This window comes from Periplaneta americana, chromosome 4 (genome assembly GCF_040183065.1).
Source record: "Periplaneta americana isolate PAMFEO1 chromosome 4, P.americana_PAMFEO1_priV1, whole genome shotgun sequence".
NCBI lineage: Eukaryota > Metazoa > Arthropoda > Insecta > Blattodea > Blattidae > Periplaneta > Periplaneta americana.
The window spans coordinates 205,429,045-205,489,992 of NC_091120.1; the positions used below are offsets into that span (position 1 = coordinate 205,429,045).

General features: G+C 39.8%; 3 protein-coding genes across 9 annotated transcripts; 2 read left to right on the forward strand and 1 right to left on the reverse strand.

Annotated features, from left to right (window-relative positions):
• The first annotated feature begins 8,259 nt into the window (after window positions 1-8,259).
• On the forward strand, window positions 8,260-44,390 carry LOC138698686 (zinc finger protein ZFP2-like). 6 transcript variants are annotated; one of them, XM_069824860.1, is made up of 6 exons: window positions 8,260-9,039; window positions 16,039-16,294; window positions 21,532-21,668; window positions 27,128-27,256; window positions 29,535-29,602; window positions 30,679-34,120. In XM_069824860.1, the coding sequence occupies exons 2-6, from the start codon at window positions 16,261-16,263 to the stop codon at window positions 31,868-31,870; spliced, it is 1,560 nt and encodes a 519-aa protein (XP_069680961.1). In that variant the 5' UTR covers window positions 8,260-9,039; window positions 16,039-16,260; the 3' UTR covers window positions 31,871-34,120. The 6 variants fall into 6 exon arrangements, 4 of the variants coding, with proteins under 4 accessions (XP_069680961.1, XP_069680962.1, XP_069680963.1 ...); XR_011331925.1 differs by lacking the exons at window positions 8,260-9,039; window positions 16,039-16,294; window positions 30,679-34,120 and adding exons at window positions 20,736-20,886; window positions 40,720-40,829; window positions 43,225-44,390; XR_011331926.1 differs by lacking the exons at window positions 8,260-9,039; window positions 16,039-16,294; window positions 30,679-34,120 and adding exons at window positions 20,736-20,886; window positions 40,720-40,829; window positions 43,915-44,390.
• On the forward strand, window positions 8,986-13,605 carry LOC138698689 (UMP-CMP kinase-like). Its single transcript, XM_069824865.1, has one exon. It carries the CDS (start codon window positions 9,141-9,143, stop codon window positions 9,783-9,785), a length of 645 nt encoding a protein of 214 aa, XP_069680966.1. The 5' UTR covers window positions 8,986-9,140; the 3' UTR covers window positions 9,786-13,605.
• LOC138698688 (zinc finger protein ZFP2-like) lies at window positions 34,296-49,316 on the reverse strand. Of its 2 annotated transcripts, none has more exons than XM_069824864.1 (5): window positions 49,269-49,316; window positions 46,875-46,997; window positions 41,892-41,987; window positions 41,744-41,802; window positions 34,296-39,744 (listed from the first exon to the last, which is right to left on the reverse strand). In XM_069824864.1, the coding sequence occupies exons 2-5, from the start codon at window positions 46,989-46,991 to the stop codon at window positions 38,493-38,495; spliced, it is 1,524 nt and encodes a 507-aa protein (XP_069680965.1). In that variant the 5' UTR covers window positions 46,992-46,997; window positions 49,269-49,316; the 3' UTR covers window positions 34,296-38,492. The 2 variants fall into 2 exon arrangements, with proteins under 2 accessions (XP_069680965.1, XP_069680964.1); XM_069824863.1 differs by having other exon boundaries at window positions 34,298-39,744; window positions 49,181-49,309.
• Window positions 49,317-60,948: the final 11,632 nt, after the last annotated feature.

Consider the following 60,948-nt stretch of genomic DNA (forward strand, 5'->3'; position numbering starts at 1 on the left):
TGGTGTTGGGCTACAGAATCACATCACAGTGTACAGTTGTATTTGGATCATCAGTTGTTAAGGTTTGTAGGCCTAATGTTCGCCCAGATAATGTTATACATTTACCATAGAGCTTACCTACACATTACTAATTATGGTACAAATACCGGTATCGTAGATATGACATCCTGAAAGCATAGTTTTACTTTGCCTGCGATAAAGGATGGGATTCCATATGAAACACATGAATTATGAAGAGTTGATTTACTGAAATTAAAAGAAATTTTATCTCAACTAATTTGACTTAATACTAAGTCCATCATGAACTCCAGTGTAATATCGATACAATCAACTGTAAGAGTAAAAGGAGATTTCTGAATACATAGAAGATGGATACAAAAGTAAAGAGGTAATTGTGAATGCTGTGGATCCTGTGGTTTGTGCCAAGAATATCAGAATTTAATTCTACCAAACGATATCACAAGGGTAGCGGTGTCAGTATCAGTGGCGTATACTGGTTTAAGGGTCTGGGCTACCGCTGACCCTATTATTACGCAAAATATATTTTAAAATCCCTATAATAAAATTCCTTACCTATTTATATGCGAATTCCAGACGTCTTGATTGGGACGAAAATACTTTGATGACTTCGTCATTGAAATTACAGTTGGGCCGGTAGCCTGCAAAATACGCCCCTGGTCAGTATAGTGAAACTTATGCGAACTTTGTTATTTTGAGAGAAAGAAATAAAGCAACTTACAGGTACCAGTACCAGTACCGTATATTTTAAACCACTGTTTCTCAACCTTTTTGATGAGCTCCCCGCTTTTCCTCACATTACATTAATGTGGCTGCCTGGCCTAAGGTGTAGAGTAAAATAATTGTAGAATAGTATCCAGTATTCATTCATTAGCTGCCAATATGCTTGTAATACAAGTTTCTGACATTGTGAAAATCTTAAAGTTGCATAAAATCTTTAAATTATAATTTAGTAGATTAAAACTATACATAATAACTAAATATAAAATTACAATAAGTTACACTAAAATTGGCATTGTACAAAATGACTTAGGATAATAACATATACTGTGTGTTAAAGGGGGCTGGGTGAAATTTTGGTCATTTTCAGTCAAAAATAGCACTTTTTGTGCAAAATGAATCAGCAATCGGTTATGATGTCATCAGCACACTCCACACGCACCGAAAGAGTTGCTCTCGCCAGGAATTTGTCCACATTTTTCAAGAGGCAATTTTTATGGTGCGGATCAGTGAATGAATCTGTATTTAAAATAATGCAAAGAATATGAAAATGTTATTTGTGTGGCGTGTGCAGTGTGGATCAGTGAATGCTGAGCTTAAGAGAATATTAAATCGAGAAAAATTCGTTCCGGCACCGGGGATGGAAACCGGGACCTCTCAGCTCTGCGCACTGAGGGCTCTTTCCAACTGAGCTATGCCGGGACACGATCCATGGTGCCGGCCGAACTCCTCTGTACTGTTTTACGGCCTACTACCTGCATTTACAATGAGAGGAGTTCGACCAGCACCGTGGATCGTGTCCCGGCATAGCTCAGTTGGAAAGAGCCCCAGCGCGCAGAGCTGAGAGGTCCCGGGTTCGATTCCTGGTGCCGGAACGAATTTTTCTCGATTTAATGGTGATAATACACATTGACTACTTCATAGTAGTCGTGTAATATTCAATGAGGATGGCGAGACCTCATATAATGAATATTTGATGTAGGTATTAAGAGAATATATATTTTGAAAATATGCATTTCTTTCTTAATTTGAATAATTTAAATCATAATAAAATTTATAATATTATAAGAAGGACATGAAGTGTACAAAATATGAAGTCACTGCGGTAAGTTACCTTAAAAATGGTAGAAAATAGGAATTTCACTCATCACCCCCCTTAAGCATAAACTGACATTATACAAAATGATTAAGAACAGATAATGATTTTAGTGATGTGTACATAGATTAATTGAGAATATAATGATTTACCCAATGAACTACACCTAAACTAACGTTATGCAGGATAGGCCTTATGATTACCATGAACTACACATAGATAGATGGCCTACTGTATGACTACAATAGGCTTCAGTAATGTGAAATAAATTTCCGTATCAATTGTAAAAGAAAATTATTTAATTACTGGTACCGGTACATTTCTTTTAACACAAAATAGTCGAATGTTTAAATTGTCATAAACAAATTATTATTATTATTATTATTATTATTATTATTATTATTATTATTATTATTATTATTATTATTATCATTATTATTATCATCATCATTATTATTATTATTATTATTATTATTATTATTATTATTATTATTATTATTATTATTATTATTGTTATTCATTCAGTCATTGCTGTGGAGTAATGGTTAATATATTTGACTATGAAATGAGCAGGCCCGGGTTAAAAGTTCTGGTAGATAAAGTTACTTGGTTAGTTTTTTTTTTCTTTCGAGGTTTTGCCTCAACCAACTGAAGCAGAATTGCTGGGTAATTTTCAGCATTGGACCTCGGAATCATTTCATCGTATACTATTGTCATCATTATCATAGCCTGGGTTAAGATCATGGTTCAGCATGCTGTATTTGTACAAGAGTGTGTTCATTCAGCTACAAATATAATTCAGAGAACAGGAGTAGTAAGCACAATAAGTCCTGGACAGCGAATTATTATTATTATTATTATTATTATTATTATTATTAGTAGTAGTAGTAGTAGTAGTAGTAGTAGTAGTAGTAGTAGTAGAAGTAGCAGTAGCAGCCTTCCATTAACTGCTCTTCGGAGCCCCAGGGGACCATGCCTCCCCGGTTGAGAATCATTGTTTTAAATGAGATTTTGTTATTGGCTGAAGATGCTTTACTACAGTAATATTAGTAACACTTTTCACCAAAAAGATGTAGGCATAAGACTTATGTTTGTCACAAATGTAGCGTCTTTGAGATGCAGAATACAATTTATTGCATTATATCGATAAATAAATAAAACTACCCTAAAACAGCAAATATAAAGCTGTACTGCGATGCCGTATTTCACTTATTGGACTGCAAGCTCCAAGAATGGTTTATATAGTCACGAGGATTCTTTCTAATAGTTAACAATGTTTCAATATCAAACGTGCTTCTAAAATCTGACTAATGTTTTAAAAAATAAATGTACAAAACTAAAGATGGAAGAGAGGAAGAAAGGACTGGTTGGCTCAATTTTTATTTTCATGAGTGATTATTTGCATTCTCAAAGTACACTAGCGTTCAAAGAATCTGACGTACAAATCTCTGATCGTGTAAGCGAACTTTCCAACAGAGGGATATGTCAAAATCAAATTGACGAACTTTGAAATATATGTAGTTCCGCTGGTTTTCAGCGGTATGTATAATATGTATGTATCGAGCGTTGCTTACGGGATTACACAAGCTGGCGCATAGCCACTGCCATCGTGATCTAATACAGGCCGTAAGGCAGACCACGTGACTCGCTTAACAGCTGATCGCGAAAGGCGGTCTTTCAACCATATGAATTAGTTGCAGTGCATGAAGAATAACATATATTTCTCTGAAATGCAGTGTAATTGCGTCAGTAAAATTTTAAACAGTGATCGTGAGACACAATTTACTTGCAATTTAAGGTATAATATTATTTTTGGTGTGAAAATTACGTTATTGCAGGCAAAGTTCGTATGTGTAATACCTGCCTTTATTTCGATTAAATATTGCGCCCTTATGTGGTTAAGTGAAATTTTGGTCTTATAAACAGTAGGCTAAATATGTGTAATAATATATACGTGAAAGTGAAACATTGACTGGCATGTAAAGTAAGTTGTGATTAGGCCTAAGTGCAGCGTTACCGATGTTACTCTTGTCTAATCCATTATTGTTAGTTTACCGTATTTGTCTTATTAAATTTAAATTATTGCCCCCTTTTTATTTATGAATAACCTACATTATACGACGTTTGATAATATACACAATTTGAACTAAAAACGAGATACATATAGTATATTACGAAAAATTATACCCTATAGTTTTCATTACTGTTACAGTATCTAGAATTGTAATTATTTGAAATAAAGCACTCATGCTTCATTACGAAATTCTTGCACATTCATTTATGCACGTTTCAACAATTTTCAGTTGCATCGCACGCATATTTTAATGTGTTGAAGTTATAGGTTATGTTTATTCTATCAGTTCTTGCCTTATTTTCCATATTCGCAATTATGCATTATAATTAAGCATAACGCTACGTATAACTTATAAATGCAATTTGTCTACACTTCAATTGTATTTATTCGTTTCAGACGGTACTCCAGTCTGAAGTCTGATTAGTTTAAATGTTACTAGGGCTAAACTAGCGCTGAGGTAGTTCCCTTCGTATTCATACATCTTGCATATACAAATTAGTTCGGTTCGTTCAGGATTTTAATATGCCTTGCTTATAGGATCAAATGCATCTCCACAAAAAATTAATTCAACTGTTTTCAGTTCAGAAATTACCGGAACTATACCTCAGCGCTACTAAGTAATATAACGTATGTACATTTCATATGAGGGACTGTGGTGAATTTTCTACCTATAAGTAAGGACGGTAACCGTGTTCTGAAGTTTATTCTAAAAATATATTCTTCTTTATTAAATCTCAAAACCGTTTTCGTTCTCAACTTAAGCCTAAAATGTTGACGCAGATAGGTTATGTTAACATGGTAAATTCTCTTCACATAAAAATAACACCGTTTTATTTATTATTCCTGCCACATTATGCAACACATAAATGGAACTTATGCACATATTACATTGAATAAAAATGTAATTGTATTATTTATTTGTTCCCTACTTTACTGGGTTGTAATGAATTGTATTTATCTAACCTACCAGATTAACACACAACTGTACATACACTAATTTCATAGGAGGGACTGTGGTAAATTTTGTACCTACAAGTAAGGAAGGTAGACGTGCTAAATTAAAATCACAATATAAATAATTCTTCTTTATTAAATCTCAAAATAGCTTCCATTCCAAACTTAAAATGTTGATGCAACCAGGTTATGTTACCATGTAAAATTCCGGTCACATTAAAATAACACAGTTTTGTAATTATTTCTGCAACATATTATGCAATAAGAAGTGTGAAGGGGTCTTATACACACATTATACTAAATAAAATTGAGCGCCGACACGCTATAAAGTAATATATTTCACTCATCTCCGTATACTCAAATAGAAAAGCCCGACTCATCGAGTGACGTCACACAACCTGCATTACGGCCTGGTCTAGATCACGATGGCAGTGGCATAGCACGATCGAGAGTAGGTCTCTGTGAGTCATGACAATTTCTGCCGCTAGGTTCGCCTCTCTGCCCTATGAAATGATGAATGGTACCATTACAAAGCATTGTGCATCGTGAAAATAGTTCGATTAATTGTGCATTACTGATTGAGTACGAATATTATAAATATGCCAAGCATATTACAGCGTTATTTGAAGTTTGTTCTTCTAATTAATACCATAAAGTAATGAAATAATATAGCCTAGGCCTATATGTGATTTTATACTACCGGTATTGATGTTGATCGTGGTAAATTAATCCAATTTCACAGTGTTGTCTTTTGTATTGTGGTTCATAACAATTATAACAGTATGTGCGTGGAAATGTTTTTAAAATAATAAATTCTAGCTCATGATTTTAAGTGGTCGTTTCAATGGGAGGTTATATTGGAAAGATGATCACAAATGGATAATTTACTGCAAGATACAAGAACTGAATATAAGTGAGTGTTCCGTTGAAAGTGAAAGTGAAAATTTCGTTTTACAAGAGCTAAGTAGGCGTACACGTACTAAAATACTACAGCGTTTACTATTACTATGCTCAATAGATTAATCAGTAGGCCTATAGAAATGTTTTCACCACTGCAAGAAAAAATCGCGCAATAATTATACTTCTCAGTTATTGTGACGTCCGTATTTTTTTAAAAAAGAGAGGGAAAAGTTAGGCCTTCTTGCAAATGCGTAATTATGAATTCAAGGAAATTAAAGATAATGCAGTACCTTAATTAGTTGCAATATCTTATTTAATAACAATATTAATAATGTTAGGTGAAAAGGGTAGGCTATAGTGCGTATATGTAAGATGTCAAGTTAATTTATTTCCGGAAATGTTTGGTGTATGAACTGAAGTACAGAGCAGACAGTCCCTCAGTTTATATGTAATATGTTTTAATATCAAGAATGACAGCCTTTTTATTGTAATATAATTGAGGAGTAGAAGTTTGCAAATTACGTCTATTGTCCATAAAATATTGTACGAAGCATTTAATAAGCAATGGTGAGTCCTTTAAATGTCCCAAATGTCAATGTCTTTTAAGTGTTCTGCAACGAGTTAGATACTATAGAGAGGACAAAGACCTCAGAAAGTTGAAGACAATTGAACATTGGTCCGCCATGTTTCGGTTTGTCAAAACAAAGGGGCGTGGCTCGGATGTTGTAGGAAATGACTGTGATGAAGTTAGTATTATTGTGAATTGAGTTACATATTAAGACTATGTTAATAAGTAAAAACGTAAAATACACACAAAACTTTACGTTTTATAACAGCTGTAGGCCTATGTTTTATTAGTTTTACTAAATATAGCCCAGATATTAAATGACAAGCTATACTCGATGCAACCGAAGCAAAGCACCTAAAGACGATGAATTTAATCGGCAGAAGAAAAATAAATAATTTTTTGACTTCGTCACAAATTTAATTACCTTACAGCTAATCTAACCTAATATGAAATTATGTAATTCAGTGCTCACCAGGTGATATCAAGAGAGACGACGTATGTAACTAATAGGAGTAAAATATAGGAAAGGTAGTGGCGAAAATTAAAAAAAATATCCAGTAATTAAGTTATTGAGAAAAATTCATTTGAAATTGGAATTAACACAGAGAACTTTTGAAAACTGAAATTATTAAAACTACAAATAATATCTTAGCATGCAACATAATAATTAAAGAATGACACTAATAGAAAGTTACTGATGATCATAACTCACCACATTTATTGAAACGATAAGATACTTACGATTAACATTGTTATCAGAAACAACAGGAGCCACAGCTAGGTACACTTCTTTTCGCGTGATGGAGACATCATGTAGTCTAATATAGTTTGAAACAAATATTGTCGCGTGATGGAGACATCGTGTAGTCTAATATAATTTGAAACAAATATTGTCGCGTGATGGAGACATCGTGTAGTCTAATATAATTTGAAACAAATATTGTCGCGTGATGGAGACATCGTGTAGTCTAATATAATTTGAAACAAACATTGATCTCACACGTGTCTCGCAACTAGGCAGAGGCTTTTGCAGAATAAAACTGTTCTTACATTATTTTGAACAATAATGACAAATTGTGTGTGATGCAAGTGCTAACTTTCCTCTTTTGTAACAAAAAGAGCCCTACGCATTAATAAAAAGAAAATTGGAGTAGGCCCTATAAACACAATAAATACTAAACTCTTGATGGTATAGACTTATTAATACAGATACTTCGCTTATGCTCAGTCCGTCTTATCTTATAATTCTCTGCGGCAATGGTACCTGTATTGAGAGGGTTTAATTATCCAGCAACGAATATTATGATTTACGGTACATTTCATTTAAATTCGAGGGAATGAGACATTTTTGGAAATTTTAAAGTCTAAATTATTACTTTTTCATTTATAAATCAGCTTTTTACAAAACCTATAGCGAAATGTTTAAATTAAATATTGATGTATCTGAAAAATATAATACATGTACCAACTTGTTACAGTGTACCTTTGATAAGCACTCCTTGCGGAGGCTGGCGGTACTATAGACCGCCATGTTTTTTAGGGAACGATCCATAGTACTGTTGGCCTCCGCAGGGAGCGCTTATCAGAGGTCTTTAGCCTCTCTATAGTATCTAGCTCGTTGGTGTTCTGCTATGAATATATAGGGCAGAACAGCGCTCCGAGCGGCGGAATTGGCATTACGAGGGAACCACTTCAGACTCGTTTTTCAAGCTCTATGCGCCAGCTTGTATAATCTCGTAAGCAACGGTATCGAGTGTCTACCCATTTCACTGTACGTGATTCGGGTTCCACATATTGCGGATAGATGGCAGGACTGTGACCCATATTTCTAGTTGTACACCACTTCGGTGGGCCACACTGTACATGATGTGTATCTGTGGAGAGTTATGTCGTGTACTAGGGTGAGTGATATTGTGTAAGTATTCACAATATAACGTGATCAGGGGTAACACTATTCTTGGGATGGATAAACAAGTGTTAGGAAAATGCTGATGTAAATGAAGTATAAATTATTCTCATAATTCACAGTATCAGCGATTTCCCGCTACACCTAGTACTGTTTACAATCATGAGAGAGGAATGAAAATTTCAATTCTATAATACGGTTATATTTATTTAAGGCAACACTGCCTTACCTTCGCCATCTATTGACAGAGATTATAACTATAGAAGCAGCACTTACACGCACATATTATCTCTCGCATTCGATAAGTGGGGTCAGGTAGTGTACATCAGAGTTCAAAAATATCTGACCTCCAATTTTCTGATCGTATCAGCGAACTTTTTAACCACGGGATAAGTCAGTACCAAATATAATAACAATTTGACAAGTTCTCAATGAGTGACTCTATTATTGGGATGGGTAAAAAAGTACTTGGGAAAATTTTGATGTAGATGAAGTATACATTATTCCCATAAGAGAGCATATCAGCGGTTTCCCGCTAAATCTAGCGTGTTTTCACAATCATTAGAGGGGAGATGAAATTTTGAATTCAATAATGCGGATATATTATTGACGGCTCTGACTGTCATCTGCGCCATCTATTCGTAGCAGTAATAACTAAAGAAGGCTCGATCACTATCGATTAGTAGGGGTTAGGTTTCTTTGAAAGCCAAAGATGGGCACTATAATCCAATAGGCCATGAGTGCCATGTCTGAATTGAGGTTATAAGCGATATAGATTCATTCGGCAATCAGATTATCTACATGTAAGTCTTGTTGTTGTGTACTTGTGACATGTTATACGTCGTTTAACAAGTAAATATTTAATTTAAGGGTGTAATAGAGTAAGAAAAGTGGACGAGTTTTCATGTTGAATCGATTATTAGGCTTCGTCAGAAATATTACTATGAATTCTGCAAAGAAACCGGACGTGATTTTCGTTCTTGGGGCGCCAGGTTCCGGCAAGGGGACCCAGTGTGAGAATATAGTGAAAGAATTTGGATTTGTTCATCTTTCGGCCGGTGATCTTCTGCGTAAGGAGCGAGTTAAGGAAGGCTCCAAGTATGGAGAACTGATCGAACAGAACATAAGAGACGGGACCATAGTCCCCGTGGAGATAACTTGCAGCCTCATCGAAATGGCGATGAAGCAATTCGATGCCGATAAATTTTTAATAGACGGTTTCCCAAGAAATCGTGACAATTTAGACGGTTGGAACCGGCAAATGGCGTCAAACGTCAATTTGCTGTTCGTTTTGTTCTTCGAGTGCTCCGCGGAGATATGCGTGAGTAGGTGTTTGAGCAGGGGCGCAGCCGGCAGTGGGCGCTCCGACGACAACCCCGCAAGCCTCGAGAAACGTCTGCAGACCTACCTGAGCGACACGATGCCTATCATTGAATATTACGAGAAAAAGAACTTGGTGAAGCAAGTGGACGCCACGGGCTCGCCAGAACAGATCTTCGAGGACGTGAAAGCCATATTCAGAAACTTGAAAGGCTCCGTCACAGCTTAAGTGTGCGTATGTGTAGTCGGTCAGTCTGTCTGAACAGTGAGAGTTCATGTGAACGAATGATATTATGTCTTGTGATTTCCACTAGAAATCATCCACCATACCATCCGTTGTTAGTAATTAGTAGGCCTAATTATCATTAGTTGCCATAATTGATCTTCATTTGCCGTCGCCATCGTTACGCTATCATCCAAAATAGTATGCCACTTTTTTTAGTTTATTCCTTGGTAATTATTGTAGTAGCCCTGTGTAGTAAGCATCGGGAATAGGGATCCAGGGTACACACTTCCCTGTTAGAGTGTAAAGAGGCTGATAATATGTCAATCATAAGAAAACTGTAAATTTAATTAAAATAGGCTTTGTGTATATATTTAGTAATATATGTGCCCTGGATGTCTTCCTTCACTCTCTGTCTTTACAGACGTGTAGACTATTCAAATTTTGACTTTCATATTGCACGCGACACAGAAACTACCAACTTGCATTTATCTAAGTTCTACGGTACGGGAATCCGTGACATATTAGATAGGCTTTCTGTATGCCTTGCATATACTAATCTGTGACAGTTTAAGTTAGCTTTTGATATGTCTTCCATATTATATAATTATATTGTCATCGTCACAATCTTTGTTTCATCAATGGGATGCAATATGCTGTATCGCATTCTTCAGTAATCCCGTGAAATTTGCGTTCATTTTGAAGTGTTCTATCTCTTTATTTCACGTGTTAAAAAATCACTTTTAGGTTAAGTACAGCTATAAATTCTTTTCAATTTTTGCCTATTTTGTAAGATGTTTTCAAGTAAACTGATGTCTTATATGAATGCTTCACATTCCAACCTACTTTCTCTCAGAAAATTATGCCATTTTTCCACTTTTTTCGTCACAAAAGTCTTCAGTGTCGCGTGCTATAGAAAACCTCAAATTTTTGGTCTTTCTAATGTTCTTCTTTCTTCAGTTTTGTTTATAAGCTTAATTGATGACGATGTGCAGCATACCATAACGGTAGAACTGAGGTATAATCTTTATATTGTACTCAGAATTTTTTGCTCACACCGAGTGATTTCAAGAATGTTGGTATGAGAACAAATAGTACTTCTGTACAAGAGTGCTAGCAAAGGAAGGCATGAATTATTTACCTATTTTGCGTCTAGTCCAGTTATACTCACTAACTACAAAAGAAAAATTGAGAGCGACTCCAATTTGGGGTCGAAATCCACTACTTCGTCTTAACCTTCTTGCTTAAATACTTACACAATTCAAGTAGCATCTTTGTATACCACGTTTGCAACTGAAATGCATTCCCTCCAATTGTATGTTGCAGCATTGCTAACATATAAATTCGACCCACGGTCCTTCGAAGAAACATTCCTGAACCTCAAATACGTTTGTAAGAATAGCGCTGCATTCAGTTCAAACATTTTCCATTGAAAATTTGCCCTCCTTTGGTAGTGCTCTTGTTCAGCCAATCTAACTTTTGAGAATGAATCTGTTTATTTAGACTGAAGTGTAAGTTAATTGTCTCTTTTTCAGCTTGTTTGTGTATTGTGTATTGTCCTGCAAAGTGATATTCGATTTTGGAAATTATGTTATTTGTAAAGATCTAGAATCTGGATGATGATTTGACCCATAATTGCTTCAATGGGATAGTGTAAGTACAGTGGGTATGGCCAAAGAAGAAACAAATGATAGTATTGCTTAACATATGGCTTCAATCTTTGTTCTTCCATCAGTTTCTCGCTGCAATTGTATCACCAGCGAATAGGGATTATAAAGAATGGACACCGAGCGAATTTTCCTGTGTTTTGTTTCTCTGTGCGCCGGCGTTTAGTTCCACTTTCAAGCGCTAGAGGTCAGTGTAATCGAGCATACGCTAAGATAATAATTGAGTATAGAGTTGAGACACGGGATCCAAACATCGCCTACCTTATTGCATAATCCAGTGACGCTTTGCTTCAAATAAATTCAAGTTAACAGCTTTTCCTTATTTCTCAGTAACAAACTAGTTGTAATAATAATTTTTTATATTTCAGATATAATAAATTATATTATAAAATAATATAATACATTATAAAATTATGTATCAAATTCGTTTAATATTTGTATATAATATAATTTAGGTATATGGCTTTACTTTTCATAAGAGTTTTGTTTTTCCATTTTCAGCGCTATCAAATCATTACATATTTTAATTGTTGTTGGGGTCAACGTCTCAACTCTCATTATAAAGGAACTCTTAAAGTCTAGACATTACAGTTAATGACGGATTTATTATTTTATGTCTCCAATTTATTTTATTTGAGTACATAATGTGCCTAGATGTATTAATTATATGTGTTATATTTCTGCTGTGTCGACTGCTAGCTGGTGTGATGTCAGCGCCAACTCTAGGGAGAAAGCAGAATCTCACGCTCTAGCTGGCTTGAAGGTCATTGAAATCAGTCCGGCTACATCAAAGGTACCGACGCGAAGTGTCCATACTTAATTACCTATACTCTGGTATCACATTAGTACCAATAACATATACCTTATAGAACTTCTAATTTTCTTACTCGTGTTGAAGAATTAAAGAGAAAAAATTGTTCATGATTTCGTTAGAATTGCACAATAACTGAAATTAATCTGAATTGGATAAAGTCGCATAATGATATTAAAATTAACCTAAGCAGATCAAACTTAGAGTAAAAAACTCAAATTATCTCAGCAAATCAGAAAATGACCTAAAGCAACTATAAAGAAGCCTAAAAATCAAACCTAATGTAAACAAACCAAGAATAACCTATAAAGTATAGCCTGAACAAACCAAAATTAACCTGAAATACAATTCGCATATTGGTACCCCGATAAAATCTCAGGCAATGAGAGCGTGGTGCACAGCTGTAGAAAGTGTTGGCTGTGTGCAGAAAGGGCATATGTAGTCATCCGGATTCAGGACTTTACTCACTTTGTAACTACATATCCAATTATTATATTTTTGTCTCGATAACGTTTTTCTTTCCTGGTCTTGTAAACTCCAACCTGCCAAGTCCTGTATTTATTATATCAGAAGTTAAAACTGTCCCACTCGGTTTATTTTGTTCGATTGTTTTCGATCTATTTATTTAACAGTAACAGTCCTGTAGTGACAGCTGCGAACTCTACGTAGGATTAAAGTTAAGATATTGTGTAGTTGACAGATGTAGAGTGTGGTCACATGTCCCTATGCATAACTTGTGTAGTTCTCTCGCTGGTGTATCTTGTCATTGTAGCCTAAAGTAGTTCTTTGCAGTTAGTTCCTTTCTGCTCTCTGAATTTGGATGATAATGCCTAAATGCAACAGAGATCCCATAATCACTTGCATTTATTTCATGAGAGTCGTCTGTCCGAGCTTCCAGCGTCTGTAGTTTTATCATGTGAGTAATGCCATTAATTTATTAAATATACTATAGCTGAAGCGACCAATATCTCACCATTACAAGAGTAGAATCTCTGTGCTTGAGTAGATATGTGACTGAGTGCCTAAACATACAGAATGCTTGTAAGAATAAATATATTTATATTGCAAGAAGAGTTCAGTGAAACTTTTTACTGGTATTTTGCGCAATGTCTGTCAAATAATTTTATATACATGGCAGTAATTCACAAGAACCTGTATCTACTACGAAAAATGTTTAAAACTTGTGTTGAAAGATAATAAAACTCTTAGGTAACAAATATTTGTTATATTAATAACATATCTATGACAACTAGGCGCAATTGTCTGCAGCTTCATCATATATGGTGTCTGGGATGAACACTACTGATAACAAAGTTTTATAACTCACAGTCGGTAACTAGGTAATAAATTTATCTAAATGCTGTTTGCTGCAAGGGACAGAGGAACTTGCCAAGTTTTTATGGTGGCAACACTGTAATTCCATTCCTCGTGATTTCTACTAGATGTTCAGTTGTTAAGGTTTGTTATTGCATTTATTGTTGCGACATTTCCGCGTTTGTTTAGCCTGCTGAGATGTGGAGATTTATTCCTCTACATAAAAACGTGATGATTTTCTATGCCTTTTGCAGCAAACGACATTTGACTAAATTTGTTGGTTGTTGAGTTATTGTATTGTATTGTATTTATTAACATTCCATGGTATTCATACATGCTTACAGCTAGAATATGGAACAAGTCAAAAAACTTAATACTATTATAAAATCTTAATTTAGTCACAGTCTAGATGAAATGTATACAGACGAGATTTACAATATAGTCTACTAGTACAACACAAAGTTTTAGAATCAATTTCATGAAGTGTTATTGAATGTCATGAATTCACCTACAGAATAGAAGGCGTGAGAAATTAGGTACTTCTTTAATTTGGCCCTAAATAATTTTATGTTATGAAATTTTATTATCATTACTATTCATCCCAGACTCTTTGTATTGTGCATTTATGCCCGGTTTGAAGAGGGGCTAGCAACAGAATAATACTTCACAAATACTGAAGAATTGCTCTGGCTTATGAACAGGGTCTTCTTATGTGCAAAGCCACATACTTTCTAAAGGAATATTTACTTGCGTGTTCTTCAGTGTCAGTAGCATTCATGTATATTCATCATTAGGGAAACCATTATCAAAACAGAAAAGCTTCATCTACACGGTTCAATTTTCCATATGCGTAACATGCAGTCTGGGGAAAATATTGAAAGAATCAAGTTTAAAACGTGCATTCTATTAAGATGCATGAAGATTTTGTGTCTATATGGTTCGCCATGTTGAACGTTCTCTTCACCTGCATCATAATCCACAGTTAATTCCCGATTTACCACGAAAATCGTCTGTAGCTGCATTTAGATTGGCAACAGACCATGATTGTTTGGCCAAACACCTGCATAGAATTGGAATATATCAGTCCCCTAACTGCCCATTGTGCAACTCAAACCAAGAAATGGATTCGGAACACCTCAAAATCTGTGCTTCAGTGGCTGACCATTATAATATCTTTGAAAAATATTGGAGTGCAAGAGGTCAAATGACTTTATTGTCAAACGCCTGGCATTAGAAAACGACAACAACATATCAAATATCAATCCTACATGCATTGCTTAAATGAGTAAAGTTGAAAGAAAAGTTGAACCATGTTAGAGCGTCAGCTTTCCACATGAGAGACCTGACTTAAAATCCCAGAAAGGGAGATTGTATTTTGGGCAGATTTTTTCAGACTCCGCCCATTTCCTGTACTAACATTACATTTCTCTACTCAACATCATTACTACCAAAGTAGATTTACTTTTCAAAATCTACGATGACGAAGTGATCTTGGGATTATGTTCTACAGTTGGTTACTGTGGACAGTAACGAAAAGAAGAAAATTTCAAGCTAAAGAACAGATACCAAATCTTGTCTAATCCAATTTTGGAGTTTCTGTTTGGCAAGAGCATTATTGGAATGGTTTTTTCTCGGAACACTCCCATTTCCCGTACCACCACTCGTCCATAATTCACCAATACAGTAACCGTATTTTCACAGGACACAGAGTATTTGATTGTTTCCTGCCTTCTTCAGAAGAAGTTTTTTTTCTTCAGTCTCAAGAGACGTTTGCCTGCAGAGAGATGTCTACATAGAAGAGAATTTGGTGAGCTAAAGTGGTAATTTTGTCTGGAAGCCTCTTTATTAAGTATAGTGTCCTTCATAAGTTGTAATCTCTGACACGAGAACTTTGGCCTTATTTCCACCCAGTGAATTTTTATTGGCCTCTTAAAAATGTATCATCCTCTGTATAGATTTGAACTGATTGACCTTATACCTTTGGTAATAACCAGACAACAGATTTTCGGTCCCTGCTCAGTGACAAGACATCATGTCCCTTGGAGCATAGCAATGAATTCAGTGACCAGTATCAGGACCGAAAAATTCGCTGTCTGGTGATAACCTGGGAATGGATTTCTGTGTAAATACGTACCTATTTGTAAAGCTAAAATCAGTTATACTGTATTTTGTTTTACCATATTGTTGTATCACAATGTGTAGAGTTTGAACAGTGCTATTTTTATTTTCCATATTTTAGAGTTTAGTGCATATTTTCTATTTTTTAAAACATTAGTCCATGTTAAGGCTAATTAAGTCCACCACTGTGGAGTCACAGTTACCATGTCTGACTGTGAAATGTCCAGGTTAAAATCCTGGTTAGAGTTTTTTCTGAGGTTGCCGCCTCAAGCAATTGAAGCAGAATTCAGCATTTGACCTTGGACTTATTTCACCTTTAATTTCAACGTCATCTGTCATCTTTGAATAGTTTCAGATAGCGAATTACGATACCTACAGGAACGTGGTCTCCAGATCAATATAGGATGCAGCAGGATGTAGTACCGTAACTTGCATACAGATGGAATCGATCAGAGGAAGCTGCAGAAGTCCCAGGAAAATGGAGAGGCTTCCTTAGCTTACTGTCGGAACTGGGTGATGTGTAGCTGAATCGATAGATGGCACCAAACAGTGAATCAGGATACTTATAGGAATGTGCTGCTGCAAACTTGAAACAATCAAAGGAGGTAAGCACAATAAGCCTTGGGGTGTGGTGCATGCCTTTGAGTCTTTCTTCTCCGTAATAATAATAATAATAATAATAATAATAATAATAATAATAATAATAATAATAATAACAATAATAATAATAAAAGGCTAATTAAAAATTATGAAATTCCATGAAATACAGACATTAAAAAATAAATCTAAACAATAAAGTTTTAACCATTTAATTTGTTACTGTTGTTTTATATTTTAAAATGAACAGTTTTTTTAGTAGGTTATTTTACGACGCTTCATCAACATCTTAGATTATTTAGCTTCTGAATGAGATGAAGGTGATAATGCCGGTGAAATGAGTCCGGGGTCCAACACCGAATACCCAGCATTTGCTCAAATTGGGTTGAGAGAAAACCCCGGAAAAAACTTCAACCAGATAACTTGCCCCGATCGGGAATCGAACTCAGGCCACCTGGTTTCGCAGACGCGCTGACTGTTACTCCACAGGTGTGGACTTGAAGTTCTTTAAGCTTCAGAGGTGAGGGAATGGAAGAGTTGAGAGATTGGCGAGTAAAACATTCCGATCAGTTTTTGTTCAGTTTGTCGCATGGCTCTTAGTGAGTGGGAGTTACTCATGACCAAGGTTTTCAGTTCAAGTGCAGGTGTGACATATGTCAAGTGCACAGATTGGTCCCGGTATCTGCAACTGATATAGCTCTCAACAACCACATTATATAACAAAAGTTTTGCATATGATTGTTATTCACTTGTATCTTGTTAATCACTGAAGGTGGTAAGAATTACAATATGCTGAACCAAGCAGCTGAACATTGAAAAGTTGTATATCAGAATTTAAAGGTGAAAGTTTGCCAATCATCAGAAGATGGTGTGTTATTAGAATTTCGTATTTCATGAATGAGAAGTAAAATATGATACTAGTGGCTTGTGCAGCAAATGCTCCAAACTAAGTTCATTAGCCGTTCAAATAAAAATTTTTCAGATTGAAGAATACCAGACATTTTGAAAGTTATTGCTTCCATAATAATGAAACATATTTCCTCTGAATGTTTTTTTATGCCAAATATTTTTTCTTGAACCTACCCACCTTCAGTTTTTGAGTTTCAACGCGAAAACGCAGGTAACAATGTCAGGATGGTCAGTAGGTTTTTCATGTTGGAATAAAGCAATAGCTATTTCAGGTCATTGTGGATTGTAGGTGAAAGTTAAAAAAATGTCAGGTTTACTATGCTTTCGAACAATAGACATAGCATCTTGGTATAGCTGCTGCATGTTTCGTGAACTACCTTGAAATGTATTCTGCTAAGAGATCTTGCTGAAATGATCGAGAGACTACAAAATTTTGTAGGCTTCTTATTTTATGAGTAAGTAATACCTTTTGGTCTTTCCTTATTAACTGTAATTTTTGCGCTCTCTCGAGCCAATACTGAAGAGGATGACGCATATAAATATCTATACCACACCGCCATATGAAAAAGACCCAACCCCACTCGATTAATAACTTTAAAAATATTTGATTTTTAATAATATTATTATTAAGTTTTGCAGTTTTATATATAGCCGCTACTCAGTAAATTATAGAAATTAAGATTTAATTTAACATATTCTCATGTACTTATATAACCCCAAAATGTTTCACTTTCATATCATCAATATAGCATTAATATGTATAATTAATGAAGAATAATCACATCATGGCATTGACTATAATAATATTTAATTTCTAATGGTAATAATGTCATCAAACGACCTCAGAAAATTATACAGCGCAGAATCAGACCTGTAAATTATTTTAGTAAGTCTTGAAGATTTAATAACCAATTGAATTTGAGCTCTAAATATGTCAGCAATCCTGCAGGTCATGGCCTTCGTGTAATATTGTTTATTGTAGTGTGTGTTTTGTTTTATTCTGAAATGCAATTAGTTCTCAAAACTGATGAAAGATGGATTTTGGAAAATAGAAAAATTATATAGGAAAACTAACGCTTCACTGAAAGTTACTATTTTTCTGAAAATCCTTGGATATCAAGCTTCAAAATGACGGGTCATTCATTAAAATCCGTTCAGCCATTTTCTCGTAATTTCCATTACCAGTTCAAATTATATATATATGTATATATACATATATATATATATATATATATATATATATATATATATAGATAGATAGATAGATAGATAGATACTCTAAATCAGGGGTACCGGACTGAGGCTTTTTCGATGCTCGAGGCTCTCCCGTGTACTGAAAGGTGAGATGTCTTTGGTTCTTGTAGTGAACGGAGCATGGGCCATGTAACACTGCGAGTGGTGCTGCTCTGTGCAGACGAATCTAAAAACAAGCTATGGGGTTCGGAGAGAAGGTTACGAGCAGCTCTTGTCTCTAACACAGCTCTTTCTGTACATTGCCAGTAAAATGATACGTAAATAAATCGAGATTGGGGGAGGGGGAAATGATGTTGAAGCTTAATTTAGGAGAACATAGAGAAAACCCTCAATGCGATCTCATTCACCACAAGGCTTAAGTGGGACTGTGCATTCGATCCTGAACTTGCAATTAACATTGTCTTGAGCAAGTAGTCCGTGACGCGACAGCCCATGAAGGGCTAAGGCCCACCAGCAGACTTCTGGCCTCATGTCCCGATGCTCAACAGAGGTGAACGATCATCCAGCCAATAGGTACAGAGGTATCGTGTGATTGGCACGATGATCTCCTCCAGTCGTTATAGTTGGTTTTCGAGCTCGGATTTCGTTTCTATTATAGCTCCCCAAATTCATCACGATGCTAGGTAGGCATCGATACCATACACTGGGCAATATTTCATGAGAAAATTCCTTTCCTGTCGGGATTCGAACCAATGCACATTTCATAACGCGAGTCCAGGCATGATGCCTAAGAATACGACGCTATAGCCCGGGAATAATTTTTTTTAGTAATCATGAAAATTGTTTTGGATCAAAGAGGCCGTGGTATCAGCGTGCATTGCGTTCGAGAAAAATTAACTTGCACGAAAGATTTTATTGAATGAACTTCAAGTAGTATTTTCGTTAATATGTCTAGCGATGGTAAATATGACAACGTTTGTCATTTTTGTAATGTGTACTTCCTGACAAATACTAACCTGTCTTAAGGTGTAATATAGTTCGTTCAATACTTATTCCGTATATTTTCGATATGAAATAAATGCACAAATTGGAGTATGGATTTACAATGCACTTGAGCATTTTTGTGACCCTCATCGTTTGTCTATTGTTTCGCTTGATTCGATAAAAGTGCACAAATATTCCTGAAGTCATTAAAATACAGACTTATAAATAAACACAGTTCAGACTTTTTCTGCTTATTCTTGTGTATACTGCACATATTATTCATCCCAACACAAGTTCGACTAAGCCTACTGTTGTTACATTGCAGCTTACTGATTTCAAACAAATTTTTTTCATTTATATGCCTGTTCGCGATATGAAACGATACATTGAAATAAAAAAAAATGGCTAAACTAGCGCTGAGTTAATTCCTCGCATTAAACTCTGTGCTGAGGCCGATAGAAAAGTATGCAACCTGCGCTAGTGAAGTATTGCTATCTTTGTCTTTCACGTAATACTACTGCGCTGATGGCGTTAGTTGCAAATAGAATTGAATTTTAAAGTTATTGACTTTGTTAAAAATCTTGAAAACTTCTAACCTGATTTATAATGAGTTTTCGGTTTATATCAAATGAAATTTTGAAGTCATTGTGCCTCTTTTAATCTCCTAGAGTCAACATTATCTTTTTACGTATTGTATTCTCTATATAAAAATATAAATCTACTCCTTTACACGTTAATAGCTTCATTACGCTTCTAAAGTTTTAAAGGGTAGGTCTATTTAATCCTCAATCATTTTCAACTTTTTTGAAACGTTAATAAGTAACTCTACCTCAATGAGGAGAAATTTGTGATATTACTATTAACATTTATAGAGCAACAGGAAAGATTGATTTACACTTGTTTATCGTAGAGTTAAATTTAAAAAATAAAAACCTTTAAAAATATTTATGGTAATAAATTGTAAAAAGGAGCAGACACAAGTAAATAAGGTTTAAAGTCTTAATGGTTATTACGATTGGTTTAAACATGCACTGAAACCAGACGTAAGTGCAAGTTTGAACCAATAAATTATTGAGATTTGCGATAAATTAGTTTAGGAAATTGTACATTTATCATGTATAACTACTTTTGTATATAGATCTTTTTGTTAAATTATTAAGTTTTGTCTTTTGTGAACTAATATCAATAAATCTATCACTATCACTATTAATATTAGTGTCCAAAAATATAATATTGTTTCACTTGCTGATATATTCTATTTTAAACTGAAACATCCCGATCATGTCATGAATTTTTTGCTTTTGAAAATTGTGACAAAAAGTACTCAGAACACAATGTTTGTTTTTTGTTTTTACTAGGTTATTTAACGATGCTGTATCAACCACTCAGTTATTTAGCGTCCATGGAATTGGTGATAGGGAGGTGATATTTGGAGAAATGAGACTGAGGATTCGTCATAGATTACCTGACATTTGCCTTATGTTCGAGGAAAACCTCATAAAAACTCAACCAGGTAATCAGTCCAAGTGAGAATCGAACCCACGACTGAGAGCAACTTCGGATAAGCAGACAAGCGCGCTACTGCCTAAGCTACGCCAGTGGCTAATATTTTTCTATTTAAATTAATTTACTTGATCAACGTATTTACCATTCTGGAGCATGTGTCTAGTTTCCTGCATAGGAATCTCATAATTTACTTTTTTCGATTTTGTCTGCAAGGTCATGGTTGACAGAATAATCGGAACCTGAGACCAAATCCTGGACCTCCCAAATAAAATGACTGAATGTCTTGTTAAATTTAGTCCTTCTAACAATGTCTGCCATTTTTTATTGTCCTATCAAAGTCAACAAATACATGGGAAAATGATAGTGATTTTGGCAGCCCTTGTACAGTCTCAAGAATATCATACCCTTTCCTGTCTTTTTTAGTCGGTTATTTAACGACGCTATATCAACTATGACGTTACCTGGTGTCTGGGGAATTTGTGGTAGCAAAACGAGGCCAAGAATTCACATTATTTTTGGAGAAGGAAATGAACTGAAGCGGGGTTGTAACCCCTGTCCAAGCGCAGCCTTTGATCAGAACACAGCTGCTTTGCCTGAGCTGCACCAGGGGCTCTTTTCCTGTTTTTAGTAAAACAGTAATTGTTGTTTGCAGATGAGAAGTGCGTGATCAAAGTGGAGCCTGAGTTTGACAGCGAAGATTGTCCATCTGCACCGGAAGATGACGACACATTACCCAGGATGAAAACTGAACGACAGTCACCTCTGTCGCATATCAAGAGGGAGTCACTGGTGAGACTGCCGTGTGTTGCATTCTATCTCTTCTCGGCACAGAAGTGTCTATTGTTTGTAATTTTCCACTTTTTTTTTATTATGCAATTTAATAAACCCTATTTCTCCCTGAGGTATATTAGGGTTACAGTTGACATCAAAATACATATTTATAACCAATAAACAATAATAAAGTTATAATATAAAATAGTGCTCACAGTTACAATTCACATGAATTATGTAGAAGAATGCACCTTAATGAAAGAATGGATCCTGTTAAAGATTAAAGAGATGTTTGAGGAATAATCAATGCAAAAGATATACAAGAATGTCTAACCGTTTCAGAGTAAATACACGACCTAAAAAGATAATCAATAGTAGATTAATATAACAAAGTTTGACTTTCACTTTCAAATTAATACTTAATTCATGAACAATGGAACAGTTAAGAGTAATAAAAGATATTACAAGCAATGATTTACGGTTACAAGTTACATACGTGATTCAGGAACAAGTACAATGATTAAAATAATAAGACACATAATGACTTACAACTAACGAATAACGAAATTCTTGAAGGGCAATATATAATAGTAGAGGGCATTACAAAAGATTTAAAAACAAATGTAAACAGTAAAGGAATGGTAGAAAAATTGACTTAAAATTACAAGTTAAACACATTCTTTTTAAAGCAATAGGTAACAACAAAGAGATACTAATAACAATACACTGGCTGTAGTTACTGATTAAACACATTATTTTAAAAACAAACACGCAAAGGATCAATAGCTATTTTCAGGCATTATATACATGGACCATGTCTTTAATTCACATCTTCTTGACGTTACTTCTTATATTATTTTGTGTTTCAATCTATTTCAATTTTTTGTTTTTCACTGTGACAACAAAAATATTAATTTTCCACTTATGTACTTGGATTTTAAGCTCAGGTGATTTACTGTCTTTTCAAAGTTGGCAGCATTGTGATTCTCTACCCATGTGAGGTCACATCGTTCTGCCTAGTCTTCTTTTTTGTCACGAAATTTAGTTGGACATTTCAAGGGGTGGAGAATGATACAGTCCTAAGCCACACAGGAGTGTGTTAAAGGTTTAGAGTCCAATGCTATTAGATGCGGCATCATAACTTCTTCGACGTATATTTGCGTCGTTTGTTGAGTAATTTTTACAATATGTTACTTGTAGCATCCCATGTGTGTAAGAAATGAATTCGCATAAAAAACATTTGTGCGAGATCGTGCGTATTTGCTGGTTTTCCGCACAGAACCAATACGCGGTAAGTGTGAAATACCACATTCAGTATTCCCAACGTAACACACATAACAATTTCCCTCTTCTTACCGCTTAAGCGCGACATTCATTTTACTGCTTTAGGCTTTTAACATATTATTTTTAGAGACGTTTAACATAGTAATAATTATAAATTGGAAACTTACCACTGCAATTTCACCTAAATTGCAATGTTAATTATTGTTTTTAAATATTTGCAAAAATTAAGTAAAGTCTACTACTCCACGAAACTTATTGCATTCCTGATACAAGTAACATTAAGGAAGCCGTGAAAAAATGAACAAGATTCCAGATGCCGATGTTATTACTGCAATATGTTATATAAATAATATTGTTAAAATATTAAAATGAAAAATAAATCATTACATAACCTTACCGTTTGTTTTAAGTTCGCATTTATAGACTGGGGGAAAAAAAAAAGACAGTCATATATCACGGCCTGCTGGAGTATAGTAAACACAGAAAACATTTTATAGCAACAATGTTGAAGAAAGATATTTTGGTTTTCCGAAATTGCCGTTATTAAACAGAAACCAAGATGGAGATTTCATTGCAACCAATTAGAAATTCGTCTTTCAGGTATGTAATAAACGATCTTCGCACAAAATAATGTACGATACACGAGCGGTTTCGCTTTTTCAATCTTTTCCTCGAACATGAAAACGTCAACATACCGCTCTTGTAACGCATATTACTATTTTGTTGAAAGTGTGGCCATCTCATTCTCACCACATCATTCACAGAAGTAGGCAATCTTTTTGTCTTGCAACATGTCATATGCAGTTATGCTTGTAGAAGGTGATCCATAGAAACCTTCACCATTTTAATGACTTATAATAATTACTCTTTTGGAGTTCTAGTCCCGTCGCTCTAATTTCCGGCAGCCAATCGCATTGGAGGTCGGCTACATTTAAACGTGTGCATCTTCTGATTCGCTGATGAAGACGTTATTCATTTCTTAAGGCTCGATAAATACTTAATATAATCGCCCGCCACTTTGGCTCTTTCGTTGGCGTTCGCAGAAAGCACACGAAGACGTTATTTGCCGCTCAATTATTTGCTGAATTACAGTGCGTTTGATTTATTATCATAGGAGCTACGACATGATCATGTTTAACGGTGTGGCACATAGATTCCTCGTCTGGTAGTTCGGCAACGAGAGAACAAAAATGACGAATGATACTACCTACCTAGACTTTATAGAGCCTTCACTTCCTAAGACGTAAGCAAAGAGGAGGAGTCACGCCGGGATAAACTTGAAATTATCATCTATGTAGTTCCGCGAGTATTTGTGTTGGTGCTCCTATCACGATTATCATCCATTGATGATATTGATATAGACTAATATTGCAGAATATGTGTAGTGATTAGTTCGTCATAACTTCCCAAACATGCAGTACTCACTTCCATTCAGTTTTTGCAAGTCTGGTTCCTTCAATTCCTGCACTACATGCTCGTAAACGCGATTTCTTTGCTGCTCTCTGACATGAGTAGCCTGTCGTCGTCCACACAAGCTTGAGGCATTGCAGGTCAGTAGTTTATGCATTAATTTGTGCAAGCTGCAAATATCAACAACTTTGTTTACATGATAACATATTACATAGCAACAACACTCAAAGCCCTTTTAAAACATGACACACGGCATTCGACTTGTACCCTGCCTAAATAAGTTTCATTTAAAAACATGAGCATTTTTTAATTTCCCATTAAGGCGGGCGCTTCCACATAAAGGAAAAGGTGTTATTTTATTTCAAGAATATACTCCCGGAAATAAATGGATTTTTTCTAAGGAGGGTCTGTCTTCCTCTGAATGGCGGGACACAATTAAGATGAATGCTAACGTAGCACCAGTGAGAAATCTTCATGGGAGATCCTTGGACGGTTTCCGTTGGAGATACTGCAACGAGATTGAAACCTTAGCACACGTCCTAGGATCCTGTCAGCATGGAGAACTCCTGAGAAATTCACGCCATCATAACATCCGAAAACTAATAGCACAAGCCCTTAGAAACAAATCCTTCGAGGTCCATGAAGAAGTGCACTGCGTTGCGTCTGAAGGCGGCGGAATTAGAAGAGCGGACATCGTGGCTCTAGACAAGACTAATAGTAAAGGCTTTATACTGGACCCAACTGTTAGATTTGAGATGAGCCAGACCCAACCATCTGAGGTCAACAAAGAGAAACAACAAATTTATGAGCCTACTATCCCGTATTTTCGAGAAAAATATCAGATGGAAGGCACCTGGGAAGTACATGGTTTAATGATCGGAGCGAGGGGCACCATCCCACGATCAACTGTAAACACTGTCAAAACATTTGGAATCCATGACATCATTCCAAAAATAATTACTTCTAGCATTAAAGGGTCTGTGGCGATTCTGAAAAATCATTTATACGGAATATCATAATTCCCCCCCCCCCTTTCTATCAGTTAGTGTGTGATTGTTACAATATATGTACAAATTTATTATTTCTTAAATTAAGCTCCTAGTTCACATTTCAATTTGACTCATCTGTTTTACTGTCATCGTTATTATTCTGTGATTTTGGCAACCCAGGATGCCTGGGCAGACTATTTCTTGGAAATAAATGATATATATTGCGTTGGAAAGATATTCCTATTTGTAATTTATACAGGGTGTTCAAAAAATACGGGACATAATTTCAGGTATATATTTCCCACATGTAGACAATCAAAATAGTTCATTACAACATGTGTCCAGAAATGCTTTATTTCCGAGTTATGGCCTTCACAACATTGAAATTCACCGGAACATTTTTCTTTCCGCAGGTCGTTGCCGTCAAAGGAGACATTAAGAGGGCACTCCGACAGTGTATTCAAATCAAGAGCTGGCAGAGATACACTTCATGTACGGTAAGGCGGACGGCAATGCCTCGCTGGCTTGTCGTTTGTACCAGGAGAGGTACCCACAGCGACAATGTCCAGATCGGAAGACATTTGTACGTCTCCATTTCCGTCTGTGTGAGTATGGAAAATTTAATTCTCCTGGTTTGGGAAGGGGACGACCAAGATCTACAACTCCAGAAGTACAGGAGGAGATTCTGGAGGCTGTGAACATGACTCCTTCTATCAGCACACGAAGGGTAGCATTGCAAGTCAGTGTTCCTCATACGACTGTCTGGAGACTGTTGAAAGAGTATCAATTGTATCCTTATCATTTGCAACGTGTACAGGCCCTGTCACCAGCAGATTGGCCTGTCAGTGGTTCTTGCAGCAGTGTGGTGTAAATCCTAACTTTCCTGCCTTAGTATTATTTACAGATGAAGCACAGTTCACACGAGATGGCATAACAAATTTCCACAATCAGCATGTATGGGCGTATGAAAACCCACATGCAACTGTTCCATCTCATCACCAGGTGCAGTTCTCCCTCAACACGTGGGCCGGTATCATTGGTGATCGATTAGTTGGACCCCATGTACTTGTAAACAGGCTTACGGGGCAGGTGTACACAAACTTCCTGGAAAACACCATACCTCATGTTTTAGAAGACACTCTACTGATCAATCGTCAACACATTCACTTCTTGCATGATGGCGCTCCTGCACACTTCAGTCGTACGGCTCGCCCGTACTTGGATCGAAGGTTTCCTGATCGATGGATAGGTAGAGGTGGCCCAATTGCTTGGCCTCCACGCTCACCTGATCTGAACCCTCTCGATTTCTACTTGTGGGGCCATTTAAAATCATTGGTTTATGCGTCTCCGGTGCCTGATTTGGAATCCCTTCGGAATCGAATTGTGGCATGTTCTGAGGACATACGCAATACTCCTGGAGTTTGGGATCGTGTTCGCAGGTCAATGAGACATCGATGTGAGGTCTGTATTCAAGCAGGAGGTGGACATTTTGAACATCTTCTGTAATGACAACGACCTGCGGAAAGAAAAACGTTCTGGTGAATTTCAATGTTGTGAAGGCCATAACTCGGAAATGAAGCATTTCCGGACACATGTTGTAATGAACTATTTTGATTGTCTACATGTGGGAAATACATACCTGAAATTATGCCTCGTATTTTTTAAACATCCTGTATTATTGAAGGCATACTGAACTAAAACCATCGGAATGAGATGGAACTTTAGTTTTCCGCATTGCACACAAAACATGTAATTTAGAGCAACTGCATTTGTACAGCTTGTATGTCTGCACAGGAGGAGGTGAACGTGTTGAAGCTGGAGCCAGCTGCCCATGAGGAGGCCTTCGGGTTATCCTCTTGGACTGAAGAGAGAGAACCAGAGTTTGCAGCTGTGACACTGCCCTCCATAAAGATGGAAGCAGAGGTGGGTTACACATATTGGTTCTGTTTCTGATGAGGAGGTGACGTTTGGAGGCATGTCGCATGTTGAATAGATATTTGAAGTATAAATAGCAGTAGCAGCAGCAGCAGCAATGCATGATCTGCGTCCTTGATTAAATATCACATGAACTCCAGACGAAGAAAACTGCTTTTATGCATCCATTTTCTGTTGTGTGTTGTGCTACGACAAATTATCATACATTCCAAAGTTAACATTGCATTGTATTTATTACCAATCCATGGTATTCATACATTGCTTACAGCTAAAATATGGAACAAGTCAAAATACTTAATACTATTATAAAGTCTTAATTTATAGTCACAGTCTAGATGAAATATATACAGATGAGATTTACAATATAGTCCACTAGTACAACACAAAGTTTTAGTATCAATTTCATGAAGTGTTATTGAATGTCATGAATTCACCTACAGAATAGAAGGCGTGAGAAATTAGGTACTTCTTTAATTTGGCCCTAAATAATCTTATGTTTTGAGTTTCATTTTTTATATTGATAGGGAGGCTATTAAAAATTTTTACTGCCATATAACGCACTCCTTTTTGATAGCACGGTAGACTTGCCGATGGAGTATGAAAGTCATTTTTTGACGTGTATTTATGCTATGAACTGTTGAATTAGTTACAAAGTTTTCACGATTACATACGAGGAAGATTATTAATGAAACGATATACTGAGAAGCCATGGCCATTATTTGTAGTTTTTTTAAAATAGTCCTACACGATTCCCTAGATTTGGCACCTACTATTATTCTAATTACTCTTTTTTGTAATAGAAATATACTGTTACTATCTGTGGAATTTCCCCAGAATATTATTCCAGAACTCATTACCGAGTGGAAGTATGCAAAGTATATTGTTTTTAAGGTATTGATATTTACTATCTTTTGCATAGATCTAATAGCAAAACAAGCTGAATTTAGTTTGGGGGTAATTTCTTTAATATGATTTTTCCAATTTAACACATTATCGATTTTTAAGCCAAGAAATTTGGTTGTTGTTGTTTCTAATAGGGATCTATTGTTAATTATTGCGCTAGAAATTTGCGACGTTGAATTTGGACAGGATTTAAATTGAATTATGTTAGTTTTGTTACAATTTAGTACTAATTTATTGACTGAGAACCAGTCACATATTTTGAAGAGAATTTCCTCTGTTGAAGATTGGAATGTGTTGGAGTTATTGGAATAAGCGTCGTAAAATAAACCACTAAAAAGAAACATTGGAATAAATTGTTTATCTCATGCATGTTGTGCATAATAAAGTGTAATTCCATTCCAAATACTATCGTGCTATCCTTCACAATGCAGAATGACACGCAACTGCAAAGAGCACTCAAAGGAATTGCGCCTTTTATGCATGTGTTTCCAGTGTCTGAAGTGGGGTAGTCTGTTGAGATCTGTATCCCTTTCTATACTGTTGAGCACAGCAGAGGTTGCTTTACTGGAAATTCTTCTAGAATATCATCCCTTCATTTTCACTGAGAATTGTTTAGGCTTCCTTTTGACCATCATTTGCTTTTTGGTGATTCAACCATACTGCAGAATTGCCATCGCCAATATTTTGTGTACTTTGCATTACAAGCTTTTGCGTCGTATTATTTTTTCGTTGAGTTGAGCACGTGTTATGTCTTACCAGAATTTCCCACCGAAAACTATAGATTTGAATAATTTCAAGGGAAAAATTGTTCCGGCGCTGGGTATCGATCCTGGGATGGTGTCGGGTAGAGTTCCCAGGTAGCTCAGTTGGCAGAGCGCTGGATCATTCAACCAGAGGTCCCGGGATCGATACCCGGCCCCAGAACAATTTTTCCCTTGAAATTATTCAAATCTGCTTTACAGGAAGCTTTACCTGAAAGATTAGATTTGCATAAAAACTATAGAGTTAATATGTTCCAGATGTTGCAATAGATTCCGCCTTCTCGAGCCATCAGTATAGATCAAAAGCGTGTGTTATTATGCATGTCTTAAAATTGAAATCTTAGCTTTTCATTCATTCATTCATTCATTCATTCTATTCCATAGATCTTACATGAGCAATGACGCTTTAAGATGTGGAACAAGTCAAAATTTTACAATATTACAATTACAATTTTTACAGTTTTACAATTTAGTAATTTTCTACAATTTTTACAATTTTGTGCAATTTTTTACAATATTTTGGCGAGATGTAATAGGAAAGCTACGATGGTATGTGGTTAGCTTTACATGTGCACACTGTAACTAGTACTGTTCTGCTGCAGGACTCGTGGCTGTTGAAGAAGGAACTGAAGGAAGAAGTAACTAGTGAAGACGACGTACCCCAGGAGAGGTGAGTACAAGCAACTAGAGTGCGGCGATTCTTTGCAGACATTATTGTATGTTGAAAACTTAAAAAGTATTGAGGAGAAATATATTCGTTTGTGTCTTACAGTTTGATATAGACGTGATTTCCTTATCGTTCATTGTCGACTTCATTTTAAAATTTCTTTAGTACCAAATATTTTACTGTGGGACCATTAATTTATGTTGAATAAGTGATTGGTGGTCGGCGACATTGTTAATTTGCTTTGGATATCAAATGCAGAATTAATTTCGATTTATTTTCAGCATATTGCCGTTTTAAGGTAAGCGTTCACTACATCGTATCGCACTCCTCGTACGAATCGCACGCAACAGATATTTTAAGTGCAGTGCATTCACTGTAACGGCTCCACCTCATCGGATTCCCCTATCAGCTGTTTAAAACATGACGTCGTACGATATTGACATTACTGAAAACAGAGGAGTTGAGGTTAGGTCTATTAATTACGTCTGTTAGCGAATAAGAATTTGTAATTGCTTCATGCGTCTTAATTAAAGAGGAAGAAACGAAAGAAACATTGGTTACATAATATATTTGCAAGAAATGACTTGATTACTGTAATGGGAACGCCTCAAATTATATAATTCTTTGCAATTTTCTACACGCGAAATAAGTTTTCCGTCTGCGATACTGAACATGGCACAACATAATAGTAACAGTTGACCAATTAAAATTGATTTATTAAAGAAGGTCATGATCGGAACGTGGACGGATTTGCCGAGAGGCGATGCGTGCGATACGATGTAGTGAACGCGGTTACATAACAATTATGGCAAAGATAGTCTTTTTCCGATTCGTCCGATGAGTGCGATACGATGTAGTGAACGCTTACCTTTATCCCATGGTAACTCGTTTGGGGTTCTTTTGTCTGAAAGTACATTAAATTGCGAAGGTGTTTTTACCAGGTATAAATGCTTATCAAAGTTTAAATAGAAATGTACAGAGGGAAGTTGATAAATTATCATTTTTTTTTTTGCAAAATATGTATTGCAAATAGTTCGTTACATCCCACACGGCCATTACAGATAATCTCAATGTTGCAGTGAACGCATCCCTTTCGTAGGAGAGAGCAGTGCTACCAGTAGCAGTAAATACAAACAGGCTGCGTTCGGTGACAAGTTGTACAAGTGTGACGTGTGTGAAAAAGAATTTTCGTGCAATAGTGGATTGATGACTCATCAACGTTCTCACACAGGCGAAAAACCCTACGTTTGTACTATTTGTGGCAAGGCGTACTCTTGCAAGAGTCACTACACCACGCATTTCAGAACGCACACTGGCGAGAAACGAGTGCAGTGCGATATTTGCGGTCTTTCCTTCTACGAGTTGCGAGAACTCGTAATTCATCGACGGGCTCATACGGGGGAAAAACCTTTCAAGTGCGAAGTGTGTGGCAAGGGATTCTCGGTGAACGGAACGCTTGTGACACATTTGAGAACGCACACCGGGGAGAAACCCTTCATCTGTGAAATATGTGGGAAAGGGTTTTCGGTAGGCAGTAGTCTGGTACAACACAGGAGAACACACACAGGCGAGCGGCCATTTTCGTGCGAAGTCTGTAATAAGACATTTGCTCGTTCCGGACATCTCATAAACCATCGTCGGATTCACACTGGGGAAAAAGCTTTCTGTTGCGATTTCTGTGGAAGAGGGTTTTCAGAATCGGGAGCGCTCGTTAAACACCGCAGGATTCATACAGGCGAGCGACCATTTAAATGTGATGTCTGCGGGAAAAACTTCGCAGATAGTAGCAGTCTAATAGGTCACAAACGTGTTCACACCGGAGAGAAGCCATATTCATGTGACGTGTGTGGAAAGTCGTTCACATGGAGCGGACATCTGAACGTCCACCTCCGAACACACGCAGGCGATAAAACGAATATTTGTGACGTGTGCGGTAAAGGCTTCGCAGAGTTCAGACAGCTCGTGAAACATCACCGCGTCCACACGGGAGATAAACCGTTTACGTGTGATATATGTGGAAAGGGGTACGCTGATAGCGGTCAGATGGTGGCTCATAGACGCACGCACTCCAGTGATAAACCATACACGTGCGACATTTGTAACAAAGTTTTCTCGCGAAGTGGCAACCTTGTCACCCACCAGCGCTCTCACGTGGGAACTAAACCCTTCAAATGTGACGTCTGCGACAAGAGCTTCGCTCGTACAACGCAACTGCTTTACCACAGACGGACTCATAAGGAGAAGGTTTTCAAGTGCAGAATATTTATATAAGTATTTTGAACCTTGTGCAAATTCCATTTGGACACTCGAACAGAAATTTTATCAAAACGCATCTAAACCAAAATCGAATACGGTAAGCAGCACTTTATTTCCAATGGAGGTGCACTGAAGTTTTTTTTTTTTAAGAGGGTTTGTTGAGAGGTTAGATAAGTGACAGATAACTTCAAGGTCTGTAACAGATAATCCCTAGGTCTTTTTCACTAACTCCAAGGTCTGTGATAGGTAACCCCGAGTTCTGTCACAGATAGCTTCAAGGTCTGTGACAGATAACCCCGAGATATCTGTAAAGGTAAGCGTTCACGTCTTCGTATCCCACTCCTCGTACGAATCGCACGCAACGGATATTTTAAGTGCAAGGAACGACTTGATTACTGTAATGGGAACGCCTCAAATTATATAATTCTTCACAATTTTCTACACGCGAAATAAGTTTTCCGTCTGCATTTTGGCGCGATACTGAACATGGCACGACATAATAGTAACAGTTGAGCAATTAAAATTGATTTATTAAAGTAGGCCATGATCGCACGCATCGGAAAAGTTGCTCATCCGAGAAACGTGGACGGATTTGCCGAGAGGCGATGCGTGCGATAAGAGGTAGTGAACGCGGTTACATAAGAATTACAGCCAAAATAGTCTTTTTCCGATCCGTGCGATTCGTCCGATGAGTGCGATACGATGTAGTGAACGCTTACCTTAACAGATAGCTTCAAGGTCTGTGGCAGATAGCTCCGAGGTCTGTAACAGCTTCAAAATGTTGAACAGTGGTGTTTTCCGATTGACTTCTGTGTTACTGGTTTATCGATGTAGAAACAATTTAGGGACAATAAATGCTGGAAGAAAAACAGGAGAAATACGACGCAGACAAACTCTCTCCCTCCCTCCCTCCCTCCCTTTAGACAGTTTCGAGTGGTGAAGTGGCAGCAGTTTCAGAGCAGGGTGCATTCAGAATACCATGGTGAATCTGTTCTAAGTATGTGAATATAGGTTTGTTCCAGCACGGTTCAGAATCGATTCTGAACTGCCTACTCATGCGCAGTAGCTGAATCTATGTTCCAACAAGACTAGAACTGATTCCGAACCAATACTGAACTCCCAGTTACCTGGTCCAACGTGCTTCAGAACGAGTGAAATTGGTTTAATCTGAAGTTATGGTTAAAATGTTTCGAGACTAGACAGGTTAAAATAAAAGAACACTCCATGATGAGTGATTTGGATGGTGATAGCGATATATTTTACGAAGAGGTAAGTTGGGAAGATGAATATAATTTTAATATGAGAAGAAACTCCGAAGGCCGTGAAAGAAGAGTTCAGGAAACGTTCCAATAGCGTAAAATCTCGGAACTAGTTTTGACACCCTACACAATTGGCGCTTGCGTCGAAAGAATTTCGGTATTAGTTCGGAACGCGTCCTGAATTGCTTGCTGGAGCAAACCTTATATATACATGCGATGTTAATTTGTTGTCAGAGAGCGCAGTCTATTGTTTTGTTCTCATGCCTGGAAGGTAGTGCAATGTGCTGAATCCATATATGCGTTGTTGTAAGCAAACTGAAATGGCCTAATATAAGCAGCAAACCGTTATAGAACGTTGCGTTGCGTATTATATCTTTTCTTGAAATGTCTCAATTTACTATCATAAGGCATTCATGATTATTCTATTGTAAAGAAGAATCAACTCTAGTAACAGATGTGAGAAGGCTCGCGTACTCCGATCTGTTTTGCGTGACTAACCTAAAGTGCCGTACATTTTACTTGATTGCTCTGGTGGCTGTACTTCATTGTACCGCAGTCTAGTATATACAGTCACGAAGCTTGAGTTGATAAGGGACCTAGGAACAATAGACTGTGTCGGTACTATTTCGCATTGTCTGTGATGAGGCGATTAGTAGCGATCCTAGTGGTTAGCAACTAATCTATGGATGCATATTCCCTACGTATTGAGCTTCGTGACTGTATATACCAGACTGTGATTGTTCCACATCTATATGAAGAGCAGCTTTGGTGGGTTCTCTGTCCAGCTTAACAAACAAAACAGAGTAACAAGAAAAGCTTCCATTCATTCCGTTTTTGCGAAGGAAGTTCCGAAAATGTGTTGCTAGGATGAAAGAGTAATGGAACGGAGAAAAATACTCTCCGGCACTGAGATTTGAACCCGGGTTTTCAGCTCTACATGCTGATGCTTTATCCACTAAGCCACACGGAATTCCCATCCTGATGTCGGTTCGAATCGTCTCAATTTAAGTTCTACCTCTTGGGTTCCCTCTAGTGGCCGCCCTCTGCACTACGTCATATATATCAATGGACGTAGGACAATGTCCACATATGTGCGGAGGTGCACTCGTTATGAGTGACTGATTCCGTCGGATCCCGGCCAGTCAGCCATTAGCACTAGTCACCATTCTTTGTACAGGCTGTCTCTGTCGACAGTGGATTGATAATTCTTAGAATTTACACTACTGAATGTATTGCTATCGCATTAAATGTGAACAAATATCTTTTGTTTATATCGCCTTTATTGTGTTGAAGATTCTGATACGTTGTAAACCAAAGTCTGAATTTCTTCCGTAGTTGTCATGAGAACTGAAACGAAAATGGAACCAGACCAGTCATTACTACCAGTTCTTTATTATCATGGCTTACATTTGTGACTAACAGCTCTATATTGTCATGGCTTACATTATTATTAAATTACTTGCAATAGTTATCTAATGCAGTGGTGCATAAGTGACCATCTGCGTCAACAAACATTACAACTGCTACATAATTCTACATTTAGAGTCACAGTTGTCTTGTGTTATACCATTCCTGCAACATACAACTGACACAACCGTTAATGTAAGCTTCAGATATGAAGCTTGTCTATACAAGTTAACCTGTTCACTTATTATATTCGAATATGAATATACACTCGTACATCACTAACAGCAACCATAACCATAACAAGGATACAGTGCAGAAATCCTGATATAAATTAATCAAGATCTTTTACGTGTAATGTATTCTTAATTTGGAAAGAAGACCGCTATCTCTAATCGCAGAACAATATAGGAACTTTTAATCAGTTAGGTACCAAATACCGTATTTTCTGGAATACCCCGCGCACTTTTTTTTCGAAATATATAAATAAAAAATACGGGTGCGCGAATTATTCGAAATGAATTCAGCAACATTACACGATTTTCCTCCAGCGCTATTCCTAAGGTGGTAGCACATGCCATTATCTTCCCTCGTGGATATTAACATTGTTAAATGGCGTTTGGATTAGCAGTACATGTGCCAGAATCAAGTTCAAGTGTGTAGTTTCTGCGTCTTATATTTTAAATTCTGAAAATGAGTACTATTAAAGCCATGAGATTGCGATCCATTACTTGCAGCGAAGACTTAAAATTGTAAAATATGTACAGGAACATGGGAATCGTGACTCATGCTATTAATGTTGCAGGATATAATGTAAACGGCCATTAAGCAACACAACTAACGTGTGCAGTGCATACACATAAGATGGGTTTGAAATGCGTCCTGTTCCGGGATAAAATGTATTTATGTATTGTTAACTGAACTGTATTTGTTTGTTTTTAATTTGCGTGAGCACATTTTTTTTTTAAGTTTCATTTTTAAAATTTGTTTTAATTTTTCTTTGTTTGCGCTAGGTAGTCGAGAAAATGAGGTGTTCTGTGGTTCATAAGTAAAATACTAAAAGCTCATTCACAATGAAAATTAAACATAACGTAAGCGTTAAATTAACGTTGCAGTAAAATCAAGAAGTCATACCATCTTTCACGATGGGAACATAAACATTACAGCAAACATACTTGGTAACCATGGAAACATAACAACGACGCCATTTCCTCATATTCTGTCGTATACTTCAGCGCTCCACGATTGTGTTCTGTTTGCAAATCACGTAAGCATAAGCATGAAAGTTTGGAGTTTGCAAACTTTCATGTTAACGTCTTACGGTAATGTTTATGTCAATGCTTATGTGAATCATTGTGAATGATCCCATTTGGTACCTGGGCGCAAACTTCTGTGTTTATGTTACGGTTATGTTTAATTTTCATTGTGAATGGACCTTTAATACTCGGAAAAAAAAAAAGAGAGAGAGAAAACGTGAATATCTTCATGAAATTTCATGGAATAGTTTTATTCTTGCCATAGGACATAGTCCCATTCTTCGAGGTTTAAAGGCTGTAATGCTTATCATTATACCCGAGGTTTGCATATTCAGTCTGATCTAGAGTGGTACACTAGTCTCCTGGAATCTGGTCGTTAGCTTCGTCTGTAAAACAGAGTACGCATGCGCAAGCATATACTATCCATGACGTGACGTCACTCATGCTTGCAGACCCAGGCGGGAAGTGTACATGTATAATGGATCATAAAACCATTCTTGTTTTCTTTCACAAGGAAACTACAACTGGAGTCTTACTTCAGAGATTTACAGCACGTAAAATAAAATCTCATTCAGAGGACTCCAGGCTATCTCAAGTTACCTGACATTAAGCATTGAAGTGGGTTTTTGTGGGCCATGATGTATATGAAGTAAATTAAAATTGTATTATCTTATGTCCCCAGGAGATTCAGGGTTCATCTCTCTCCGTAGCTTTGAAATTTCTTCTTCGATATATATTACGTGTTTCCAGTGGCGTGGGGTTAGCGCGACGGCAGGTTTCCATCTAAGATAACAGAATAATGGACGAATGTCATGTCTCAGGAGGGGTTCGAGCCTATAATCATGATTACTCGCTTTAGCGTTTACATAAATAAAAGAAGGCAATTTGCCTTTCTCTATAACCCTATGTAAGGGAATTTTTAACAACAGAAGTAGGAGTATAAAACCAGGACATACTTCGTTTATAAATTTAAAACAGTGTGTCCATTAAACATAGCTATCAATGTCTGCTGGAGGTCTAGTGAGCAAAGCAATAAACGCAAGACGAGGATAGGTTCTACAGAGTGTCTCAAAAATAGACCGACAAATTAATTGTAGTAGTAGAGACAGAGTAAATAAACTTGCTTGTGATGAACCTGCAGTCTTATTTTAAACATTTTTCAACTTAAAGTCCGGTTACACATTGTCTGAAAGGCCGAAAGGAGAGAAGGGGTTTATGTTATTTCTAGGAAAGACGTTGCCGATGTTTCGTTTCTTTTCGCTCATATGATTTCAATTTTTTTAGTAGGTAAATTATGCAAACTCAACCTAACTCAAAGGTGATTAGGCAGTATATGGAGAGCTGTTCCACGGCGTTACAACAGCTTAATATCAGGTATAGCTCGCGCAAGAAACGATTACCGAAAAGCAATGGTGGCGTTGCTGTCTGTTTTGACGTGTGTATGTAGGCACGCCGAGGGGGGAGAGATGCGAGCCGATGGAAGCACGGTCTCTTCCAAGAAGATGAACAAATGAGGACATCGCTGTGGAAATAAAGAACGTAGCAAGAGGAAAATTCGAAGCTAATTAAACGCGCAACATATGTTTACGAATGAAATAATAATACCGTGCGATACAAGACACGTATTCACATGCAATGGAACAAACTGAAGTCGTAATGTAACTATCACAACGCAAGACTGATTCTATCGATGTCATTTCTCTTCCGACTGTACTCTTGAATATTATTCAAGCTATCTCGTGACCTTTCCTCTCGCCTGCTCTTCCTTATCGCAGTGTTTGATTCGCATTCCTTCCGTCGGTAATCCGTGGTTGCGATACCTATAGTATACGTATATTGTACACTACCACCACACTGCCTAATCAAAATCAGGTTTATTTAATATTTTATGCTCGACCATGCCGAAATGTAGTAATTATACACCTGGTAGCAGACCTTTAATGCATGACATTAAAGTACACCTACTCATTAAAGGTCAGATCTTTCAGCCAATGACGACTCAGGTTACAACTGTTCAGCCAATGACAGGTCAGCTTTCTACCGTTATAAAACCGCAAGTATCGATTATTCTCGGATATGCAATCGAAAGAGAATTAGCGCAAAGTCACGGAGGCTGGGAATCCAATACTGTCGCAGAAGTATGTTCTGTTACTATAATAATTAGCGTTAATTGTAAATAATATTCAAATAAATTCAATTTGCCATCTCGTTTTTCAATGTCTAATTTAATTTCAATGTTTTCTCTGTAGGTTCTTATGGCCTAGCAAGGGCAATGTGAACATTTGTTTCTTGGAAAAAATCAATACTTTCGCGTCTGCCAACATCTCACAACATACGGGACATTGGTCAAGGTCAGATACAATAAAATTAATAATATCAAGTTAGAAATATGGTCGAGCATAAAAAGTCGTATGAAACTCGCCTATAATGGTAATTAAGAAGCTCGTATGAAAATTATGAAACTCGCTTGCGCTCGTTTCATAAATATCCATACTCGCTTTTTAATTACCTTCATTATAGGCTCGTTGCATAATGTACTATTAAGAAATATTTGAGTTAGAAAATTGAAACCTTATGCTTTTGTGGTTTCTAAATTGAACATTCCAGAAAATTTGATCGGTTCATGTTTTTTAACACTCTGTATAAGCCAGGGTGTGTTCAGAGCTGAAGAGGTCCTCGGAAATAAAAATCAAGTGCTAGAAATTGTGCGGTATTTGCTTAGGTGTCCTGCTGTAAGGAATGCGACAATTTGTGTCTCGTAAGATCGCCATTTCGCACAAACGTCTTATCGCAAATGTCACACTTGTAGGACTCTTGGTCGGAGTGTATTCTGCGGTGAATCGTCAGGGCTCCACTACGGAGAAACTGTTTGTTGCAGATATCGCATTCGTAGGGCTTTTCACCCGTATGTTTGCGTGTGTGAACCACTAGTTCCGAGCTCCTCGTGAATTCCTGACTGCAAATGTCACACTTGTACGGTTTCTTGTTGAGATGGGTCAGTCGATGCGTTGTGAGGTGTCCGCTCTGGGTGTACGTTTTGCCACAGTCCTCACACTTGAATGGCTTTACACCCGTGTGCGTTCGGAAATGTATGTCCAGATACGCTTTGTGCGAGAAGCGCTTGGAACAAACTGTGCACTCGAAGGGTTTGTCTCCCGTGTGCTTCCTGTTATGAATCAGCAGCTGCGCCCTTCGCAGGTAGCCCTTATTGCAGATCTCGCACTTGAAGAGGAAGTCGCCCGTGTGAGTGCGGATGTGCATCGTGAGTTCCGCGCTTCGAGGAAAAGCCTTGCTGCATATCTCGCATATGAACGGCTTCTCTCCGAGGTGCGTGCGGCGATGACAGCGCAGAATATCGACACGTGTGAACCGACGGCCGCACGTCTCGCAGACGTAGGGCCTCTCCCCGGTGTGGATACGCAGGTGCGTCACGTATATATTACGCGTCACAAATCCCCTCCCACAGTACTCGCAGTGGAAAGGTTTCTGGTTCGTGTGCTCCAGGTTGTGGAGTCCCAAGTAGTCGCTAGTTGAAAAGCGCTTCCCGCACGTCAGACATGGATACGGTTTTTCTCCCGTGTGCTTCGGCATGTGTCTCTCCAGGCCGCCCTTTCTCTTGAACATGTGTCCGCAGATGTCGCACTTGAAGCGTCTCTGCCCGTTGTGGATCTCTAGGTGTGTCACTAGATACTTTCTCTGCAGGAATACTTTCTCGCACACATTGCATTTGTGTTCTCCGCCTTCGTGGGAATTCACATGTCTCGTCAGCTCGATTTTCTTGAAGAAAGACACATTGCACATTTTGCATGAATACAATGCACTTTGTTTGCCATCGTTCTTGCCGTCTCCTTCCGCATTGCCGATGATATTTTGATTGGCGTTCAAGGAACCGTCGTGTCTGGCACTATGAATGTCTTCAGGGACAGAAGATAAGATGTATTCGTCTGTTGGCCTGTTCACACTCTCTGACCTGCAATGAAATGTTACAATTTTGAGGTTATTTTCAATTATTTAAGTTTTATAAATCAGAGTATAATCTTAAAAGTTCCTAATCTTTTAATTAATTCCTCTAAATGTTTAACTTAAATCTACATTTACCTTCGCAGCCAATTTCTTTAATAAATTATTCTAAGCGTTAAAAAAATTGGATGGGGCATAAATTCATGAATTCAATGAGTTAGTGAACTTCAACGGGAGTAAATTCACGTATGAAAGTTGATAAATTCAATTTATGGCTATGGTTATTATGAACCAGCTGCTAGAGAAAATTGTTAAAATACCTTGAAAATGCCTAGCATTTATAGTATGGAGTAGTGGAAATTGGATGTGATCACTGGGAGAGCTGTATGCCCACTCAACCCACCCCAAATACATACCAGCGAATAGGGATTATAAAGAATGGACACTGAGCGAATTTTTCTGTGTTTTGTTTCTCTGTGCGCCAGCGTTTAGTTCCACTTTCAAGCGCTAGAGGTCAGTGTAATCGAGCATACGCTAAAATAATAATTGAATATACAGTAGAGTTAAGACACAGGATCCAAACATCGCCTACCTTATTGCATAATCCAATGACGCTTTGCTTCAAATAAATTCAAGTTAACAGCTTTTCCTTATTTCTCAATGATAAACTAGTAGTAATAATAATTGTTTATATTTCAGATATAATAAATTACATTATAAAATAATATAATATATTATAAAATCAAATTCGTTTAATATTTGTATATAATATAATATAGGTATATGGTTTTACTTCTCATAAGAGTTGTTTTTCCATTTTCACTGCTATCAAATCATTACCTATTTTAATTGTTGTTGGGGGTCAACGTCTCAACTCTCATTGTAAAGGAACTCTAGAATGACGGATTTATTATTTTATGGATCCAGTTTATTTTATTTGAGGACATAATGTACCTAGATGTAGTAATTATGTGTTATATTTCAGCTGTGTCGACTGCTAGCTGGTGTGATGTCAGCGCCAACTCTAGGGAGAATGCAGAATCTCACGCTCTAGCTGGCTTGAAGGTCATTGAAATCAGTCCGGCTACATCAAAGGTACCGACGCGAAGTGTCTATTCTTTATAATCCCTATTCACTGTACGTACCTTATTCACATACTAAATTCGTCGTGTGTGAATGAAAAAATCGCCATATTTGCTGAATGGGACGTAATTTGTCGGACGAATTAATGGGGTTTCCAGTGTCGCCAACACATCTCACATAATACTACACACCGAATCTAACGTAACCTAACCTGCCACATAATATTACACAACTGTAGTAACATTCCTCACGTTTAATATCATTTGAAGAGTTCGAGGGAAAAACGATGAATGTCACAGTTTTGTTAATTATTAGATAATGATCTAATTGAGTCTATAACTGCAAGATGTAGTGCTGTTTCTATAGAAAATAAAGGAAAGGATTACTGTATTCGTGGTGATAATTCTCCTTTTTACCATTTTTCATAAGAACAACATTAAATTTCGTAGTGACCCATTGAATCAGATAATGACATCAACCTTAAGAAAACTGTGACATTCATAGTTTTTCCCGCGAACTCTTCATTTCGTTTGCAAATGTTGCCTTTCTTGGTGTACTTCGTGTCAGGAGCCATTTAGTGGAAGAAGTGGAACGTGATGGCGAAGATTCTGTCTCCTTTTCATAATTACGTAACTACATTTAGTTCGTTAAGTGTGTGTTTTGCGCATTAAACAATATGGCAATGCAGTGATAATTCCATAGTAGTAAAAATTGAAATGTGTTGTGGCTGTGATAAAAGTTTCGAAAATTGGTTTATAGCGCCACATTGGCAGTGGCAGGCGGATACTCTACCTTGAATCAATTTGTGTTTATTGTTTTGTACCTACACAGAATTTTATTTGTGTAATAACGAACAATTTCTTTCCTTTCTGGTTCAAGGAAGCTTTATATGCTATACAAAGAACAGCTAGTGCCAGCTCTCTTACCCTTCTGCATCTCGATCCACCTCTTCTTTGAGCCCCTCGTACTCCCAGTCCACCTCTTCCTGCACACAAAACAGTTGACAAATTGATGTATTACAGCAGCTACTTCATGTCTGATGGTTTGTGTTGAATTCTTCCTGCTGGATCTTACCTTCACTTCCACTTTCACAAAGGGCAGCAATGTGGTGTCCGACTCGTCTTCCTGCTTCAGGGGGTCGTTTTCAGATGTTTCGTCACCACGTCCCTCCTATAAAAATGATGAACACCATGTTACTGGTGATACAAGCTGGATAATATTCATCTTCTAGTATGAACCCAACTTGTAAATTTCGTAGTGTAGCATTTAGACGTTTATATGGAAAAGCAATTCAAGTAATTTTGTGTTAATTTGATTCCGATTAAGTCAGAGTATCACTCATAGCCAAGCTATCACTCACTGACGTAGTGGTGAGTCATCCTGTTTCGATATTAACAATGGGACAGACAGTCCTGTACTATTCAATAAGAGCAGGCTTACTGTGAAGTATACAAGACGCCCCACACGTACGAATTAGCTAGTTCTCGTATCTAAGAGATATTTTTACATGCAGCTTTGTAAAACTGTTGGTTTTGAAACTGTTACGTCAATGCCAAGGAGGGGAAGTACAAGAAAAAACACTTAAAAGTTATGCGAAAATGCAACCTTGCAAGGGAATCTGGGCCTGGCAAAAACTGAATATGTGAGCTCCAAACCTGTTGGCCATTTGTCTCACTTCGAGTTTTGCTGTTCCACTGAAGGAACTTTAGAGAATTTTGAAGGGGAAAGCAGAAAATGGACGTAAACTAATAGCTACTACATGAGAAGTGAGACGGAACAGCAACTAGGCAGGATCACGATGATGTTAAAAACCAGCAGTGCTGCAGTCCTCGCAAGAAAAGGGTCCGAGCCCTTGCACTGTGCCCAAGTACCAAAAGCAATATGACTGCTATTCAGAAGCCTTTAATATGGAGAGCCAATGTAGGTCCGTGGCCTATTTCTTTTAGGGCTCATCCTGCCATCTGTCTTAGCACCTTAGGAAAACCACAGGCAGGATGACTTGTCTCAATTTGGGAGACTAGCCAATTGGTGTTACGTAACTATTCATATTCATATTATTTATTTGCCTGAAGGTACAAGAATACAAGAGGCCTCGTCAATGTGATAATATAAAAAACAATGTGTCAATATTTAAAATATTAAAAGAGTAAAAAATAATAAAATTTAACTAAAATACTACATCATTTTCAAAAAAATTCATTCATATTATAAAAGGGATTATTTTGTATCCATCTCTTAATCTGAAATTTAAATTGTGTTTCATTAAGTGCCTTTATATTTGTAGGTATCTATTAAATTATGACCGATCAACCTGAAGGCATGTTATTGGGAAGGGTGTGTTGTTGTTGTTGTTTGTAACAGTCCGAGTTGTATTTCACCACGAGCCAGGATGTTGGGGTGTTTCCAGCACAAGATGAACTGGGAAGGGGACCTGATCCTGAGGCTCAAACAGGCAATTGGATGCTTGTCGTTTCACAGGTCACTCCTGATACTGTATTCCAAGTCGCCGGAGACCGAGTTCAGCACAGTCAGCCCAAATTTGAAAAGATTTGTGGGAGGATTAAGATGAGCTGGGGGTGGCTCAGTGTCAGGAGCTTCGTGCGTGTAATGGGTGCAAGTCGTTACTCATGCTGTTCCATACTTGCAAGGGAATTAAATGCTGAAAACTGCAATTGAGGACCATTTTTGCAAAACTTGCTAACTGCAAAATTTGCAAAATTGAGATTTTTATGGAGTCATTAACACAAGGCAGGCCTCTACATGATGTTCAAAGCGTCTTAGTAAAATTGGGTTATTTCTCTTCATTGTAGTGTGTCAAAGTGTGATCGTTTTTTCAAAACTTGCTTTCTGCTATAAGTGAGAGATACAGCAAAACTTGCTTACTATAGTGTTTTGTCTCTCCTGTAAAATTTAGTTTTTTCAGTTAGCATGTTTTGCAAAAACGGTCCTCAATTTTTCTGTAATTTTCATGATATCTTTCGAATGTGTCATAACTGATGAATGTTGATGTTGCATTATTACAGTTATGTAGGGTGGTCCAAAAAAATAAAAGGTAACCGAAGATAGTATGCAGTTAATAACATTTACTTTTTTACAGATTAATAAGCAATTGAATTAACAGTGCCGCAGTACGACATAGCATGTTCACAGTGATGATGCTGGAAACTGGAGTTTGTGTGACGAATGCCATGTGCTACTCTGTGCAGATGTCAGTAACTGGATGGGTGTGCACACACACCATAACATAAGGAGAAAGTAACAGTGTGGGCCGCTGTGTCTTCCCACGGCATCATTGGTCCATATTTCATTGTGGATGAAAATGGAAATAGAACTAACGTCACTGCGCAAGTGTACAGAGACCAAGTTATTGAAAGACTTTAGCTGGATTTGAAAACCTTGTAAATATGAATGTAATACTTCTCTGTATATATTTCATACATTTTTGTATGGTGAATAAACATATTTGCATTTTTATATGTTAAACACAAGAATTGGACATATATGTTTCTTATTCCTAGCTGTGAAACAATTGTAAGAATATTATGGAACGAATAAATCTGTCTATCAGTGTAACTCAAAGGAGGTAATGATGGCTTCTTTTGGTATTATAATAGTGCATTATGCAACGAGCCTATAATGGTAGTAATTAAGACGCGAGTATGTTTATGAAACGAGCGCAAGCGAGTTTCATAATTTTCATACGAGCTCTTAATTACCATTATAGTCAAGTTTCATACGACTTTTTATGCTCGACCATATTTCTAACTTGAAATTATTCATAAGTATTCATGTTATTCTTATCTGACTGAGGAGCGGAACTGACCTTGTGCAATACCTCGTAAATTGTGAGATGTGCGCAGACGCGAAAGTATTGATTTTTTCCGAGAAACAAATGTCGACATTGACCTTGATGTAATCTACAGAGTAAAATAAACATTGCTTTGTGAAAGGCTAGAAGATGACGGTGAATTGATGTTAATTTGTGTGTTGTTTTTTTCGACTGAATTTAATATTGTATTTGAGATTTCAATTTTATTTTGGATCGATTCTTCAACATAACCTTCTGCGACAGTATTGGATTTCCAGCCTCCGTGGCATATCCGAGAATAATCGATACTTGTGCTTTCATATTGCTACAATGGTATTTTCTGATTGGCTGAACAACTGAATTATAATGAATAGGTATACTTTAATGAGGTGCATTAAAGGGCTACTACCAGGTGTATAATTACTACATTTCGGCATGGTCGAGCATAAAGATTATAATGGGTGCGGCAGAAAGTTCTGACACATTTGAAATTGGCGTAATATAATCGATTCTAAATTTTACCCTGTCCGCCTGTCTTCAAGCTCGACAGAAATGTCGAGAGTTTGCTTTAGAGTCAATTGCATAGTCAACAATGGAACGTCGGATGATTCAGAGGCGTGTTGTGTTCATCTGTTTTCAAAGAGTAATTGCATTACAGAAAAACAACGAAGATTTCGTCACCAATTCCAAAGCCGTAATGCTCGTTCTCGTAACATTATACTGCACTGGCCACCAAGTGACGTTTAACAGGTTCAGTACGAGATGGGTATTGTATTCCTTACCAGAACGAGTGATAACGTCACTTGAAGTATCCAATAAGAAGCAACATCCATACTTCTCGGATTTCCATGAATGTTCTACGTGATATGTTTCCAGGACGAATCAACTCTCGATCTGGAGACTTATCATGTCCTCCAAGGTGTCCTGACCTTACTGTTCCTGATTTTTATCTATGGGGTACTCTGAAGGACCGAGTGTATTCGACTCGACCAGCTACGACAGAAATTCTAGAGAGAAGAATTCGAGAAGAGATTGCCGCTCCCAGGAGGAACTGCGGAATTTCATGTATTGTGTACTTTCCAGGGTAAGAGAATGTCTCGATTGTAACGGAGGCCATTTGAAGGCTGTTGTTTTCAAAAAATGAGTTAATCTGTTTCTATACAATTCTCCCAGACTTTGTGGTCATTTATATGTTTCTTTGTGTAATGTTGTGCTAATATTTTGTTATTTATTAAGACTTAAAATGTGTCGGTACTTTCTGCCGGACCTGTATATTGAATCTGCAGGTTACTAAACATTGGAGATGTAGCAGATCTGCTCTTACAGCAACGGTATTTGTAAACCTCAACAATAGTAAGAATGAAATACAAAGCTTTCTTTACCAGATGGTGTGTGCGAGAAAGTTCTGCTGCCTATAATTGTTATATTCTGCAATACAATACTTTTCTCAACGAAACAATAAACTGATGTAAACCACAGAACACCAACAGATATGATCACATGGCAAGACATGTGCATGTGTTTATTATTTCCTTGGACAGATTTGCCACGAATAGGCCCTACTTGTAATTTTTTTTTGGTTATTTTACGACGCTTTATCAACATCTAGGTTATTTAGCGTCTGAATGAGATGGTGATAAAGCCAGTGAAATGAATCCGGGGTCCAGCACCGAAAGTTACCCAGCATTTGCTCATATTGGGTTGAGGGAAAACCCCGGAAAAAACCTCAACCAGGTAACTTGCCTCGACCGGGAATCGAACCCAGGCCACCTGGTTTCGCGGCCAGACGCGCTAACCGTTATTCCACAGGTGTAGACGTATTTTTTTTAAATTGGGTTATTTTACGACGCTTTATCAACTGCTGTTGTTATTTAGCGTCTGAACGAGATGAAGGTGATAATGCCAGTGAAATGAGTCCGGGGTCCAACACCGAAAGTTACCCAGCATTTGCTCGTATTGGGTTTAGAGAACCCCGGAAAAACCTCAACCAGGTAACTTGTCTCAACCAGGATTTCATGGTCAGACATGGTAACCATTACTCCACAGCGGTGGACTTGTAATTCTTATGGCTAATAAAAATCCAATCTAAAGTAGTCGAAACTTAAAAAAATGTATATTATTAGTTGGTGATATAAAGTGTCTAATCGGAAAAATTGCCATGAGAGACCTTGAACAATTTCATTGTAAAGATTAGCTTATAATGTCAATCTAGGGAAGGAAAAAGAGAAAACAAGTTGTAACTTATTTACAGTTTCGTCATCTGGTGGAGTTGGCAGCTTCTCTTGTGCAGGATCGTGATCTTCGAGTTGTGTGCTTGAACATTCAGTCTCATTGTCGGATTCTGGTTCACACTTGATCACATCCATATTTTACTGAAAAGTGAGACAATGTATTGTTACTGGCGGTAAATTGTTGTTGTTCTCGCAACCGTTCTTGGTAGTTTGTTTTGAAGTACATTAAATTCTATAAGCCACCACATTCAATATTGGTTTTGAAGCAAAATGTTAGTTTCGCTGTATTCTGATAAGAAATAAATCTTAATCTTCAAAATCAAGGCCATTAGATTCTGTAGTCTTGAGCCACCTTTCAGCAACGTTTATTATCCCGAGATGGTACCAGTTTCTGGTTTTTGATGCAAAGAATTTTGTGATACCTGTTTCAACGGTTTCCAAGTTATGGAAATTTCTTCCACCTAGAAAATGGGCAATGGATTGAAACAGATGGTAATCTAAAGGTGCAAGATCAGGGCTATATGCCGGGCGTGGTAGCAGTTTAATTTCTCCCAATTCCTGGATTTTTTTCCATGGAATGGTATGGGGTCTTGAATTGTCCTGTTGCAAGAGAATTCTATTTAGATCAAATATTGCCAATACTTCAATCTCTCAGAACTTCATGAACTCATTCCAGTTGTTGACAATAAAGTTTCGCATTGACTGCATGTCCGTTTGGAAAAAATTTTTAGTAAATTACACTTTTAAAAATTGAACCATGACACTCAACATTACTTTGGGGCCGAACCGATTTTGTTTAATTACGGCTTTGGCAGGCTGGGGTGGGGGGACCGAGCCACTATTTTCAGGTTCAGGATTGCTATAATATACCCATTTTTCATCACATGTGACAATTCTCTCGATAAATCTATTATCCATGGCATTAGTGATAAGCTGACAACAGATCTCCACTCTGCATTTAGACTGTTCAAGTGTGAATTCATGAGGTACAGACATGTAACTTCTGTATGATTTTCTAAGTGTCTTAATATGACGATGCATTGTATCATTCGAAGCACCAAGTTCTTCTGACAACTTACGAGTATTTTTATTTTTCTTTCGAATTTTGTTCTAAAATTCTGCATGTATTATTTTCAACGACGCTGTATCAACTACTGGGATATTTACTGTCGATGGATCTTTTATAGCGAGATGAGATCGAGGATTCGCCATAAATTACTTGACATTTGCCTTATGGTTGGAAAAAACCTCGGAAAAACCCAATCAGGTAATCAGCCCAAGCGAGAATCGAACTCATGCCCGAGCGCAACTCCGGATCAACTGGCAAGCGCCTCAGCTGAGCTACGCTGGTAGCTCGCGTGTATTATTGAAACGCTGGAATCATCATAACGCTACACGTTCAATAACGACACTGTTACTCTCGACTTCAGGTATTTGTAATTTTGTTTCCATTAGAAGCACTCTAATATCAAACTTTATTACCTGTATTTTGTGTTATTTATATATTAATAGTTGACGACTGTCACATGCTCACAATAATAACCATAGCGTCCTGTAAACTGCATTGCCCAACTAAAGAAAATCATTAAAATCTTACAAAACACCAAACTCAAAAAAAAAAAAAAAAAAAAAAAAAAAAGACAGTTTTATGAGACAATCTAATAATTGCACATCACATAGAAATCCCCATCGGTGAAAGATGTCACATTTTCATTTTCAATTGCTCTCCCAAGACTTAGGCCTATTATTAAGATATTATTGAATATAATCCCGTGTTTTTCTGTTGATCATGATTCAGCCGTAATATTGGGAGCAGTGATGTCTCAGAAAGTGACGTTGTGTTGGTAGTAAAAGAATTCGAAAATGACCGAAGACAATTTCTAAACAGAGCATACTGTATGTTTTGTGATGTGCTTGAATTATTTATTGTAAGTTATTGGCTGTAGGCCTAATGTTGCACTAACTACTCGTTTTCAAACTTATGTTTACCGGTACTTCGACCAAGAAGGGTTGCGGAACTTATGTTGCAATCAGATTGTATGCAAAGTCAGATCTCTTTTAGAAGATAGTACAGGTAGGCTACAATCTAATTTTGAGTATAAATTTGAGTTAGTCATGGGTGTATGGTCATTATCACTATTAATTTTCATGTAAAATATTGTACATAATATAATAAAAAGTCATCTATCAAATTTAGTATCATAACTGAATGTCAATTTCATTGTTGTACTTTTGTATACACAGTCCGTGTTGAGTGATTTAAGATTTGATCCCAGCTGTTTTTAACATTTAATCAGATTTACAAATGTGCTCGAACGACCTACTTGCAGTTGTCCCAATTACTGCTTTTCACATCCCCATGAGATAAAAGGTACACATTTTCAACAAAGAAGGCAAACGATGTAAATTCACCTCCTGCAACACCAAGGACTTGGCCAACAAAGCATTCACGGCTTGCTAGAGAACTTCTACTATCCATTTTATACACAATTGGATATTTGAAAGACGAATTTCACTTAATATGCAGGCAATAACAATAGCGGGTTAATTCAGTGTGGTGTCAGGAACACTACAAGGTTGGTTGAGGATAATCGGGATTAATAATGGATAAACTCCAGAACATGGATTGCACCCTTTCCCTCTTACTGTACTTCAAAATTCCAACCTTGTGCACACAAAATAAATTATTGGCACTGAAAAGTGCCTTTTCGTAAATATAATGATGCACATTCGACAAACGCAGACAAATCTGCTATTTTTAGTATTTCAAGATATAATTTGGTAGGTGCAATCCATGTTCTAAAATTTTCCCTTTAATAATAATAATAATAATAATAATAATAATAAAGGCAAAAAAGGTAAAGGTATCCCCGTAACATGCCATGAAGGCATTTGGGGGGCATGGAGGTAGAGCCCCATGCTTTCCATGACCTCGGCACTAGAATGAGGTGGTGTGGTCGGCACCACGCTCTAATCGCCTTTAACCCCCGGGAAAGACCCGGTACTCAATTTTATAGGAGACTGAGTGAACCTCGGGGCCGTTCTGAAAGTTTGGCAACGAGAAAAAATCCTGTCACCACCTGGGATCGAACCCCGGACCTTCCAGTCTGTAACCAGTTGCTCTACCAACTGAGCTACCCGGCCGCCAATAATAATAATAATAATAATAATAATAATAATAATAATAATAATAATAATAATAATAATAATAATAATAATAATAATAATGCTTTATTTTAACTGGCAGAGTTAAGGCCATTCGGCCTTCTCTTCCACTCAACCAGTATGATAGAAAATTACTACAATGCTATGAATATAACGTAATTAAAACAATACAATACAATATAATACATAATTAATATAATACAATGACAATTCTTTTCATCTTCACAACACCAATGAAATAATTATGTAATAATAATAATAATAATAATAATAATAATAATAATAATAATAATAATAATAATAATAATAATAATAACAATAATAGTAATTATATTGTTAGAAATTATATTCTTATCTTATAGGCTACAAGTAACAATTACTGCAGTTTATGACAATTTTAGAATTCAACCTTCCCAAAAATAAATTATAGTTAGCCAGAAGTGGGAGTAGCCATCCCAACAAAATAAATCTACGTCATTTCATCTCGTTACGCGTGTAGTGTAGACCAGCCCTCTATATCTCACCCTGGGCAACGAATTTACACAATTGGCTTATGGGCGAATGACGGAAGTCAAGTACCTGCCATTAGAAGAAGAAAAAAAAATGTTCTGCCTCTGGTATGCTGCTGAGGCCTTTTGGCGCTGCTTAGCAAAGAACAAGAGTACAATTAAATTCTGGTATATTTATTTAGCTCACCAGGTTCTCCTTCTGATACACTATACACTGGTGTTAGGGCTCAACTCCAACGTATTTGCATATAGGAAAGAGGCTACTAGGCCTACTACCAGAAAAAATGTTAACCTTAAGTAGGCGCACTAAGTTTCGTGACACAGTGCCCCATATTAATATTGCATTCTATTGAGTTATGTTAATGATATTTTGTAGTTCTATATAATTATAACTTTGCTCATATATTCAACAATTTGTTTCAGTTTTGATGAAAAGAAATAACTACAATGTATTGTATAGCCACCTTTATTTACTGATGCACATTTTAATCGTTGTTAGGTTTAATATTGCAGGCTCTTACTTAATAGAATATTAGAACTACATAAACATAAACGTACGCTACTGTACAACGCCGCACGCTACTGTACAACGCCGCTCGCTACTGTACAACGCCGCACGCTACTGTACAACGCCGTACGCTACTGTACAACGCCGCTCGCTACTGTACAACGCCGTACGCTACTGTACAACGCCGTACGCTACTGTACAACGCCGTACGCTACTGTACAACGCCGTACGCTACTGTACAACGCCGTACGCTACTGTACAACGCCGCTCGCTACTGTACAACGCCGTACGCTACTGTACAACGCCGTACGCTACTGTACAACGCCGTACGCTACTGTACAACGCCGTACGCTACTGTACAACGCCGTACACTGCTGTACAACGCCGTACGCTACTGTACAACGCCGTACGCTACTGTACAACGCCGTACGCTACTGTACAACGCCGTACGCTACTGTACAACGCCGTACGCTACTGTACAACGCCGCTCGCTACTGTACAACGCCGTACGCTACTGTACAACGCCGTACGCTACTGTACAACGCCGTACGCTACTGTACAACGCCGTACGCTACTGTACAACGCCGTACACTGCTGTACAACGCCGTACGCTACTGTACAACGCCGTACGCTACTGTACAACGCCGTACGCTACTGTACAACGCCATACGCTACTGTACAACGCCGTACACTGCTGTACAACGCCGTACGCTACTGTACAACGCCGTACGCTGCTGTACAACGCCGTACGCTACTGTACAACGCCGTACACTGCTGTACAACGCCGTACGCTACTGTACAACGCCGTACACTGCTGTACAACGCCGTACGCTACTGTACAACGCCGTACGCTACTGTACAACGCCGTACGCTACTGTACAACGCCGTACACTGCTGTACAACGCCGTACGCTACTGTACAACGCCGTACGCTACTGTACAACGCCGTACGCTACTGTACAACGCCGTACGCTACTGTACAACGCCGTACGCTACTGTACAACGCCGTACACTGCTGTACAACGCCGCTCGCTACTGTACAACGCCGTACACTGCTGTACAACGCCGTACGCTACTGTACAACGCCGTACACTGCTGTACAACGCCGTACGCTACTGTACAACGCCGTACACTGCTGTACAACGCCGTACGCTACTGTACAACGCCGTACGCTACTGTACAACGCCGTACACTGCTGTACAACGCCGTACGCTACTGTACAACGCCGTACACTGCTGTACAACGCCGTACGCTACTGTACAACGCCGTACGCTACTGTACAACGCCGTACACTGCTGTACAACGCCGTACGCTACTGTACAACGCCGTACGCTACTGTACAACGCCGTACACTGCTGTACAACGCCGTACGCTACTGTACAACGCCGTACGCTACTGTACAACGCCGTACACTGCTGTACAACGCCGCTCGCTACTGTACAACGCCGTACACTGCTGTACAACGCCGTACGCTGCTGTACAACGCCGCTCGCTACTGTACAACGCCGTACGCTACTGTACAACGCCGTACACTGCTGTACAACGCCGTACGCTACTGTACAACGCCGTACGCTACTGTACAACGCCGTACGCTACTGTACAACGCCGTACACTGCTGTACAACGCCGTACACTGCTGTACAACGCCGTACGCTACTGTACAACGCCGTACACTGCTGTACAACGCCGTACACTGCTGTACAACGCCGTACGCTACTGTACAACGCCGTACGCTACTGTACAACGCCGCTCGCTACTGTACAACGCCGTACACTGCTGTACAACGCCGTACGCTACTGTACAACGCCGTACGCTGCTGTACAACGCCGCTCGCTACTGTACAACGCCGTACACTGCTGTACAACGCCGCTCGCTACTGTACAACGCCGTACGCTACTGTACAACGCCGTACACTGCTGTACAACGCCGTACGCTACTGTACAACGCCGTACGCTACTGTACAACGCCGTACACTGCTGTACAACGCCGTACGCTACTGTACAACGCCGTACGCTACTGTACAACGCCGTACACTGCTGTACAACGCCGCTCGCTACTGTACAACGCCGTACGCTGCTGTACAACGCCGTACACTGCTGTACAACGCCGTACACTGCTGTACAACGCCGCTCGCTACTGTACAACGCCGTACACAGCTGTACAACGCCGCTCGCTACTGTACAACGCCGCTCGCTACTGTACAACGCCGTACGCTACTGTACAACACCGTACACTGCTGTACAACGCCGTACGCTACTGTACAACGCCGTACACTGCTGTACAACGCCGTACGCTACTGTACAACGCCGTACGCTACTGTACAACGCCGCTCGCTACTGTACAACGCCGTACACTGCTGTAGAACGCCGTACGCTACTGTACAACGCCGTACACTGCTGTACAACCCCGCTCGCTACTGTACAACGCCGCTCGCTACTGTACAACGCCGTACGCTACTGTACAACGCCGTACACTACTGTACAACACCGTACACTGCTGTACAACGCCGCTCGCTACTGTACAACGCCGTACACTGCTGTACAACGCCGTACGCTACTGTACAACGCCGTACACTGCTGTACAACGCCGTACGCTACTGTACAACGCCGTACACTGCTGTACAACGCCGCTCGCTACTGTACAACGCCGTACACTGCTGTACAACGCCGCTCGCTACTGTACAACGCCGTACACTGCTGTACAACGCCGTACGCTACTGTACAACGCCGTACGCTACTGTACAACGCCGTACGCTACTGTACAACGCCGTACACTGCTGTACAACGCCGCTCGCTACTGTACAACGCCGTACGCTACTGTACAACGCCGCTCGCTACTGTACAACGCCGTACACTGCTGTACAACGCCGCTCGCTACTGTACAACGCCGTACACTGCTGTACAACGCCGTACGCTACTGTACAACGCCGTACGCTACTGTACAACGCCGTACGCTACTGTACAACGCCGTACACTGCTGTACAACGCCGCTCGCTACTGTACAACGCCGTACGCTACTGTACAACGCCGTACGCTACTGTACAACGCCGTACGCTACTGTACAACGCCGTACGCTACTGTACAACACCGTACACTGCTGTACAACGCCGTACGCTACTGTACAACGCCGTACGCTACTGTACAACGCCGTACGCTACTGTACAACACCGTACACTGCTGTACAACGCCGTACGCTACTGTACAACGCCGCTCGCTACTGTACAACGCCGTACGCTACTGTACAACGCCGTACGCTACTGTACAACGCCGTACGCTACTGTACAACGCCGTACGCTACTGTACAACACCGTACACTGCTGTACAACGCCGTACGCTACTGTACAACGCCGCTCGCTACTGTACAACGCCGTACGCTACTGTACAACGCCGCTCGCTACTGTACAACGCCGTACGCTACTGTACAACGCCGTACGCTACTGTACAACGCCGCTCGCTACTGTACAACGCCGTACGCTACTGTACAACGCCGCTCGCTACTGTACAACGCCGTACGCTACTGTACAACGCCGTACACTGCTGTACAACGCCGTACGCTACTGTACAAAGCCGTACACTGCTGTACAACGCCGCTCGCTACTGTACAACGCCGCACGCTACTGTACAACGCCGCACGCTACTGTACAACGCCGGACGCTACTGTACAACGCCGTACACTGCTGTACAACACCGTACGCTACTCTACAACGCCGTACGCTACTGTACAACGCCGCACGCTACTGTACAACGCCGCACGCTACTGTACAACGCCGGACGCTACTGTACAACGCCGTACACTGCTGTACAACACCGTATGCTACTTTACAACGCCGTAGGCTACTGTACAACACCGTACGCTACTGTACAACGGCGTACGCTACTGTACAACGCCGTACACTGCTGTACAACACCGGACGCTACTATACAACGCCGTACGCTACTGTACAACGCCGTACGCTACTGTACAACGCCGTAAGCTACTGAAAAACCCCATAAGCTACTGTACAACGCCGTACGATACTGTACAACCCCATAAGCTACTGTACAACGCCGCACGCTACTGTACAACGCCGTACGCTACTGTACAACGCCGTACGATACTGTACAACGCCGTACGCTACTGTACAACGCCGTACGCTACTGTACAACACCGGACGCTACTGTACAACGCCGTAAGCTACTGTACAACGCCGTACGCTACTGTACAACGCCGTACACTGCTGTACAACACCGGACGCTACTGTACAACGCCGTACGCTACTGTACAACGCCGTACACTGCTGTACAACACCGGACGCTACTGTACAACGCCGTACGCTACTGTACAACTCCGTACACTGCTGTACAACAGCGTACGCTACTGTACAACGCCGTACGCTACTGTACAACGCCGTACGCTACTGTACAACGCCGTACGCTACTGTACAACGCCGTACGCTACTGTACAACGCCGTACACTGCTGTACAACACCGGACGCTACTGTACAACGCCGTACGCTACTGTACAAAGCCGTACGCTACTGTACAACACCGTACGCTGCCGTACACTACTGTACAACACCGTACACTGCTGTACAACAGCGTACGCTACTGTACAACGCTACTGTACAACGCCGTACACTACTGTACAACGCCGTACGCTACTGTACAACACCGTACGCTACTGTACAACGCTGTACGCTACTGTACAACACCGTACGCTACTGTACAACGCCGTACGCTACTGTACAAAGCCGTACGCTACTGTACAACACCGTACGCTGCCGTACACTACTGTACAACACCGTACGCTACCTACAACGCCGTACGCTACTGTACAACACCGTACGCTACTGTACAACGCCGTACGCTACTGTACAACGCCGCTCGCTACTGTACAACGCCGTACGCTAGTGCAGAACACCGTACGCTACTGAACAACGCTACTGTACAATGCCATACACTGCTGTACAACAGCGTACGCTACTGTACAACGCCGTACGCTACTGTACAACACCGTACGCTACTGTACAACGCTGTACGCTACTGTACAACACCGTACGCTACTGTACAACGCCGTACCCTTCTGTACAACACCGTACGCTACTGTACAACGCCGTACGCTACTGTACAACACCGTACCCTGCCGTACACAACTGTACAACACCGTACGCTACTGTACAACGCCGTACGCTACTGTACAACGCCGTACGCTAGTGCACAACACCGTACGCTACTGTACAACGCCGTACGCTACTGTACAACGCCGTACGCTACTGTACAACGCCGCTCGCTACTGTACAACGCCGTACGCTAGTGCACAACACCGTACGCTACTGAACAACGCTACTGTACAATGCCATACACTGCTGTACAACAGCGTACGCTACTGTACAACGCCGTACGCTACTGTACAACACCGTACGCTACTGTACAACGCTGTACGCTACTGTACAACACCGTACGCTACTGTACAACGCCGTACCCTTCTGTACAACACCGTACGCTACTGTACAACGCCGTACGCTACTGTACAACACCGTACGCTGCCGTACACTACTGTACAACACCGTACGCTACCTACAACGCCGTACGCTACTGTACAACACCGTACGCTACTGTACAACGCCGTACGCTACTGTACAACACCGTACGCTACTGTACAACACCGTACGCTACTGTATAACACCGTACGCTACTGTACAACGCCGTACGCAACTGTACAACACCGTACGCTGCCGTACGCTACTGTACAACACCGTACGCTACTGTACAACGCCGTACGCTACTGTACAACACCGTACGCTACTGTACAACGCCGTACGCTACTTTACAACGCCGTACGCTATTGTACAACACCGTACGCTACTGTACAACACCGTACGCTACTGTACAACGCCGTACGCTACTGTACAACGCCGTACGCTACTGTACAACACCGTACGCTACTGTACAACGCCGTACGCTACTGTACAACACCGTACGCTGCCTACAACGCCGTACGCTACTGTACAACGCCGTACACTGCTGTACAACACCGTACACTACTGTACAACGCCGTACGCTAGTGTACAACACCGTACGCTACTGAACAACGCTACTGTACAACGCCGTACACTGCTGTACAACAGCTTACGCTACTGTACAACGCCGTACACTACTGTACAACGCCGTACGCTACTGTACAACACCGTACGCTACTGTACAACGCTGTACGCTACTGTACAACACCGTACGCTACTGTACAAAGCCGTACGCTACTGTACAACACCGTACGCTGCCGTACACTACTGTACAACACCGTACGCTACCTACAACGCCGTACGCTACTGTACAACACCGTACGCTACTGTACAACGCCGTACGCTACTGTACAACGCCGCTCGCTACTGTACAACGCCGTACGCTAGTGCACAACACCGTACGCTACTGAACAACGCTACTGTACAACGCCATACACTGCTGTACAACAGCGTACGCTACTGTACAACGCCGTACGCTACTGTACAACACCGTACGCTACTGTACAACGCTGTACGCTACTGTACAACACCGTACGCTACTGTACAACGCCGTACCCTTCTGTACAACACCGTACGCTACTGTACAACGCCGTACGCTACTGTACAACACCGTACGCTGCCGTACACTACTGTACAACACCGTACGCTACCTACAACGCCGTACGCTACTGTACAACACCGTACGCTACTGTACAACGCCGTACGCTACTGTACAACACCGTACGCTACTGTACAACACCGTACGCTACTGTACAACGCCGTACGCTACTGTACAACACCGTACGCTGCCGTACGCTACTGTACAACACCGTACTCTACTGTACAACGCCGTACGCTACTGTACAACACCGTACGCTACTGTACAACGCCGTACGCTACTTTACAACGCCGTACGCTATTGTACAACACCGTACGCTACTGTACAACACCGTACGCTACTGTACAACGCCGTACGCTACTGTACAACGCCGTACGCTACTGTACAACACCGTACGCTACTCTACAACGCCGTACGCTACTGTACAACACCGTACGCTACCTACAACGCCGTACGCTACTGTACAACGCCGTACACTGCTGTACAACACCGTACACTACTGTACAACGCCGTACGCTAGTGTACAACACCGTACGCTACTGAACAACGCTACTGTACAACGCCGTACACTGCTGTACAACAGCTTACGCTACTGTACAACGCCGTACGCTACTGTACAACACCGTACGCTACTGTACAACGCCGTACGCTACTGTACAACACCGTACGCTACTGTACAACGCCGTACCCTACTGTACAACGCCGTACGCTACTGTACAACGCCGTACGCTACTGTACAACACCGTACGCTACTGTACAATACCGTACGCTACTGTACACCGTACGCTACTGTACAACGCCGTACGCTTCTGTACAACGCCGTACGATACTGTACAACACCGTACGCTACTGTACAACACCGTACACTACTGTACAATACCGTACCCTACTGTACAACGCCGTACGCTACTGTACAACGCCGTACGATACTGTACAACACCGTACGCTACTGTACAACGCCGTACGCTACTGTACAACGCCGTACACTGCTGTACAACGCCGTACGCTACTGTACAACGCCGTACACTGCTGTACAACGCCGCTCGCTACAGTACAACGCCGTACGCTACTGTACAACGCCGTACACTGCTGTACAACGCCGTACGCTACTGTACAACGCCGTACACTGCTGTACAACGCCGTACCCTACTGTACAACGCCGTACGCTACTGTACAACGCCGCTCGCTACTGTACAACGCCGTACGCTACTGTACAACGCCGTACACTGATGTACAACGCCGTACGCTACTGTACAACGCCGTACACTGCTGTACAACGCCGTACGCTACTGTACAACGCCGTACACTGCTGTACAACGCCGCTCGCTACTGTACAACGCCGTACGCTACTGTACAACGCCGTACGCTACTGTACAACGCCGTACACTGCTGTACAACGCCGTACGCTACTGTACAACGCCGTACACTGCTGTACAACGCCGTACGCTACTGTACAACGCCGTACGCTACTGTACAACGCCGTACACTGCTGTACAACGCCGTACGCTACTGTACAACGCCGTACACTGCTGTACAACGCCGTACGCTACTGTACAACGCCGTACACTGCTGTACAACGCCGTACGCTACTGTACAACGCCGCTCGCTACTGTACAACGCCGTACGCTACTGTACAACGCCGCTCGCTACTGTACAACGCCGTACGCTACTGTACAACGCCGTACGCTACTGTACAACGCCGCTCGCTACTGTACAACGCCGTACGCTACTGTACAACGCCGCTCGCTACTGTACAACGCCGTACGCTACTGTACAACGCCGTACGCTACTGTACAACGCCGTACACTGCTGTACAACGCCGTACGCTACTGTACAACGCCGTACACTGCTGTACAACGCCGCTCGCTACTGTACAACGCCGTACGCTACTGTACAACGCCGTACGCTACTGTACAACGCCGGACGCTACTGTACAACGCCGGACGCTACTGTACAACACCGTACGCTTCTGTACAACGCCGTACGCTACTGTACAACGCCGCACGCTACTGTACAACGCCGCACGCTACTGTACAACGCCGTACGCTACTGTACAACGCCGTAAGCTACTGTACAACGCCGCACGCTACTGTACAACGCCGTACGCTACTGTACAACGCCGGACGCTACTGTACAACGCCGTACGCTACTGTACAACGCCGCACGCTACTGTACAACGCCGTACGCTACTGTACAACGCCGGACGCTACTGTACAACGCCGTACGCTACTGTACAACGCCGCACGCTACTGTACAACGCCGGACGCTACTGTACAACGCCGTACGCTACTGTACAACGCCGCACGCTACTGTACTACGCCGCACGCTACTGTACAACGCCGTACACTGCTGTACAACACCGTACGCTACTGTACAACGCCGTACGCTACTGTACAACGCCGCACGCTACTGTACAACACCGTACGATACTGTACAACGCCGTACGTTACTGTACAACGCCGTACGCTACTGTACAACGCCGCTCGCTACTGTACAACGCCGCTCGCTACTGTACAACGCCGTACACTGCTGTACAACCCCGTAAGCTACTGTACAACGCCGTACGCTACTGTACAACGCCGGACGCTACTGTACAACGCCGTACACTGCTGTACAATCCCATAAGCTACTGTACAACGCCGTACGCTACTGTACAACCCCATAAGCCACTGTACAACGCCGTAAGCTACTGAAAAACCCCATAAGCTACTGTACAACGCCGTACGATACTGTACAACGCCGCACGCTACTGTACAACGCCGCACGCTACTGTACAACGCCGGACGCTACTGTACAACGCCGTACACTGCTGTACAACACCGTACGCTACTCTACAACGCCGTACGCTACTGTACAACGCCGCACGCTACTGTACAACGCCGCACGCTACTGTACAACGCCGGACGCTACTGTACAACGCCGTACACTGCTGTACAACACCGTATGCTACTTTACAACGCCGTACGCTACTGTACAACGCCGCACGCTACTGTACAAAACCGTACGATACTGTACAACGCCGTACACTGCTGTACAACGCCGCTCGCTACTGTACAACGCCGTACACTGCTGTACAACGCCGTACGCTGCTGTACAACGCCGCTCGCTACTGTACAACGCCGTACGCTACTGTACAACGCCGTACACTGCTGTACAACGCCGTACGCTACTGTACAACGCCGTACGCTACTGTACAACGCCGTACGCTACTGTACAACGCCGTACACTGCTGTACAACGCCGTACACTGCTGTACAACGCCGTACGCTACTGTACAACGCCGTACACTGCTGTACAACGCCGTACACTGCTGTACA

Coding starts and splice junctions, on each gene's coding strand:
- LOC138698689 (XM_069824865.1), top strand. CDS start 9,141: ATGTTGAATCGATTATTAGGCTTCGTCAGAAATATTACTATGAATTCT.
- LOC138698686 (XM_069824859.1), top strand. CDS start 20,811: ATGAGACTGAGGATTCGTCATAGATTACCTGACATTTGCCTTATGTTC. Junction 20,887..21,531: donor CCTCATAAAAACTCAACCAG/GTAATCAGTCCA, acceptor TGTTGTTTGCAG/ATGAGAAGTGCGTGATCAAA. Junction 21,669..27,127: donor ATATCAAGAGGGAGTCACTG/GTGAGACTGCCG, acceptor ATGTCTGCACAG/GAGGAGGTGAACGTGTTGAA.
- LOC138698688 (XM_069824864.1), bottom strand. CDS start 46,991: ATGGATGTGATCAAGTGTGAACCAGAATCCGACAATGAGACTGAATGT. Junction 41,803..41,891: donor TTGTGAAAGTGGAAGTGAAG/GTAAGATCCAGC, acceptor TTTTGTGTGCAG/GAAGAGGTGGACTGGGAGTA. Junction 39,745..41,743: donor GTGGATCGAGATGCAGAAGG/GTAAGAGAGCTG, acceptor ATTTCATTGCAG/GTCAGAGAGTGTGAACAGGC.